The sequence below is a fragment of the Erigeron canadensis genome, chromosome 9 (assembly GCF_010389155.1).
Source record: "Erigeron canadensis isolate Cc75 chromosome 9, C_canadensis_v1, whole genome shotgun sequence".
NCBI lineage: Eukaryota > Viridiplantae > Streptophyta > Magnoliopsida > Asterales > Asteraceae > Erigeron > Erigeron canadensis.
The window spans coordinates 11,455,058-11,507,862 of NC_057769.1; the positions used below are offsets into that span (position 1 = coordinate 11,455,058).

At 32.8% G+C, this 52,805-nt stretch overlaps 5 protein-coding genes and 1 non-coding gene across 6 annotated transcripts; 2 read left to right on the top strand and 4 right to left on the bottom strand.

The window, feature by feature from the left end:
• Positions 1-6,055: 6,055 nt before the first annotated feature.
• Positions 6,056-6,409, top strand: LOC122583200 (non-specific lipid-transfer protein-like). The gene has a single exon (XM_043755625.1). It carries the CDS (start codon positions 6,056-6,058, stop codon positions 6,407-6,409), a length of 354 nt encoding a protein of 117 aa, XP_043611560.1.
• Positions 6,410-6,956: 547 nt separating this feature from the next.
• Positions 6,957-11,762, bottom strand: LOC122582522. The gene is made up of 4 exons (XM_043754926.1): positions 11,306-11,762; positions 8,844-9,293; positions 7,805-8,108; positions 6,957-7,539 (listed from the first exon to the last, which is right to left on the bottom strand). The coding sequence occupies exons 1-4, from the start codon at positions 11,723-11,725 to the stop codon at positions 7,403-7,405; spliced, it is 1,311 nt and encodes a 436-aa protein (XP_043610861.1). The 5' UTR covers positions 11,726-11,762; the 3' UTR covers positions 6,957-7,402.
• A 1,412-nt stretch (positions 11,763-13,174) lies between these two features.
• On the bottom strand, positions 13,175-16,639 carry LOC122583201. Its single transcript, XM_043755626.1, has 4 exons — positions 16,256-16,639; positions 14,891-15,340; positions 14,068-14,374; positions 13,175-13,764 (listed from the first exon to the last, which is right to left on the bottom strand). Exons 1-4 carry the CDS (start codon positions 16,637-16,639, stop codon positions 13,628-13,630), a joined length of 1,278 nt encoding a protein of 425 aa, XP_043611561.1. The 3' UTR covers positions 13,175-13,627.
• A 3,900-nt stretch (positions 16,640-20,539) lies between these two features.
• On the bottom strand, positions 20,540-20,674 carry LOC122584078. Its single transcript, XR_006321429.1, has one exon. It is a non-coding gene; the product is annotated as a small nucleolar RNA snoR111 (small nucleolar RNA).
• A 2,807-nt stretch (positions 20,675-23,481) lies between these two features.
• LOC122581695 (protein CLMP1) lies at positions 23,482-26,203 on the top strand. Its single transcript, XM_043753949.1, has one exon. It carries the CDS (start codon positions 23,530-23,532, stop codon positions 25,852-25,854), a length of 2,325 nt encoding a protein of 774 aa, XP_043609884.1. The 5' UTR covers positions 23,482-23,529; the 3' UTR covers positions 25,855-26,203.
• Positions 26,204-27,605: 1,402 nt separating this feature from the next.
• LOC122583202 (probable transcription repressor OFP9) lies at positions 27,606-28,082 on the bottom strand. Its single transcript, XM_043755628.1, has one exon. The coding sequence runs from the start codon at positions 28,080-28,082 to the stop codon at positions 27,606-27,608; it is 477 nt and encodes a 158-aa protein (XP_043611563.1).
• Positions 28,083-52,805: the final 24,723 nt, after the last annotated feature.

Consider the following 52,805-nt stretch of genomic DNA (forward strand, 5'->3'; position numbering starts at 1 on the left):
TAGTGTTAGAACAACAACACAAAGCTAATAATTAAACGGTAGGACATGGCTTTTGCAAAATGGAAGACAAAAATTTTGATAAATAAAACTCAAATGAAAATGATGGTGAAGACTTGGCTTTTCCAAAATCTAAATAGGAATATATATAAACAAAATGATGTAATGTCAAGAACAAAAATATATATAAATACAGATAGGTTGAGAATAGATACATACATAGAGAAGACGACAATTGGATATTAGAGATAGAGCCTGCGAAAAATGGTTGTATGTGGAAAAAGTTTTTGCTTTTGATAAAAGTATAAATTAAAAGTAGGAGATTTGATTTTGGAGAAAAAAATAGGAAGCAAATATTACGGAGTAATTTAGTTAGTAACAATTAATTAAGGAATCTTTGATTTATTATTGATTAATTTTAAAAGAAATATTAATTCTTATCTACAGCCTATAAGGCTGCATATAGCAATCTTTAAAGGAATTAAATGCATGTGGAATTGTTTTACTTGAATTTTAAACAAAGATATTTGAAATTGGTATAGTCATACAAACCATGAGACCCGTTCAACCCAGACCAGTTGTAAGGCCTGTGAAGGTCATACACCATACTACTTTCCCCCCTTTTTGCTGCATCTGGTACCTTCAAAAGAGATGATGCAAGTCTCGCATGATTTTTATATTAGAAGATGCAATAATCATATTTCCGTTTGCACGATATCACTACCAACGGATTACCTTTAGTAATGCAGAACCGGAGACACAAAGCCTTGCTGCAAAAAGTACTCTGATATTCTTCAATGTACATCTTCTGTTGCATTGAGGACACTGGTGCTAATCAAAAATAAACTTAATACGATAGAAGTGATCCACAATTACACATATATAACTCATAACGAACAAACCTTCCCAGAACTTCGATGTTCAAGCAACTTCTTAATACATAATATACAAAATATGTGGCCACAGGGAAGACAGCTGCAGTCCACACCCAGAAAGAAAGAGTTGACCATATACATTAACTGACCAAAACCACATACACTTGCCAAATATAACCATACTTATCTGATTTAAGCAACTAATCATGGGTGAGATATATGTAGATAAAGATAGAAGCCTCATTGATGATCCAGTGGTGTGTTGCGCCACTCGAAAATTTGTAAAAGTAAGCCTCACAAAATATATCAAACTTTCTGATACTCACCATCTTCACAACTCTATACATCTCTTCTGTTCTAAAGGTGAATAAGGTAAAAAAAAAAAAACACAAAAGAATACATGCTGGCAGTGACCTTAACTCCTTTTAGCTACTTTACACAATATTAAGTTGTACCATAAGATAAAGCTTAAAATGATATCCACAGAAGAATATAATAGACAATGAAAAAAGTGAACCTCTGCAATACATATAGAGAATTCAAAGCAAGAAACCTTACAAAGAATTTGAAAAAGCCAAAAGAAAAAGATATACGAGTATGATTTATGTAAATACTAAATAGTAGGGGTGAGCAAAAACCGAATCGGAAAACCAAAAACCGACAAAACCAAACCGAAAAAACCGAAAACCAAATGAAATCCATTGGTTTGGTTTTCGTTTTCTAAAAACCGAACGGATCGTTTCGGTTTTCGGTTTCATATGCCAAAAAACCAATCAAAACCGAACCGAACCGAACTAAATATATTTTAATTTATTTTATTTTTATATCATATTACATTTATATTTATTACTTATAATTTATAAATATGTTAATAATTTAATCTTTTTCTTTTTATTGTACAAATCAATACAAATTGTATATTTTTAATAAAAACGTGCAATAAAAACAATTCGTTTTATAAAAGTTATACAAATTTTAACATCTAAAAAATATAATTACTTAAAAAAAAGCTTCTCTGTATTTGAATTTTTATATCATATTTTTTTCTTAACAATTGAAAGTTAAATTTATAACATAATATTTAAAAAAAACTTAAAAAACAAAATTTATTAAAAAAACCGAAACCGATCCAAACCGAGAAAACGAACCGAACAAAAACCGAATTCAATGGTTTTGGTTTTTTAAAAACCGAATGGATCGGTTTTGGTTTCGGTTTTAGGCAAAAACCGAACCAAACCGATCCATACTCACCTCTACTAAATAGCACTCATACAAGAAATACATTAAGCCAAAAACTGCCCAAGAGTAGCACAGATAGCCTCAAATGACCACACCTTCAGCAAGCAGATAAAAGATGTAATTGATCAGAAAATGCAATTATAAATCATTTCCTCTTCCACCATATCACTACCAATAGACTACCTTTTGTTATGCTGCATCAGCGGCACAAAGTGGTGCTGCATAAAGTACATTAATATCCTTCAATGTACATCTTGTATTGCATTAAGGACACAGGTGATCATTAAAGATAAAAACAAAAAACCAAAAAAAAACCTTAATATATATAGCAGACAACGAACAGACCTTCTCAGAACTTCGACGTTGTTGAAGCCACTTCTTAATACATAACATACCAAATATTTGCACACAGGGAAGACACAGCTGCAGTCCATGCCAAGAACATCAAGAGATGGCGAAAGACTTCAATTCACCAAAACCAATACATTTGCAAAACACAAGTTTTTTTTGTTTAGAACAGCAAAGGGCCGGACCACGGGTATCCAGACTGGATACCGAGGGCCTACCCGATCCCCTCCCCCGCCCTCCCCACCCGGTAAATTCAACTCGCACGCGAAGAATATTTATAAGTCTACTTAAGCAACAGATCATGTGTGAGAGAAACTCGGAAGCTAATAGCAATCTCATTTGTAATCTCAAAACCATAAAGAGATATACTGTGAACGACTAGACGTAATATACACCTTACACAATGTGGATGAAGTCACCAAAAAGCAAAAATTTCCTCCCTATTTACACAGTTAATAAAACCAGTTGACAAGCAGTAAAACAAGACAAAACAAGGATGAATGCCAAGGAAACGAAGACTCAGAACTTGGTTTAGTTGCTTACTAAGAGGCGCAATAGTATTCAACACTGGTCATAAGAGTATCAACAATTCAACATAATGAAATACATATCTACAATAAATTGCCTAAGTATTTCCAGGCTTAGGAGAAGTGGCTGGCGAAATATCAACAAGGACGTGACTGGTCACACAGAAAAGAACCTGATGGGCATATAAATCAGTTCACGTACAAAGATACCTCTTGTGGTCATGAGAGATAGAATCATCAAATATACATCAAGGTCTGAAAACGTCCCATATCACACCAAATGGAACAAGTCAATGTGCTTGAACATAGTATAGAAACAACTTCTAGTGTTCTCAGATCACTCAAGACATAAGAATTCTCAAGTCGAGATGAAGCATACATATAACAATACTACACATTAAATTGTGTATTGGCAACTATGTCTAATAGGTCGTCTGTTAATACAAGTAGTTTCCTGATAAACTGAACTAGTCATTCATAAGGTTCGGGGTTTCTCTTGGAGCGATTTCGAGACTGCGATTGACGGCGCTTTCTTGATTCTGGTTCGTACAATGGAAGGAGGAAGATCCTGGACTTGAAAACAGTTTTCTTCATTTTCTGGTGATTGATTAGTAATGAAACCCTAGGATGAATTTAGCTGTGAGAAAGAATTTGGGGGTAAAACAAGGAAGGTAAAAGTTTTCGGGAAACGATAAATCTACAATAATTATTAGCTATTTACAACAATAATTTTACTACACAGTAACTGTATAAAGTTGTTATAAATGGTTAAAATTTGTTGTAGCTTTATCACTTTTCGTTTGTCTTTAGGACCTTAGCTAGGGCCAATAGCCAGGACCAAAACCCATTCAACCCGTTATTTTCGACTATAAGTTAACTCTTTTTATAAAACGAGAGTAACTACCCGCGCGTTGCGGCGGTGAGATGGTGGGGGTGATAGCTAGGTCAGAGAGTGTGATAGTCAAATGCCTACGGCCTCCGCCCTCCGCCCTCAGATTTAAAAATTCGTCGAAAGTATATCGAATGACATCTCTAATGAAAGAGCATGAAATTTTAAGAACACCCATACAATTTTTATAATTTATCGACGTATGATTTTTGAGATAAAAGATTTTGAATGAATTGGAGGAATAAATGATTTATGGAGGAGAGAGAAAAAAAATGATTGGTTGAGATTTGAGGAGAGAGAAAGAGTATTATGGTTATTTTAGATAAATATAGAATAGATGAGAGGAGTATTTTGGGGATGTACTTAAAATCAATATTGAAAATTTCAACTCAATGTTGAAAATCTGGAAGGAATCTGCTTTATAATATAGTATAGATATATTTATATTTATATTTTATACATTATTTATATCTTTTAATTATATTTTTTAAATAATTTTAAAATACTTAACTAAAAATCTTTGGTTTTGCTATTAACTTAAATTTTTTAAAAATAATTTAGGTCTCCTCCTCCTAAAACTGCTAGATATGTAATTTCATTTTCATGTCTTGTAAGGCCCAACCTTATTTCCTATTTTGGATATAATTTTTTTTAAAGGTGAATTTTGCTTGAAACTTCGTGTCGCGATTTGACAGCGAGAGGTCTAACATATGTTATCTTAATCGGGTCCACGCTAGAGAGCTCCCTCGAAGTAGAAATGCATATTTCAAATACCCAATTGGGGAACCCCTACCAATCCGTCGACAATTAATAGGGGTAAACCTTGCCCCTTTAGACTTGAACCTGGGTATACTCATACCAAGCCCTCATAAAAGGACTTAAACCTAATGGTATTAACTATTAAGTTTACTATAAAAAAACTTGTTCTCTAAAAAAACTTGTTAATTACCGGTAAGCATTCAAATACATCCATTTTAGAAATATGAACTTGGTAAGAACGGTTTTGGGCCTTTAGATTTAAAGATCAACGACCTTTAAATTTTCAATGATTTTTTATTTTAAATAATGAGAAAAATGATAAAATAGGAATATTAAATTTATGTTGACATTCTCTCTCTCACGTTTTAAATCCTGATATGTTTCTCTTTCCCCTATGTTTCTTCATCCTCTATCTACTAGTCAACAACTATGGCTTCAACAAATATTCTAAATTACCAACATCTCTATCTTTTGCGGTGAATTTAGCCAGATCTCAAACACAACATCAGTAATTTATTTTACTCATCCATTGACTAATATATCTTTCCTCACAATCTCTTTCTCTTTACCCCAGCAAATGGATGCTCAAACGGTCAAACCTTATTTTGGATGCAATTTTTTTGATCATCCGTTTTATTGGCCAAACAAAGACCATTCCGTTTATATATCAAAACAAATTATTCGTTTTTTTAGCATCCCAGCAAATGGATGCTCTTTTTCCCTTTGTTCGTACAGTTTGTGCATCCATCTATGTGATGACAGTAACTTTCTTTCACTATTGGATGCACTTTCCTTTCTTTTAGTAATTTCTTTGCATCCATGGATGCATTTATCTTAATATTTTCAGGTATAGAACTTTTTTAATGGATGTACGATTATATAAATGAAACTTTGTGTTTTTGTGCATCCATCTCAATCTTTATCAAAAGTTAACAAAATTGATATCAAATTAAAGAAGATCAAAATCTGAGTTTAAATATATATTTTATTAGAGTTAACATTTACAGATTTTTAGGATATGTTTAATTGAAAGATATGGGGTTAAAGTTGTTATTGAAACAGTAATAGAAGAAAGAGAAATAATAGAAAGTTACTACTTTGTCCCTAGTTCGCACTGTTCGTATTCTAAAGTGGTTTGTACGAGAGAGAGTGACCCGTTACTTACCTATTAAATTGATTTAGATAGAATCAAAACGGATATGACCAACCGTTTTTTAAAGGAATCATTTAATCAAAGATATTCAAATTACTAAAATCGTGACAGTTATCATGCATGCATTATGCAAAATTAATTTTACCATTTAATCACATTTAATTTCCCTTATTTATATACTTCACTTAAAACCTTTAATTTAATCCATCAAACATATCACACACACAAAAAAAAAAAAGTTCTCCAACATCATCTGTATTCAGAAACAATGGCTCGAAACATGATCCAAATCGGTTTGGTTGTGTTCTTGGTGCTTCTATTGTCGAAACAACACGTAGAAGCACAAGTTAGCTGTGATCAAATAGTCATAAAGCTGATCAATTGTGAGTCTTTTTTGTTTGGATACTCTAACGTGCCCGGTGTGCAATGTTGTGCTAGTGCACAAGATGTGGTTCAACAAGCTAATGCTTCAAAAGAGGTTTTAAAGGCTACTTGTCGTTGCCTCAAGGCTGCGGCTCAAGCAATGCCAGTTAACCTTTCCAACGCGGCTCAGCTCACACAGTCGTGCAACCTCAACCTTAACATCCCCATCAGTCCTTCCGTCGACTGTGACTCGTTATGAATTTGAGAAAATAATTAGTAACATATCACAGCTTGGATGAAAATAAGAAAGTGTTATTAATGAAAATCAGTGTTTTTGGAATTGTTGTTTTTGGGATATTAAGATGTATTTCAATCTGCATACTGTATGTGATTAAATGGAATTGAATAATCAATAATAATATATAACATATTTCAATGTTTGTCCAAGTTTGGTAATATTCTTAGAAGTTTATACAGTACTATATATTCCTACAGTGTTTGTGTATTTGGTGTTGATTTTATTCATAATAGTTATCACATCAGCAGAAATATGACTATATATAGAAGGGATGATATGTTGTAGCGGATAGGTTACAATGGCTCAACTAAAAATAATATAATAAGAGCTCTATATAGTGGCGGATCTAGGAATTCGATCTAGAGGCGAGGGGCTAACAGAATTTTTTTCCTTCAATTTTTGACTGGTTTCTTTTTTGTTTTTTGGGCTGAATTCTTTCTTGTTTCCGGGTTGATATCAACTACATAATCACTCAACCCATTCATATTAAAAAAAAAAAAAAAGGAAGTACAAAGTATGTATATCTATACATACACAAAACATGTAAATACAAATTGAAGAATACAAATGCCCTGTAACTGTATACAAGATATATTGGTTTTCAAATGTCACCTTAGATTACTCGACCCTTTAAAGAATGCCAAGTAGTGCTACCGCAATAGACCACGCTGCCATAGAATGAAATCATAATTCCACAATGATACATTTGGTTCTTTGACCGGCTTGGCACTGTAAGCAGAAGGCAAGCAGATAACAGCAGAAGCCTCGTACAATCATAGTGACCAATTCCGGATGCAGAGGTAATTTTACACATTGAACTCTATCAAGCTTATAACACATCTTCAGTAAACACAACATACTGATCTTGAAGCTGTTGCCAATTTGGTTTTGCTTCACCTTTCTTGATCAAAATCTTGAAAAGAAAAATAATTTCGTACAAGGTATAATGATCATTCATGAGAAACCGATTGTTTTGTTCAGCAACCAAAGTGTGAGCGACATTTCAATCGCAAAGATCGTGTGCAGTGATGATCTATCCAGCATGAAACCGAAAACAGTGATCCCTGCTCTATTGTTCTCAAAATAACTCACTGCAAGAAACCAAAAAACACCAAGTTTTTGAAATCTAATAAGGACAAATGCAAGCAAGATTCTTAATGAAGATTATGTTTGATGTTGGTTATCAGAACTTGAACTAGAAATGATCAATGTTAAGAGCTTCAATTGGTTTTCTACTTATTCAGCTCAGAAAATTGTCACTGGTCAACCCAATCAATCCCTATACACGAAATTATTTACAATGATTTAAGTTGTGTTATGAGTTTCAAGCAACATGTGAACACCAATAAAACATACCTAAAGCTTGCCTCTTTTGGTACGAGATTGTATCCCTATAAATTGGGACCATCTTTGTATTGTCCAATTCGTCTTCATCTCCTTCATCCATATCTGAATCAATATGTGCATTGAATTGGTGATTAGCCCTGTCGGGATTAGCCATGGGAGTCTCTTCAATGGGACCAACATTATCAAATGAGTCAATGGTGGCACACGTATGCCATTTGGCTGCCAAACTAGTCACAGATTGAGCTTTGTGTGTAATTTTTGCAGCGCTACGTAGGCATATGCATAGACCACTCACTAGTGTCAAGGAGCACAGCTGGAACACAATCAAATAACCAAAGATCAGATTCAAAGCAGTTAATATGCATTATGTCAGTATGTCACAAGTTAAAAGCATATGTTTTCGGTTTTACTAATTGTTACCCCCAAAATAATCTATGACAAATGCCATTTGACTTTTCATAAGTCAACGCACATTTTTTGTTTACATATTTGTACCCGGTTAACATGAACTCATTATAAACGAAGTGTATCTTTTTACTAAAACACATTGTCAGACCTACAAACAAAGTACACATGTTGATACTTCTAAAGACTTCTGTAAAAGTAGACGTGCCAAGCAGGTCATTATTAGTTAAATTAGGTATGCATTTTGATACTTTTGAAGAGTTGTACTGTTAAACAAAGTATGCATGTTGATACTTTTAATGCGATTTGTTTATGAATTAGTTGATTTAGGTTGTGTTTTATCTCAAACGGGTCAGTAATTATTTTGGTTAAAGGCAAACGGGTTAAAGAATTGATATATGCCCAAAGCTTTTAATTCAACATTTGAGTTATTTCTAAGATAAAAACTCCTTTGTATATGCAGTTTAAACATTAGCTACAAGATAAACTAGGCCAAAAAGTCTCGGTGGGTCAACCAAGCCCTTTTTGACTCATTACCCAAGCTTATGACATTTTTGTTGCAGCAGTGTAGTATAAAAAGAATGAAATCCAGCATATGTATTTAACACAAAATACTTAAATACGAAGAAAAATGTAAAATTACCGCAAGTTCTCCAGCAGTAGAAATATTGACAAGTGACCCCGTCTCAGTTGTAACAAGCAGAGAAGCAAATTGACTTGCTGTAACCAGGATCAAAGTTGACAAAATGAATGCACGAAACCTGTGACTTATAATACGAAGAGTTCTTCTAATAGCAAGATGTTCCATCAATATTAAACCCACGTCTGCTTGTTTCTCAAACACTTTAGCAAAATCCTCTAACCGAAGTATTTGTAAAGAACACGTGAGTTTGAAGAGAACACAAACAAGAAAGAAGAGTGATGTTCGGTATAACCAAGAAGACAAAAGCAGAATGCAAGCTAACATATGGCTAAGGTAAATATTGGAAATGTAAGGTATTTGGTATCCACCAGAACTGAACCACCATATCTTGTAGGCACTATCGGCTAGAAAACATGGCACGATAAATGCACAAAGTAGCTTCATTGATCTCTGCATACACAATAGCATGTCGTCTAAATGTTAGCATAACCAAACTAGCAATACATAAATAATTATAGCCAACACTAGGCAATTATATTGAAATCTAATCGATGGAATGCTTAGATATGCATCTTGAAGATTAATCAGTTTTTTAGCAGGGTCCTTAGAGTATGTGGAACAACAACATATAATTTTGGCCTAACAGCTATTGAGGTGACCCTCAAACCTATAGGCTATAGGCCTCTTTTGATTAATAATACTTCTGCCGTTTAAAAAAAATATATATTACTCATATGTTCCTTGTTATTTACCATCATTATCCGTCACTTCCATTAGTGATCAAAAGTTATCAAACAGTCCAAACAATCAAAAGAGATTGATACATTAGTCAGTATTAAATCCTTCATATAGAACTAGTTATCCTCTATAAAGGTAGATCTATTTAATTGTAGATTGAGAACCATTGGGGATTTTTGGACTCAAGTCATCTGAAATGATGTGTTCGAATATCCAAATAAGTACTGCTTAAAATGTCGGTTTTTGCACTTTATTTAGCCTCACTTGTATGTGGCTAAAAATAGAGGCACATATAAAGGATTCTTGACTTGTTGTCTTTTGGTCCGCACAACTACACAAGGTCCATTAAACCTGTGACTGGCTACCTTTTTTCTGTTGTGGACCCAAATATTTATCAACAAGGTTTTACACCACATATTATTCATGACAACAACATCAACAACAACGATACCTAATTATGTAATAGACCGGATATGAGATACCACGTATCATTGGCAGAGAGGGAAATTAAGGTTTATGTAAGGAAATCAAAGAAAATTAGAAAAAATCGATGTCAATGTCTCAAGTTTGAAGTCAAACTCAATGAAACCCAAATGTCATGTTTATGAAAATATATCACACGTATTTAGCCCATTATCAAATTGACCTACCCATTTTGTCATAATGTATGATAATTTTATTTTAAAACTTATACACATGTCAGAGTTTGTCACCGCAAATTTAAGATCTTCTCGAGTTGGTAATCTGAGAAAAATAAAACTAGAACATATATTAAGTATATTTTTTTTCCCACAAACAAAATTTATCATGTTAAAAACCAACTTGTGAAAAAGTGAAGTTGAAATATAGATTCCCCAATTGTATATATTTAAATAAATAAACTAATAAAACATCGTTATGTAAGCCTTACGACAACGATGCCTAACTTTCCTCTTACTCAAATTCAAGTTCATCACGCAAATCCACATATATATGATTTGTGAACCACAGTCCATATCTAATCAATCACAGCCTAATATCATAATCATTATTATATAATTGTACTTGTAATAAGTTTGCATTTATTAGTTACGTATCTCGTAATTTCGTTTGCGACAAATAGTTGTTGAAAGTTAATTTTTAGACCTCCAAAGCCTTCCATTTCCTTAGAGTTTAGACCAAAAATTCATTGTCGTGTTAGACCACTAAACCAGAAGTTCATTGTTGTGTTATCTCATAGTTGAAGGATAAAATTGCCAAACTCATGTACTTTGTTTCCTTAAAAAAAAAAAAATACAACCAAGTGACAACTATCCAACTTTTAAAAACGTGTGTTGAAAGTATCCAATTGTATCTAAAAATATACATATTAAAAAAAAAAAACTTAATAAAACATAACATTTCTAAAATGACAGAAATGAAATGAATTCACATTCCTGTCTTGGGACAAAGTAATAGATGAAAGTGCCGGACTGACTTTCGATCATTTTATAAAGAGTTCGAATCGAACCCAGATAGAAAATTTTCACACTTGATCCGACCCTTTTTTTTATTAGACATCAAATATGATCAACAATTAACACACCATCCAGGTTCAAATTCAAGTCTTGGGACAGTGTCTAGAGTACCGGCCCATAATACTGGTTAGGCCACGTATATCAGAGTCAAAGTCAAGTACTCTGGAGTTTTTACAAAATAAATTAATAACATAAGTATAAGAAAAATTAAGAGGAGATATAACTTACATGAAGCTGATCAGAATACCCATCACGAACTTTAACGCTAACATCCGACATCTTATCGAGAAACAAGAATTTCCTGAGCCCATATTTCTTAGCAAAAGCTGACAAATTAATAAAAGAAAGTGTCGAACAAATCGACAATGATAACTGGACGATCATATCGAATGGTCTTTGATGACTGTGATCACAAGTGTTACATTGATACACAATATGTGACAACATGGGTACACCAATTGTGAATATGAAAAAAATGACCCATGATAGAATAGCTTTATATGGGTTTGATTGATCAATGAAGATCCATGAAAATCTTGTTGATTCTAGTGTGTCGATTATCCAATAGTTTGACTTTGACTTTGGATTGTATTGTTTATTGTTGTCGTTGGTGATTGTAATTAAGGTTTCTTCTCTGTCTGGTTCCATTGATGAATTTGGAATACAAAATGATTGAATCTTGTGATTTGTTTGTTTTTGTTATATAGAAGGTGAGAATTGGGAGCCATTTATATAAGTTGCTTTATTTAAGAAAGTTATTCGAATTGATCCTTGAGATTTGGTTGATTTCAAATTTATCTGTTGAAGTATATAAATTGACCTTTTATGCCCCCTAACTTTTTGGTTTTTTTTTTTTCCATTTTTTAGGACATTAATCCCTTGAGGTCGAACATAGATTGTCTTAACTGAATGTGCGTTAAAGAGCCTCTCGACGAGTAGATCACTATTTAAACTCTCTAGGACGAAAACAACAATGTCAAAGCTCGAACTTGAGAAATTGAAGATAAAATTTCTTACTTACTCATTCTAAAGCAAACCAGTAGTCAATTCACTTAAATAAGTTATAAAAAATATCACATTATACATCCAGAAATAATTTTGGAGCTTTTGAACACTATGCACCCAGAAATAATTTTGGAGCACAATTTTGAGGTCTTGGATTCTTCTATTTTAAGGTATCAATGTATCACGGTGCAAAACATTCTTGTAGCATAATGTTTTTTTTCATCGCTAATGTATTGCATCAAAATGTAGCAGCAAATATTCAAATTCATATTTTTATTTTCTATGTATTAAAACTTCAAAATATTCATTAGTATTGCTTCAATAAATTATGGTGTTATTTTTCATTATAACAAGTTAAATACTCGATAAAAAAAAATACAAAAATATATTCAATTGTTTAACATGGTTTAAATTGTAAAAATCCCCAATGAGTTTATTTTTAGAATTTAATTTAGTCATACAATATACAGTATCAATCAGTTATAAAAATTTGGTGTGATGAATAATGCAGCACTTAATTCAAATCAAAATATATAAATGGTTAAATATTGTAGCACACTTGCACCAAATTTTAGCATCATGTCGGTGACTGGTTAGAGATGGATTGCACAAAAGTTTGCAATTTATTGATGAATTGGAGCATTAATTCGAGATGAACTTAGTTAAAACATATCAAGAGTGGCCGTGGAAACATTCACGAGAATATATCAGTTAGTCCGCATACATTTGAGTCAAACGTTGGGCCAACCTGGACTGCACACTAGGCTAACAATACTTGACGTCTTGACCTAACCCAAAACTGATGTGAAAAAATTAATTCAAGGTTGTGTATTATCGACCTGAACCTGTCGATCTAATTATTTTCGAGCCGGGTTTGATTTAGCCATTTGGATACCCATTAACCTCAAAGCAACCTATTTCACCAAAAACCCAAAAGCTTACCCAACCCAGCATCCCATTTGACTTGTTTCACTTGATGCTATGTGTAAAACTACCTTCCATGGTAAACTACAGTTTGATGATTAAAGAAGCTTTTCCGAAACCAAATCTCATCCTGACAAAGAGAAAGTACCGGTAACTATAAGTCTATAAGTATACCTTTGTGCATATAAAACCATGAAAAATACCAATGCCTCACAATAGTACACAAAACATCACCACATCACAGGATATTAACTCAAATAGAATGTTAAGTGGTACTAATCCCATAGACTACATCACAATACATGAATTTATATCTCCAGAATGAGACATTTGGTTATATGACTGACTGTGGCATGCGAATTGGCTTTGTACACGTAAGGCCAAGCTGACAAAAGACTAGAATTCTGATCAATGAGTGGCCAATCGAAGGATGCCAAGTGATGCTAAGTTGACGATGTTACAGATTCATCTCTATCAAGCTCATATTCTAATTAGTACATGTTAAGAATACACTAGATACTGATATTGAAGTTGCTGTCAATATGGTTTACCTACAGCATTTCTTGAGCCAAAATTTCTGAAAAGCGAAGTGACTTAATGGGTACGATTTATAGAGATCTTTCAAGAGAAATTGATTGTTTTTTTGAGCAACCAAAGTGTGAGTGACATTTCAACTGCAAAGATTTTACGCAATGTTGCTCTATCCAGCAGGAAACCAAAAACTGTGATCCCAGCTTTGGTGTTCTCAAAATAAGTTGCTGCAAGAAACCAGAAAACTCAACTTTTTAAAATCTCATATATTATGACATATGTAAGCAAGATTCTTGATATATATTATGTTCAAACTGACTGCTGGAACTTGAAGTCAAAATGATCAAACCTTCAAAATTCAAGTACAAAACTACTTGTATGATTTATTTATTTTTAATTATTAAGCAAAAAAGTGTTAGAAGTCAACCCAACTAACCCTTTTTGACCCATACCAGAAAATTTATCTATTTCTAACTATTCAAGTTATGTTATCAGTCTGAAGCAACATGTAAACAGCTAAAAAAACATACCTAAAGCTTGTCTCTTTTGATTTGAGATTGTGTCCCTGTAAACTGGAACCATATTTGTATTGTCCAATTCATCTTCGTCTACTACCTCATCCATGTCTGAATCAATATGTGCATTAAAATGGTAATTAGTCCTGTCGCGATTAGCCATGGGAGTCTCTTCAACGGGACCAACATTATCAAACGAGTCAATGGTGGCGCACGTATTCCATTTGGCTGCCAGACTAGTCACAGATTGACTTTTGTGTGTAATCCTTGCAGCGCTACGTAGGCATATGCATAGACCAGTTACAAGTGTCAAGTAGCACAACTGCAACACAATCAGAAAACCAAAACTCAGATTTTAAGGAGTTGAAAGCAGGTCTTTACAAGTTTTACTAATTGTAACAAAATAAATTCTGCGACAAACACCATTCGACTAATATACTACCGTTGTAGTGTTCTCAAAAGTATATCAATTTAAAAGATGAGAAATTCGTTATTGTGACCTCATTAGAGGCAACATGTATCTTATTCTGGAACATGATGTTGGACCTACAAGGACCAAGCCATGCGCGTTGGTACTTTTAAAAAGTTTCTAATGGGTCAGTTGATTCTTTTTTGGTTAAGGGGAACAGGTTAGAGAACTGCTAATTGCAGAAGCCTTTTATTCTGACATTCAAATTATTTCTGTTTATGAAACATCCTCTGGATTTATGATACAAGCCAGCCCATTTCCTATTATCAAACCTACCAACCCGCCCTTGATACTCTATAGAAAATCATGAATCTGCCATCATATATATAAGCACAAAATCCTTAAAACGGAAAATGAATGTAAAATTACCGCAAGTTCTCCAGCAGTGGAAATATTAACAAGTGAGCCAGCCTTAGTTGTAACAAGCAGGGAAGCAAACTGACTTGCTGTAACCAAGATCAAAGTTGACAAAATGAATGCACGAAACCTGTGACTTATGACACGCAGAGTTCTTCTAATAGCAAGATGTTCCATCAATATTGAACCCACATCGGCTTGCTTCTCAAACACTGTAGCAAAATCCTTTAACCGAAGTATTTGTAAAGAACACGTGAGATTGAAGAGAACACAAACAAGAAAGAAGAGTGATGCTCGGTATAACCAAGATGATAAAAGCAGAACACACGCGACAGTGTGGCTTAGGTACATGTTGAAAATGTAAGGTATTTGGTTTCCGCCAGAACTAAACCACCATATCTTGTAAGCACTATCGGCTACAAAACATGGAACGATGAATCCACAAAGTAGCTTCACTGATCTCTGCATACACAATGCATGTTCCAAGTGTTGGCTTAATCAAACAATAGATACATAAATGATTATCAACAACTTTGTTTAAAATTATTTAAGGGAATGCTCAGATGTGCATCTTGAAAGTGATTAATCAGTTGCTAGCGTTTACTGAATGAATTGGCCTAACGATGATCAAGGTACTCCATAAAACATGGGTTCAAGTTCTACTTAACATGATAATAATAGTAATGAATAAGTATATTAGAGTAAAGACTGATGTTGTATATAATGTATCATTTAAAAAATAGTAAGGAGTGCATTCTCAAAATCTTAGATATATACAAATTAACATTTTACACCAGGAGAGAAAAAGAAAAAAGAAAAATTGGAAGGAAAATCAATAAAACTAAAACTAATGTCCTAATCTAGATGGTCAACTTCAATGTGACAAAAAAAATGCCATGAACATTACACGTATTGAATTGAACCCATTCTCAATTGTCATTTTATAATACTAAAATCCATATTAACTTAATATTGCACACCTGTCATCAGATATTTGAATACTCCTTTCTATTTATAATTGCTAGCAAATGAAAAGACAGATTCCACGTTAAATCATAATCATTTAGAATCAGATTTCAATTTATAAAACAATCTGTCTCTTTCTTTTCTTTCTGTTTTCCATGAAAAAAGGGTCAAATGGCAAACGTTAAAAATTTAATTATGTAAATGTAAATGATTATGCAGTAAAATTGCCAACAGTCATTTACTCATTTACCATACTTTATTAAATGTTAACTGTTAGAAAAACCTGGTTTTGAAAGAATCTGATTCTATCAAGAGAAAATCAAAACTTTACAGTTTAGCAAAATAATCTTAAGTTAAGAATAAAATATAATTAAGAAAAAAAAAGAGTAAACAATTTAACAAAGGACTTACATGAAGCTGATCAGAATAACCATCACGAACTTTAACACTAACATCAGGCAACTTGTTGAGAAACAAAAATCTCCTGATTCCATATTTCTTTGCAAAACCTGATAAACTGATGAAAGACAGTGTCGAACAAGCCGATAACGATAACTGAACGATTATATCGAATGGTCTTTGATGACTATTGTCACAAGTGTTACATTGAAACACAATATGTGACAACATGGGTACACCAATTGTAAATATGAAAAAAATGATCCATGATAGAACAACTTTGTATGGGTTTGATTGATCAATGAAGATCCATGAAAACCATGTTGATTCTAGTGTATCTATGATCCAGTAGTTTGACTTTGACTTTATTAATAAGGTTTTTCTCTCTTGTTCCATTGATGAGTTACAAAATGATTGAATCTTGTGATTTGTTTTTTTCTTGTGAAAGAATGGACGACAACTATAGAAGTGTTTTTTTTTGTTTGATGAAGTTACATAAATGATCCTTTAGGTTTGGTTGTTTTATGTTTGAAGTTAAAAAAGTGACCATACTAACATCCCTTTGCGCCAGTTAAGTTGAGTAGAAATCTCAATTTCCAACGAAAACATGTTGCCTAATCCTATTCCGATAAAACTCGATTGCACTCGAACTAGACGCGTTGATCCTTGGCCGGTGTCTGCCTTCATTGCACGCTACCACCAACCATCGGTGAGAGTAAGGATCGAACCTTAATAAACTTAATGATAAGGGTATATCTTACCAATACACCTAATGATGCGAATTTTTTTTAAATGTTTATTTACTTCACTGAAATTGTTTATTTATTTACTGTAACAACAGAATGATTGAACTTATTTATAACTTTAGAGATGAACCATGTTCAATTAATTAACAAAGTACAGTCTTGGAAAAACAAACAGGAGAATGTAAGTGTAGTTTCTCATTAAGCGTATATATGTAGAATTCTTCATAGTTAACATCTGTTATTTTGAACAGTGAGTTTCTTATTTGACATCCGAGACATCTCACCATGTAATAGTGAACTCCTGCAGGTACTCTAAAATATAAAATTTCGACTATGAGCTATTACAAGCTATTTAAAAGAAAAACTTTTAGTACATGTCTACCTGGGAAATAGAACACGTGATCTAAAGTACAACTAGGTCCAACTAGTTGATATAGCCCTCATTTTTCAATTAATATATTTACTAATAAAAAAAGGAAAACAAAAGTCTTTCTTTTTCGTTCATGCTTTTAGTGTTTTGAGGGGATGCATAATTTGATGGTGGGTTGCTGGTATTGATGTTGGTGACGGATCTTGGCCGGATTTGGGTTCCACTTGCTTGGTTCGGCCATAGTCTGAAGTACCAAAACATCTGAGAAGTTTTAGTACCCTTTTCGAAACACCAAAAGAACAAATACGCCATGAAAACATTTTGAAGCCATTTCCGGTGGTGGGGAAGCCGGTATTGGTGGTGGTAACGGATATTAGCCGTTTATATATACACACATTTACATATACATCACAGCGTATATATATATATATATATATATATATATATATATATAATAGGTTGTGAGGTATATGTATGTCTATATATATCCGCCCAAAATCTTTTGCCTGGCTTCTTCGTCATCGGAAACGGATTGGAACGTTTTCGTAATGTATCAATTTCCACGTCGTTACATAAAGGGAACGACAACCCACACACAGTGGCGGTACCACATGGGGGTGGGGGGTGGGGGGGGCAAAGGGGGGCAAATGTCCTACTTCAAATTTAGATTTTGTCATGTATTTTTAAAATTTTCATTGATTTTTAAAATATTTTTATAGGTTTGTAACATTTTAACCCCTTTTATAGTTAACTTTCACAGATTTTTTAGTTTTGCCCTATTTAGAAAATTATTCTAGTACCACCTCTGCCCACACACATTTTGGTGCCTCAAAAAATGGCCAAAGCGAGTAAGTCGATCCCATATCCGGCCAAAATCTGTCACCGCCACCAATACCCGCCTTCCCCACCATTAGATGAAACATCCCCTCAAAACTTTTAACAAAAGAAAGGAATGTGTAATTCATACGAAAGTGAGGAGGAAATTTGTGATTTTGAAGTTAAGGAAGAAACCTGCAATTTACGAAGGACGAAATTTGTAATTTTTCCAAAGATATATATGTGTAAATATCTCATATTCTAAGGAGGGTAAATATTTTTGTTCTTGAATTAAAGTTTTTTTTTTTTGTTGATTAAAGAAAAAAAATAATTTAACTTTTCACTTTTCGTCCCTGAAGTTGGCACGTTTTTCAATTTTCGTCCTCTAAGTGAAAAAATTACAATTTTGACCTTAAAGTTGACAGATTTTTTCAATCATCGTCCCTCACCAAACGTCGTTAAGTTTCAGCCGTTAATTCAGACACGTGCAACACTCGTGAAGGACTGAAACTGCAAAAAATGACAAATTCAGGGACAAAAACTGAAATTTACTTTTCTGTTTTCATCATCTTCGTCTTCTCCGGCTGACTTTCGTCTAGAAAATTTGCCGGAAAACTTAAAATGCCGATATCTCACTCGTTTTTCTTCGAATTAGACCACAAAATCACCACCAAACTTCTCAAAATTAATTTCCGCACGAATCCTAACCAAAAGATTTCAGATTCAACACTTGCCGGAAAACTCAAAATACCCATAACATGGATTTTGAGCAATATTTCTATACGATTTAGCTTGTTCCAAGAATGCAATATTTCTGTTTTCACAAATAAGTCTATGTTGGATTAGGTACGTACTCCTCACTAAGACACCAATGGTGTGCCTCATTCATTATTCCATATTCATCTAGTATTGTGTTAAGTTTCATAGCGATTCGTTACTTTTCAATTTTGGCGAATTAGTTAGATGTTAGTTTCATCGTAAGAATTTCGATATATTTTACTGGTCAATTGTTAAGGTTATTAAGTTTTTACAATAGTTAGAGTAGATTGAGGTACAAAGAATTCGGGTGTGACAACCGATTCATTGCATCTCGTTTTGATTATAAGTTATTCGCACTCAAAGTTGTCAGTTCGTACAATTTCTATGCTAGTTTGTTGACTTTTTTGGTCTAACTGGGTCTTGGTTATAATTTCATTTACAATGCTTTTCATTTACATTTCATGAAATATTGGCATTTTAAAATTTTTTTGGTTAGGATTCGTGCAGAAATTAATTTTGAGAAGTTTGATAGTGGTTTCATGGTCTAATTCGAAGATATGAGTGAGATATCGGCATTTTAAGTTTTCTGGCGAAATTTTCGACGAAAGTCAGCCAGAGAATATGAAGATGATGACAATAGAAAAGTAAAATTCAATTTTCGTCCTTGAACTTGTCATTTTTTGCAGTTTCATTCCCTCACGTGTTTTGGACATGTGTGACTTAACAGCCAAAACTTAATGACGTTTAGCAAAAGACAATGATTGAAAAAATCTCCCAACTTTAAGGTCAAAATTGTAATTTTTTCATGTAAAAAACGTAACAACTTCAGTGACGAAAAGTGTAATTTACTCTCGATTGTTTCTTACACTCATTAGTTGTTAATATACCTAAATGTTTTTTTTCGCAAAGATCACAAGAAAACAAAATAAATTCTAAAAAGATCATTATACTTCACCAAAATACAAACGCATGTTGGAAATTTGTTTAAAACATATTGGGGGGTGTTTGGGTTAGCTTATTTTCATGGCTTTTTTCTTATTTGCTTATGAAAGTAAAATAAGCTACTTTTTAATGTTTGTGTAGGCTTATTTACTTAGGCTTATTAGTTTATATAAGCCATTTTTGAGAAGATCTTTGCCAAGTTTTTTAGCTTATTTCCCTTCATTTTCCTTTCAAAAGCCATAAGCTAATCCAAACACTACAAAAAAGCTTATAAACTTAAAGCAAAAAAGCCATAAACTACTTATATTTTATAAGCATAAGCCATTTTATAAAAGCCAGGCGAAACACCCCTGGAATGCCAAAAACATCTGCAGGTATGCTGGAAATTTGTTTAAAGCATATTGTAATGCCAAAAACACCCATGGGTAGGTAAACATTACTAGTACTACCATATGGAAAATTATAAGTGATGATTCAATTTTTTTTGTTTTTTAACCTCAGTGTAATTAATATTTTAAAAAATACGACAAGAACCCAAATATGAGAAATAGTAACAAAATTACATATTAAAGTTTCGGCTAATCTGACACAACGACTACTATATATATCAAGATTACAACAGCGATTTAATAAGAATGAAATTTTTTCATGATATATATAATAATGTGGACAAGTAACAATCAGATCGTCAATGGAAAAAAATAACGACTGAAACGATATATCTTGCCATCTTTATTTTATCCTTCTGTTATCTATATGACAAGACAACTTTCATATATGTGTCTCTCAATATATTTATCAACAGAGGAATCAAAAAAAACTTATTCAAGGTATTAAAGTTAAAAGAAAGAAAGATATACATACAGAATTTTATATCTAAGAATTGGTTAATAATTATTAGATGAGTTTGAAACTCACATATGGAGGCGAGAAAGATTAGAAGTCGGGCGATGAGGGTGTTTGGTATTTATAGAGAAGGTTTTGAAGAAAAACCCTATTCGCTCCTTGATGTGTATTTTACCTTCATACCCTTTCAAACGGCAGACGTAAATTGCTAATGGATTTTCATTACAAAGTCCAAAACCAGTTAAAAGTTTTTTCTATAAAAGGACACACTAAAGGAATGGTAGTGAATTGTTAATGGGCCATCAGTGGTCCAATTACTTAGAGATCCAGTTAAGTAATGGATCCAAGTGTCCAATTAGAAATCTCAGGTACTTTTGTTTTAAACAAATGCTTTATAGCTTTACAAGTTACCAATTTTTCTATTATTATCTTTTCTACCTTTATTTTTGAACAAAAAATTTAGGTCCAGCAGCATGTCTTTTCATATACCTAACTCCAATTTTAGAGGAAACCCATACTGAAAAACCATTGTCTCTATTTCTGAGAGCATTTTGCTCACACCAGGATTTAAACCCAAGACCTTTCAGTCTCAAGTTTCATCATATACCAATCCATCTAATTACGATATCCGACCTATATGGTAATAACTATTATGGGGTATCAAGTAAGTAGCCGGTCAAATAATTTCTTGAAAATAGTTTTTAATTTCTTTTATTATGAGTTGTAATTTTCATGTCATATTTTTATTTTCAATTTCCATCTCATCTTTCTATTTCATGCTTAAAAAATCTCATCATCATATTCATGGTATCTCATCATCAACATCATTTAGAACTCAGAATACGAAAATCAAACCACCAAAGTCACAACAAAATTAACCACATCATAACACAAGCTTCATCATACACCATTCAGAAGTTGTTCATCAAACGAAAACATATCATAATACAAAAAACTCTTGAGAACATATATATCTTATAATATGTATGATCTCGAATGGACTATAAAATTGGATCTACATTTGATCGCATATTTCCATGCTTCACTTATACTGCATTAATTGTCAAGTTTTAAGTAGCAAGAAAGTAAAATATATAACATGAAACGAAATCAAGTTTTAACTGCCAAGAAGTAATGTAAAAAAATATGAAATGAAAGAAAATAAATATGAAATGAAAGAAAAAAAAAAGGAAAGATTTGTGAGATAGGAGTGGAAATAGAGGGCTCATAATTTTGTGAGCCTTGTGGAATGGCACCATTTAGACAAAAATATGCAAGCTTGTTACGCTAACACAACCAAATAAGAACGAACTATACCATATATCTCACATTTCGCTTTAGAACAATCAACGAATAATTAAAAGATATAATGTCCATGGTGGTCCCTCTTCCACGGGTTTTGGGTCCCAATACCGTCTTCGACGGTGTGTGGGGGAGGTTGATATGTAGACAGTCTTACCCCTACCAAAGGTAGAGAGGCTGCTTCCAGGTTCTACCATAGGTAGAAAAGGACCTCCAGCCTTGCTGGGCATGAGGATCGAACCCATGACCTCTGTTTCCAGAGGCATGAGCTCCAACCACTAATCCAACTCAGTTGGTTTTAAATAATGTAGTTAATGAATACCAAAATTGGGTATTGGGCCATTGTATAGTAAATTGGGGGAATAATTATGATTGTCCGCTTATTTTCCCCACCTTATATTCCTACAAGTTCTCATCTTTTATTTTTATTTTTATCTCTCATATTTTATACACTCCCCTCATCCATCATTATCTTTCATCCTCTCATATACTCTTCCCCCATCAAAGAGAAGATTTATCACAAATCTATCAAACACAGTCCAATCAAAAAACATTTAGGTTTTTACATTAATACTATAAATTTATCTCTATTATTATTTTTCTATTTTCTTAAACAACACTTTAATGATAATAATGAATGGATGAAAATAACAACCCGAATGAGTAACACCAGCAACAAAAGATGAATTTATTCATATTTTTTGATGACTACTCTTGTATGTTCATGGTATATATAGAAACTTATGAGCCATACCGTTACCGGTTTACTGCCACCACCTGTGGCCATTACTGTCACTTCATTACGTGGGTACCCCTCTCATTTCCTGTAACTAAATGCTACTTAATTAAGAGAGTTTGGACTCAAGCACCTTTAATAACAAATGTAAAGTAATGAAAAGTCAAGGATTAGTCGCTCGCTACACTTTCTACTTGGGTAAAGATAATGAATAGATCAATAGACGTTCATTATTCACTTTTCACAATATAAACGGAGGTCCTTTTAAAAGGAGTCTTTATACTCTAGGTAAAAATTTAAATCTCTAATACATTATCTCATAGATTATTTATGTGCAAAATACAACATCGATAATAGTCCAGGGACCATTTATACAATAACTCAAATCAACTTACTCCCTCCCCCACTTGATATACATATAATATACACACTATTTCATTTCATTATTTTATTTTATATATGCAAGCTCATCACCACCCTTGTTACTGCTGCTACATCCCCTATCTAGGGTTTCCCATTAAACCCCATATACAAATTCAATAAATAAATCAATAATTGCCTTAAACCCCTCAAAAATCCAATTTTGTAATTTCATTTCTTCAAATCCTACATGCTTTCAATCTAGGTAACTTTTGTATATCTTTTCATTTTCTTGAATTATTATTTTTTATCCATAAATTAGTTAACTTTTTTATTTTTTATTTAGTTTAATTTGATTTAGATTAGTATTTATATATTTTGTTAGTTAGAAATAATAAAAAAAATAAAAATGGGGAAAGCTGGTGGTAGGAAGAAGAAAGGCAGCAGTAATAGTAATGTTGTTAGCCAAAACCAAAGTCAAGGTCAAGGTCAAAGTCAAAACCCTAGTCAAACTGAGAGTAATGTTAACACGAAACCGATGTCGAATGGTGGTGGGGTGGATTTGGATGCAACCCTTTTCTTGAAAAGAGCTCTTGATCTTAAAGAAGAAGGAAATAAGAGGTTTCAAAGTAAGGATTTTGCGGGTGCGCTTGAACAATATGAAAATGCGCTTAAGTTGACTCCGAAAGGTCACCCTGACCGAGCGGTGTATCATAGTAACCGTGCGGCTTGTTTGATGCAAATGAAGCCGATAGATTATAAGATGGTGATATCTGAGTGTTCTATGGCGTTGCAAGTTCAGCCTAGGTTTGTTAGGGCTTTGCTTCGTAGGGCTAAGGCTTTCGAGGCTGTTGGGAAGTATGAAATGGCTATGTTAGATGTGCAGACTCTTTTAAGTGTAGAACCGAGTCACAGGGATGCTTTAGAAATTGCTAGGAGGTTGCGAGCGCCTATTAATGGGGCTCGTCAGGATGTGCAGCAGGACCTTCAGAGTCGCCCTTCGCCTGCGGCTCTTGGGGCTTCTGCTATACGTGGAGCCCCGATTTCTGGACTTGGACCTTGTTTGCCACCCCGTCCTGTTCCTAAGAAGACTGGAGTTTCTGGGTCGGTTAATGTTGGAAATAATAAGGTGGAAAAGACGTATCCTGTTCCGCCTGTTGAAACTGACCATGAGGTTAAAACTAGCCAAATGCCTAAACTAGTTTTGAAGCCTTCAGGCGGGTCTTCTAATAAATCTAGTGTTAATGCTAACAAGGATAACCAGACTGAAAAGGTGGTATCTTTAAAACCGCCCGCACCACAGGTTGTAATTCAATGGAGATCTTTGAAACTCGTGTATGATCACGACATAAGGCTTGCACAAATGCCAGTGAACTGCAGCTTTGCGGTGTTGAGAGAGATTGTAAGCAAAAGGTATCCGTCTTCCAAGTCAGTCCTGATAAAATACAAAGATGATGATGGGGATTTGGTGACCATAACTTGTACTCGTGAACTCAGACTGGCTGAATCTATTGCAGACAACCTTGTTCTTCCAGAGAAAGAATCTGATATAGAAAAGTTCGACTTGATTGGGATGTTGAAGTTGCATATTGTTGAGGTTAGTCCAGAACAAGAGCCACCATTGTTGGAGGAAGTTGAGGAGGTAGAAGAAGAGAAACCTGTTGAGATCGAGCCGATTGAAGCAGAAAATAGTGAGACCCATACCCATACAGAACCTGATAAAGATCAGAAGATAGAAAAAGAAGCTGATGCAACAGAAAAGCCAGCATCATCTGAAGAACCCGAGTTGAAAGAGGTGGAAATGGACGATTGGCTATTTGAATTTGCTCAGTTATTCCGGACCCATGTAGGGATTGACCCAGATGCCCATATTGACCTACATGAGCTTGGAATGGAAATGTGCTCTGAAGCACTTGAAGAAACCGTCACTAGTGAAGAAGCTCAGATTCTCTTTGATAAGGCTGCCTCAAAGTTTCAAGAAGTTGCAGCTTTGGCTTTTTTCAATTGGGGGAATGTTCATATGTGTGCTGCCCGTAAACGTATCCCTATAGATGACTCGGGTGATAAAGAGATGGTGGCAACCCGGCTTCAAGGAGCATATGATTGGGTGAAAGATAAATACACATTAGCAAGAGAGAAATACGAAGAGGCACTGTTGATAAAACCAGACTTTTATGAAGGATTACTAGCATTAGGCCAACAGCAATTTGAAATGGCGAAACTTTATTGGTCGTTTGTTGTTGCCAAAAAAGATGACTTGTCAAAGTGGGATCCAACAGAAACAATACAGCTTTTCGACAGTGCTGAACAGAAGATGAAATCCGCAACCGAGATGTGGGAAAAGCTAGAGGAACAACGAGCTAAAGATGCAAAAGATCCTAATGTCAGTAAAAAAGAAGAATTATCGAAGAAAAAGTCAAAGGTCAATAGTGATGTTTCAGCTGATGAGGCAGCAGAACAAGCAGCTGTTATGAGATCTCAAATACATCTGTTTTGGGGTAATATGTTGTTTGAAAGATCTCAAGTCGAGTGCAAGTTGGGTTTGACGGGCTGGAAGCAAAACTTGGACACAGCGGTTGAACGGTTCAAGCTTGCTGGTGCGTCAGAGGTTGACATATCAACGGTCTTGAAGAACCATTGCTCTAACGCGGAAGCTGCAGAAGGTGATGACAAAAAGATTAAAGATGCAAGTCCAGATGCGGTAAACAAAGATGATAATGGCGATCAATCTTGATAAGGTATGACATTTTTCTTTTTTGAGTTCCCTAATGCAACAATTTTCGCGTGCTTGTAATATTAGATTTGAGGAAGGGTTTACGGAAGAAAGATCTGGTGTCATAATGTTTCATTCTTTGGATCATAAGTTTTTGGTGATGCTAATTTTTTCACCTAAAACATCTTTTAGTGACAAGATGTTCAGGCCTGCATTGTGTTTGGTGTTTGGTGTTTGTTTTCCTTGTTTTTTTCTTTCCTTTTTCTATTTTATTATATACTTGACATTTTGAGGTAATGTTTGGGCCTTGTGGGACTATAATATTATAATCCGTGTGCAAATTAAGCTATCTGCATGTTTGTATGGTTTATGATGAGCTTCATTGATTTTTGACAATCTGTTTTGGTGTTTTGGTTCACATAATTTATTTATGCTGTTTTTATTGAAGGGTATATGCTTAAGAGATACCCATAGTACCAAAAGTTCAGCTGTGTTATACTTTGTTGAAAGGGCATTTTAGATGGTTGTTGAATGAGAATCTTTGCTGGGTTTACTTAGATATTTGCTGAGGGGGTGTTCAGCTTAACTTATTTTCTGGGCCTATTGAAATTTCAAAAAGCTGACTAGCTTATTTTTTGGACTTATTTGAAGCTTATTAACTTGATAAGCGTCAAATTATAAGCTCACAAGCAGCATGACAGAAAAGAGTTGTGGGTGTGAGTAATTATACTATCTACCTTATTGGTCTCACTATTGGTTTTTTTCATTTCGTATTTGATAGAACTTGTTTGGCCAATAAATTGAGCCCCCTCCCCCTTTTTACGGTTTAGAAGCTCGTTGATGCGAGCTAGATTTCATTACAGGTCAGGTCTTAGCTCTGCCAAGCATCAAAATGAGTCAAAACTAGCAGAACTTTTGTGGTGATGCTTAGAGAGTAGATGTCACCAAATCAGTTTATTTGAGTTGGATGATTGATTTAGACAGATAACAAAACATGTGCATATGTCAAGGACTGATGGTTAAAGAAAAATCGAATAGATGGATGAAAGGTTTGATGGGTCAACCCATCCCAACCAAATAAATTCTGACCTGTTATATTACCACACGACTTCCTAATACAGTACCTTCAAATCTTCAATGATTCAGATTATTTGATGTGCCAGTTCTCTTTTTTGTATTCCGACTATTCTCTGATTATATTGCTAAAGTTCATGGTTCTAATGAGATTCATTTAATACATTGGACCAAATTCACTCTTAACAGACCAACAGTCTAATGACAACGGGACGAAGAATACATTGCGTACTGGATAAAAAATTCCAGAAAAGTTACCATCTCCGTTAAACACCCCATAAAAAGCAACAAAATCCCAATTTGAAGAATGTTATCATGAGGGTATTATCGGTATGAATATGTAGAAGATGACCAACCGCTTTTCTAGAACATAATACAGGTATGGCTTTATATCGTTAAGCTTCGAGTCAAGTCTCGTTGTTTGAATTTGGCCCGCTGTGTACTTTATAATTTACATAGAAAAAAATAGGGATGCCATCCTTGAGAAACAAGGATGCTTTACCCTGGCCTTTTCTGCAATGCTACAACTTTTGCAATATTAATTTACGCTAAAGTTATTTATGTGAACCCATCTTAACGTGTTACCCAACCCAGAAAACCATATTCATATTGTTACCGCAGCTATTTATGTGAAGAGAATATGAAGCTCAGTGTTACATACATACATCTACAGTCATCACCAAAATGTATTGTAGTCTTTAACGGCACTTACAATACAAGAACAAATTTGAGCAAACCTCATGAAAAGCCTCAAGTATAATGCTATGAAATTCATCAGAATTCATTGATATATAACAATTTAAAAGCCGGCGTAGGTCTTTAGGCTGTGAAATCCTGTTTGCAGTGATCATTTCTTTCATGGACTCCCGAAAATCTTCCCTAAGATTATAAGACGATTTCTCCATTGCCACCATCACAAACAATTTATTATTTTCTTCTCGTACCTTTTTTCTCCTTTCTTCATATCTTCTTTCTTGTCTTTCTTTGATTATCTGGTCTAATCTTTCTTGAACCATGGCGTGAGCGAGACTTGAGACTGTTGGGAAATGGTTGGATTTCCCGCTTTCTGTTTCTTCACAAGATGAAGAAACACTAAACCTACAATTACAACAGAATGTCTTGCATCCTTTATATGCAAGTTTTTGATTCTTTTGAAGCCCTCTAGAGGTTTGCATTTTGATTGTGAAGGTTTATGTTTATCAAGACAGAGTGTGTTTAAAAAGATATATTTATGTGAAGTGACTAAGTGACTAAAAAGCAAAAAGAAAAAGTACTTCAAGTAGGAGATCTCATGATTGTGTCACTAAGAATACACTGAACCATCCAATCAATGGATAATCCTGTTTCTTTATTCTAGTTGAAGTGTTATACATCATAGTGAATATTAAGCTTAATTGGGTTTGGAATATTGGATGTGCATATAAACCGATTTTTGTGAATTGCAGTCGCACCAATCTGTTAAGAGTGATCAAAAAAACGGATGCTGAATCTGATAACTGTACTATCTTTGGTCAATATACTTAATTGCGAGTTTTATGTAAAATTAGCAACATTAACGGCTTCTATATACCTATTTGACTATCGCCAAAAGAAGCATGTTGAGTTAGTTCCGAAAGATTATCCCTTATTTTGTCAATATATTTGGATACATTAGACTTACTACAACATGAAGTAGCTTAAAAGCTTATGTTAATCAAACATTGCTAACTTTCTATAGAATGGATCCACTTATTATAACTAGGCACATAACCCACATGAGTATTGCCTGTCATTTAAAAAACACCCAAAACTAGCACACCACATGCTCTCATCATTTGAACAAATCCCTTTTACTAGAAAACTCAACACTTAAACAACTTATTCTACATCTCAATTCTGCCAAACAATCTCTTTTGGTATTTGAGAATTGCCAACATGTTTGGTGAGCTGCTGATTAGTAGTAGCAATATCACTCCTTAACTTTGCAGGATTCTTTACTTTTGTTATACTGAATCATGGGTACAAAATGATTAGCACTAAGCTTCTTTAATCAACACAAGATATATAATATTACCTCCAATTAGTATTAATTAAGCTCAAATAATCGACTTTTGTCGGAGTATTTGGATAAAGGCAACACTATTATGTGCTGTTTTTAGGTGCTCCCAAGTTCCCTTCAATGTAGCTTTGCTTGATCCTGAGTTTCTAATCATGCTAAGAATCACAAGAAGATTGTACAACTAGATAGAATCTCCTCTTTAAAGATTTTAAACTTCATTCTAACCTTGATCTCCTTGAACATTTTAGTATTTTACACACATTAAACATATATAGAAAAGCATTTTAGAGCTTGCAATCAGTGGTTATCACATTCAAAACAACATTAAAGAGACTAAGAGAGTGAAATGCACCTAAAAGTAATTCATGAATCAAGCAAGTACTGTTTTTTTGGGCTATGTAAGTGTAGGAACACCATTCACAAAATAACATTTTATTGATAATACATTCGAATTACAACATAAGATTACAAGAGAAAAACAACTATATACAACAACTATATCTTTTAGGCATTTCATCAAACACCATCGATTACTCCATTTTCTTTTATGTTTATAGCGTCATGTGAAAGGTTTGAGAAACAATCATTTGAACTGCAAGCAGATTTGTAACAATTTCTTAATCACATGCGAAAAATATATAACCTAGATTCAAATGATAAGAAACAGAAGTTGAGAACCACAAAGTTGCCTTCAACCACAAATTATTGAATTTGTATATGGGAAAAGCTTAGGTAAAGTGTGATACCTATCTTAGATAAATCATGTGTATTTCAGTAGGGGATTATGTAAAATTGATGGGAGTTATGTATGTTTATCAAACTCAAAGGTTTAATTTATATTTTTTTTTAACATTGCAAGACTTATAATAGATAAAGTCATGCAATACGGATCATTTTTCTTTTGTAATATATCCACCTTTAAGATGACCTAGTGGTTAACATTATATGGTCTAGTGTTAACATCTTGATCTTTTTTACAAGAAGTCTCATATTCGAATCCCACGAAGTACAATCTTAGAGGGGCCAGACAAATGTTGAGAAACAATCGTTAAAACCCATACATCTGATCGAGTCAACAAAAAATTACTTATTTTTCCATAAATAACCTAACTAGAAAAGACCTCATCCGTTTACGCATGTGTGTATTAGATACGTTTTAGTACATCTTTAACTTTTACAACATACACCTCCAAACTCAATAAAATAACTATAAACGACTTATTACATCAATTACTTTTACATTAATAATCACACTCTTATCACCACCACCGTCAACCCACTAAAATAACTACAAACCCCTTATTACATCAATTACTTTTACATTTATAACCACATTCCTACCACCTTCACCACCCGCCGCCGCAATTTCTGTTACGTTGCACGGGTACACCTTTAGTATTCGTAGATGTATATTAACTTACATCTTTGTATTTAAGTAATTTCGAGACATGTTACCGGGAGTTCTCCGAAAGACATTACGTCCATCATATGGGGTAATATATGAAGTTATAAGTAATTAATTGTAAAAAGTTAGACAAATGAGAGCATGACAGAATGGTAAAAAAAACAAATGAAAAGGTAACAACATTATACTATTATATGTTGAACACAAAAAACAAATGAATACTACTATATAAATCGTTATAGAAAGTAAAAAGACAAATGAACCCCAACAACATACAATAAAAACTTGTAAAAAACAAAAAAGGAATAGAAACACGGTTAATTTGTTTAAAAGCATCCCAAAAAAATCTCATCTAAACACTCACATATATAACATAAATAGCAGTCTGAGTAATTGTTTTGATGTTATAACAAAACATTTGACTTTATATCAACTAAATAATATAATCAACAATTTGTTATCAATTTTAGATTTAAAGATCATCGGCGCTAGTGATCTTGAAAAACAACTAAATCTGCAAAAGTGTCAAACCACATGGATCATTTTACAATGTAGAAACAATGGGATCGATCATTCTTGCAATTAAACATGAGATTCATTAGAAAGAAGAAGAAAAAGGAAAAAGAAAAAAAAAAGAGGGAGAAGACAAGTCTTTTTATGTGTGTATACTTGTACAATATGTAATTTTATCGTATCTCATTACTAATTAAGTTACGGATATAGATGTTAAAGGCTAGCCATAATAAAAATAACACCCTTTCAATTTGTGAAACTCAATTATTTATGAAATATTTTGATTCAATCATTGTTTTAGCTTTTAGTCATGAGCAAGCTAATGTAATTGAAAAGCTCAACAGAACTAATATTTAAACTTCATAGATGTTGTTCCAGAAAATGTTTATGTATAGTGATGATAGGGTGATGCATATTGTACAAGAAACAAAAGTACACGATTAAAGAAAAATAAATAAAAATTACCAATGAGTCGGCAACTCCCTTGACAAATATTTTGGATTTTACCTAAACGATTAGAGCAATTAATATATATTATATATAGTTTCATTTTCTCAAACGCCCAAAATTCGCTTTTCATCCAAGCGTTACATGTACTTGGAAAAACGCAAATGGAAAAACCGAAAAATGATATAGAAGAAAATGCTAGTTGCAATACTGCATATATGAATCACTAAATACTTTTCTTGGATTCCTTGGTTTTTCCATGAGATTGTTTCATTGTTGCTAATTTAAAAATCACAAAAACCTTTAAGAAAAGATAAAGGAATTGAATTAAGGATATAAACAAAAATGAAGAATGAATGTATGAATGATATATATACTAATACTAATAAAATAATGTGGGATATGGGATTGTGTTACCAATGCAAGGACGTGAATTGCTATTAGCAAAACCGTGAGGATAGTCGATGCCTCAAGGATCCATGGCTGATGATTAGAGTCCTTAGGCTGAATTTCCATATTTAATTTGTGATGAGAGATTATGAATCGTGTAAAGATTTTAGTTTGTATTCATGTATCTGCCAATATCTATATAACAAGATCCTAAATTCATCTTTAAAAAAACAATGGTCGTTTGATAAGTTTAAACTTTTGATTATAACATTTAGATCAAAATAATGATGTTATTTTCAAATTCATTATTGAGAAAAAACACAATATTAGTCCTTCTATAAATAGTTATACTTTATACCATGTAACTATAAATATTAAAATAAATTCAAAAATACCATGTTAATAATGGTGAATTCGACACCTTCATATAAGGATTCATAATTTGGGAATTTTTATTGGTTTCTTTCTTCTACGACTCTTTTTTATTCTAAACAATCTATTTTTACAATCCAAAAGATTAACCACTTTTTGTCTATTATGAAAAATCTTATAATCAGTTTTTTTTTTTATGCCAAATATGTTTTTTCATTACTTGCGTTATGAAACACAATAATCAGATAGTCTTTTCAAGATGCATCTAAAAGTTTATTAGTATAATGAAATTTTTGATAATAATTTGATATGTCAAAAAAAAGACTATCACAAAAATGTTTCTATCATTATAAATTTAAAGTTTTTAAAAAGAATTTAACTATAAATACATACTTTAGAAATCTCTACATATTTATGTAAAATTACTTTTAAAATTACAAAAAAAATATTAATTACAAACACAAAAACATTTTTTTAGGCTAAAATCCTTAAGAAAAAAAACAAAGTTGAATTCGTAAATGAAAAGTGATCAATTAACCTAACTAATATACCTAATAATCAACGTAAAACCTTAAGAATTTGACACGTGGATTCCATTAATTATCTTTTTTGATCTTATTCCTTGATTCTTTCACATGTCATCTTCTTATAATCAGATTTTATAACATACGAGTTAGGTTGATTTATCATTATCTTTTTTAAATAAAGGTGAAAAAATTATCTATAGCTCTAATTGGGAAATTGATATACGTTTGACACTTTTTAAAAATATGGTATTTATTTGTTCAAAAAACAAACATGGTATTTATAAGCTCCCTTGAGAGGTAAACAAATGAAAATTAGATGTAAGTGTAGAGGTTAGATATTGCTATGTTGCTTTGATATGTTTTATAAGATTGTTTTTTGTTATGTAATTTTTTATGTATGTATTTATATAAGCATTAAACTACGTGAAAGATTATTAAAAAAATGACTAATACAGTTACATGACTTAAAGAGAAGTTAAATCTATCAGGTCGGTCTAAGGGTAGGACAAAGTGGACGACGGGGCGAGGCCCGATTTTTTTAGGGGCCTGCTGTTGGAGCCTAGCCTTGTGACAACCGCATCCAAGAAATGTTGTCTTGATTATTTTTGTATATGTAATTAGTTAAACTTTTTATTTTATATGTAATAAGGTCATGAACGACCAGGTTATTCATAATCGGTAACTAGATTGGTCTAGGATGATCTAGGATTGGTCTAGGTCGACCTTGGAGGTCTAGCTAGACCTCAATGGGCCGAAATATTCATGGATTAGTGTCTTGAGGTATAGGTTCGGTCCATATTAGATTAGTATAAATAAGAGATTAAACCTTATGCTTAAGAAGAATCTCTCTAGTTCGTGTTTCGGTATTTTGTGAGCTCGTGTATTAATTGTAATCGTTATTACCGAATTAATACAATGCTTCGTTATTTCATTCGTGTACTGTTCATTGTTCGTGTATTCGGTTTACCGAATATTGTTGATTGCTAGTGTTCGAGATTTTCCGCACTCAAACATTAGTTATCTAATCTTGTAGATCCGGTGGCTAAGGGACTTTCAATTGGTATCAAGAGCTTTGGATCGTGTATTGGTTCGGGATTAGAATTTCAACAATGGTGAGCCGTTCGTTCAAACTCAAGTTCGACCAAGGTCTAGCTCGACCTTCTTGCCGATCAAGTTATCTTCCTTTCGGTTCCTTGTTCTATATATACCAATCGACTCATTTTGTAAGTTTTTCGAAGGTTTGGTTTTAAGGTAAAAGTTTTGAAAATCTTAGACGCGGTTTTTGAATTTGAAACTTTCTTGAGTTCGGATTTGAAACTTCGTCTTTCGAATTTTGAACTTGTGTACTTAAACAATCTTAAGTTCTTACAACGTTACGGTTTTTGTGTTTCGGTTTTTATGGTATGTTCGACCAAGGTCTAGCTAGACCAAGGTCTAGTTCGGTTTCATTGGGTAATGAATTTTTTCGGTTTTTCTCAAGTTTAGGTCTGAAATTCTCCGACTATTTTTTGTACTCATAAACTCACCTGAGTTAAGGTTTGAAATGTGTCTTTCGAGTTTTGGACTTGTAGACTTTGAACAATCGTTAGGTTCCGAACTTATCCTTGAACTAAGGAACTTGTAATCTTGGTTAAGCTTAGGTCTAACTTGTTTGAGTTTTGAACTTGAAAACTCATTTGAGTTTTGGTTTGAAATTCCGTATTCGAGTTTGGGACTTGTAAGCTTGGTCGAGTTTAGGTTCTATACTTATCTTTTTGAAACATTGATGGCTCGAGGTCTATCTTCTATAGAAGATTCTGAGAAATCTTAGGGAAAATTCATGATCAGGCCAAAAAGGTTGTTCTGACAAGGAGTTATTGGGTTACATCTTGATTACATATGTGAACAACCGTGGGAGGAAGATAAGATTGAGAGATTAGCTGAAACCAAAAACAAACATACTAGTTGTTTTAAGAATTTTGTAGAGAAAATGGGGGGATAAAAATTTATAATCTTCCATGTTTTCTGTACAAAATTCTGGTTGCTTTTTGGTTTTGAATCCGTGTGACATGTGTCTGACCTAATTTTTTGATCAAAGGCGCCTGATTATAAATTAGGTGATTCAGATGAATCAGATGAAGATTAAAGACTAGGGTTGAAAGTCGATTAAACTGTAGATGATCTTTGTTGAGCATGTGTTTGGGATTTTGTCTTAGAGCTTTTGGGATGAAATTAATCATTTGTACTCAAGTAGTTGATGATCAAACCTTAATTTTATGCCAATGATGTAGAGATAATTAATCTGGTAACTAGTGAAAAGAATGGTGGAGGAGAAGTCTTTAAGCTGAATATTGTTGAAGATTAAAGATTGAAGAAGCCATTGGCTATATGGCTCGAGTCTCTGCTCCATAAGATCAAAAGGTACATTTCAATTTTAACTTTATTGCTGATATTTGTGCCATGTACTTAAATTTGTCTAAGAGAAATAAGGGCTTAACTAGACTCTAACGATGAATATGCTTTAGGAATGCAAGCTATTCATAATTTACAAGAAGAAAACTCTATGTTAAGAGAAAGAATTAAAGATTTAAAATTAAAAATGAAAGAAGATGAAAAAGATCGAACTGTTTTGAAAGCTAAAGTTTGTGAGCAAGGTCAAATCATTGATCTTGCTACAACAACTTTTGAAAATAAAGTTAAAGAATTGAGCACAACTCAAAAGGATTTAGTTGAGTCAAATGCTCAAATTAATGCTTTAAAGCTTAAAATAGATGATCTTCATTTGAAACAAAAAAGGGTAGATGCTTTTGAACCTTTACCTAACAAGAAAGGTAAGAATGGGTTGGGTTATGGTGAAGTTGAACCACCTTTTAATGATAATTATTCTTTTCTCAAAACTGATGAAATAGAGTTGAATTCAGTTAAGCCTGAAGATTTTTCTAAGACAGTTAGAATTACTGAACTTCCCGATATTCATACTTCTGAGGAAGTTAAGTCCAATGAGTCAAAGTCAGTGGTTTTGGCTGAATCAATTCTGACAAGTAATTCTAATGAGTCGGTTAAACCTGCTAATCTGGATAAATCTCACTTAATTCCAAGTGAGATTCCTAAAACTGTGAAGAGTTCGATTACCAATTTGAACACCTGCTTATATATATATATATATATATATATATATATAGGGGTTGGGTATTGTAAAACAAGTATTAAAGTAAAACAAATAAGACAAGATCTTGACCCTTAGATCATGGTTAAATTGATGCACGAAGATTCACGAAACAATTGATGTACGATGATTTTTATGATGCACGGTGATTATCACTGAAGAAAAACATATTGCTTTATTTGTTTTACTTTAATAATTGTTTTATTTTACCTAAAACCTATATATATATATATATAACCAACTTAACTCATTATAAATATTAACTGTTAACCAAAAATTAACCATATAATTTAACTTCCATAAAAACAAGCCCACTTACACATTTTTTTACTGATAAATAATAGTTATAATTTTTAATCTTGGAATTTAGCCGCAAATATTACTCTAATTTCCTTGTAGACTTAAACTACTCCTCAATAAAGTAATACTATAAAATAATATTACATTTTTTGGTTTGACGTGTACAATGTATAAGTGTATCCAATTTATATGTATGAATGTATTCAATTTGTACTATATATTTTTGTTTCTTTAAATATAAAATGATGGCATAACTAAATTTCTTTTTTTAGTCTTATTTCTTGATTTTTTTTACATGTCATATAGAATAACTTTTGTTATGTTGATTGATATAGTATAACTTTTCTCCGTCATTCTATAAATAGTTTATATAATATAAATCGTAGCGTCTAACTTAGAGGTCCCTAGCTCGTCTTAGGTCTATAAATTCTTAGAGACAGGCTTGAAATCTATATCCAACTCTTAATTATATTCTGCTAAACAGAAATTGTTATCTTGGATTTCAAAGTATCACTTGATGCAATAATTTTAAGTTTTACTAATTGTTTGTAGAAACATAAATCATGAAATTTTATGTTTTTTTCTTTATATAGAAACATATCTTAACTTTGATTGTAAATGATATATTCTTCAATGAAACTTTGTTTATTTGTAAATTAGCTCATTTTAGGGAGATACTAATTTACATCTTTTGCATCATGATACTAATTAAATTATTTTCATTATCTTCCATCTATGTTTACCAATTTACGATATTATGAACCGATAACATGTCATTAATTAAATATGATCTCTCGCGTATTACGCGGAACAATAATCTAGTTTGATTTATTATAGGGTAATAACTAATTAATTTATTGCAATTTTATTCAACTAAAATTATATTTCTCATCTAAAACTTAATGCATCTAAAAATTACATGTATTTGATTTATAATGTATTCATGTATTTGATTTATAATGCATCTAATTATGGAAGACTAATGTACTTTTCATTTTGTACATGGTTGCTCATTAAACTTTTTTTTATTGATGTGTTACCAATGAACTCTTAAAATTTGTACATGATTGACCCAAATCTTCAAAATTATTTCTCTCTCATACCCAAATCTTCAAAAATGCTTCTCTATCTAAAAAAAACCTAGATTTCTTACTAAAAAACTTAAAATCGGCATTTGTTCTCTCGTTTCTTCGAACTGAAACTTAAAATTTGTACCCAAACACTCGAAATTAAAATCCGCACAAACTCTAACCAACATGTATACGAATTACAGTTCGCCGGAAAACACAACTTTATAAAGTTTACCCATTTTAAGTCGTTCAAGTATTTTGCTTAATAAGTATTCTATATTGTTGTTTTATCTCGTTTTCCATTCGAGCTGTTGTTAGGCTTGACGTTGCAAGTTGTAAAGTGAGCACTTTTTGTAGCCAGAAGATGTGTGTTGCTGTTCATGATTTGGACATGAAAATTGAAGATGATGCTGAAAGGGGGGTGAAGGGTCACTAGGTAAGAATAGAAGTTTAGACAACATATAAATTGCTAATAATAATAATGGGATATCAAACCAAGATGTGAAGAATTATTATTTTAGTTTAAAACTTAAAAAGTTGCAGTAGGTTATTTGGTTTGAAAGTACTTGATGCATTCACCAGGCTTATGAGAGAACTTGATTGGACAACACCACACGGTAACAAAACCAAAATAGAATCAAGAACCTTTTTTATTTTCTTTTAATATCTGGGGTTTTCTATGTTTTTATGGGTTTTTTGTTTAGAAAGAGAAGCGGATTTGAAAATACGTAGATGAGAGAGAAGCAGATTTGAAGATAATGATCAACCATGTACAATTTTTATAAGTTTGTAGATAATATCTATCAATAAAAAAAAGTATAATGGGCAATCATGTATAAACCAATGCTGTTAAAAAAAAAAAAAACCATGTACAAACCAATCCTTAAAAAATAACATATTTATCATTTGATTTTCCTTTGAAAAACTTAATAATTTGGTTTTTTCAAAAAGATTTGATTAGTAAATATGAAAAAAAACCAAAAGATCATTAGTTTACCTGTTTAATGACAACGTGGTTTATATAACAATAATATTTTACATGGACGGCTAAAAGTTGGATCTAAAAGTCCATCTATGACGGGGAACTCCCCTCCGTGTCTCCGAGTAGATTTTTCGGCTTCATCTAAATGATAAAAGAGTCATAAAAATGTGTTCTAATGTTTGGAGTTCTACTGTCGCGGATGTACTTTTAGATATGAGAGTTTTTTTTCCCTTTTTAATCTATGTATGTATAGACAAAAACCTGCAATTAAAAAATCTCAGTTAATTTACCTTTTCTACTTTTAGGGCCGGCCATTAAATTAATTATGTATTTAATTTTTAATAAAGGTCTTGCTAACGACGATTTTATGGGGGGTTTTTTATATGGAATTTTTATTTTTAGGACAACTATATGGATTGTCATTAATATGTGTACTTTTTATCATAAAATTCAAGGTTATGTTTTTCATATTTTTATATGTTTTATTCTTGACGGTCTATCATAAAAAAAATCTTTCTAGTAAATGGAAATATTTTAGGGTACACTAAAAACCGACACCGATCCTTCAAAATGGAGTCCTTTCAAAGTCAACTGCCTTTACTGGAAATAGATATTCGTGTGTTGATTATCACAAAAAAATCTAATAATTTTTTATTAATTATTTTATTTTATGGGGCTTACAAATGATTTTAGATGGTTGTTTTCAAAATTTTGTGTAGTCTTATACGAGTATTATTTTTCTATTCTTTTTTATATGTATTAGCATTTTACTCGCGCAATGCAACGGCAGTGTGGTGACGCCGATGTGGTGGTAGCGGCGGTAGGGTGTTTTCAATAAAGGTGTAATAAGTATTTTAAGTAAAGATGTTTGAATTAAAAAATAAAAGAGAAAATTATATAATTCATTTAAGATAAAATAGTCATTTTGTATGGGGACATTTTTATGAAAGAGTATTAAAAAAAATTAATAGAGAGAGTGTGATAATTTTTATCAAGTAGCAGAGATAACCACAAAACTTATTTCATTGCTTAAAAAACACCAACACAAAGTACGGTACAAAGACTTATTGTTAAGAGTTAATTTACAGATTGTCCTAGTCAAAATTATCATTTTCTACCTTGAATATTTTTCTTTTTTTTTTTTTTGTTATCACTGGTCACCACTGAAGTTAGTTTTGCTCCGTCAAATTGTTTATGTGCAATGAACATGAAGGTATATTAATCATTTTGTGTTACTTGGGAACTTAAGCGAGATATATGTCATTTTACAAAACTCGAATAGTGGCACTTGTTGTGGGAACAAAAAGGTTGAATGACTCAAAATGAAAAAAATATATGAAAAAAATCAAGAAGTAGCCCGTAGTAGAAACCCGTACAATATACAATGTGGTAAAATTCCGAATGGTGGTACGGGGTGTGACGTGGACAAATTGTAACTCGTCCCAAGTTTTGTAAGAAAATCTTCCATACATTAGTTGGGAATTTAAGCGAGATACCATTTTACAAAGCTCGAATAGTGGTAGTTGTTGTGTTAACCAAAAAGTTGAATGACCCAAAAGGGAAAAAAATATATAAAAAAAAATCAAGAAGTATCCCATAGAAGAGAACCCGTACAATATACAATGTTACAAATTCCAAATGGTGGTACGTGGTGTGACATGGACAAATTGTAACTCGCCCCGAGTTTTTCAAAAGTGTGCAAGGTACCTATAAGTAATTCGTAGTAGAAAACCAAAACAGGATGAGATCTTGCATAATCTTCAATATATTAGTTGAGAATCCAAGCAAGTTAAATGTAACAATGTGGCCATAGAAGAGTTGAATGACTTAAAATGAAAAATGTGTGAAAAAAACCAATAAGTAACCCATAATAAAAAAAACTCAAAAAGGATGCGATATGGCAAAAACCAAACAGTAGAACGGGATGTAACATGAGGCGAATTGTAAACCACCACGCAGGCGGCCTCTCCTTTAATATAGTATATATAACATAATATAGGGATATTAGTTGAGAATTCAAGCGAGTTAAATGTAACAGTGTGGCCATAGAAGAGTTGAATGACTTAAAAGAAAAAATGTGTGAAAAAAATCAATAAGTAACCCGTAATTAAAAAAACTCAAACAAGATGCGATATGGCAAAAACCAAACAGTGGAACGGGATGTAATATGGGGTGAATCGTAACCCGCCACGCTGGCGGGTTACTATTCACAACCCTCTCCTTTAATATAGTATATAATATAATATAATGCTTCAAACAAAGTTGTGATCAGAAGAAACCACAAAAAGTGGTGAAACCCAAGGGCTACATCTCAGCCCTTGGATCAAAAGCAATCCACGGCTCAGAATTTAAAAAAAAAACAACACGGAGGGGTAGTTTCGTCATTTGGCATATTATTTCATTCCCTACTCTTCTCAGCTCTAAACACACACGCACACACACACACACACACACAGATCTCTTTCTCTCCCCCTCTGGGAAACTCATCAATATCAACACCATTACCACCACCACGCGTTCAATCAAAATGGCACAACCATCGTTGTCTCTGTCGTCGTCATTATATCCCCATCAGTCATCATCAACTGATCTTGAATATGTTAATAAACAATGGAAGATCTATTGAATATAAATAGATGACTTTTTTTATGTAAATTCAAAATTTGTCATGTGATAATCCAATGTACTTAAATAATATGTGATTAGATCTATTCTAACATCTTGAATTTGTTAAATTTTATCAGTTATTTAATTAGTTTTGTTGTTTGGTATAATATTGCCTACTAGGTGTTTGATAAAATGTCTAAACCAAAGTTTTTTATATATGATTTAAAATCAAATTACATTTGATTGAGTATTGCATACAAGGTGTTTGATGAAATATCTAAACCAAAGTTTGATAATATGATTTAATCACCTTTATAATTCTGAATAAAATCAAATTTGATTATGTAAGTTATTTGTTATTGTTTACTTAATGTTCAGAATCATATTTGATTATGTATTGACATTTTATTGATTTCTGTTTTTGTAACTATATGTGTAAAATCATATTTGATTTTGTATATATATTCTATATATCTGTGTTTTATAACTTTGTTTCTACAATCAAATTTGAATTTGTATTGAGGTTTTAGTTACCTGTGTTCTTATGCCTAGAATCAAAAATGATTTTACACATAAATTGTGAAAAACATATACAAAATCAACTATTCAAAAACAAAAATGATTTTACGCATACATTGGGGAAAACTATATGATTTTGTATAGCACATTGAGACAAAACCAAATGAGTTTCATATAAAGAAAACCATTCAAAATCAAAATTGATTTTAAGAATAGAGTGTGAAAAAGCTATACAAAATCATAAGGTTTGTACGTTTTAAGGAATAAGTGTCTTTTTAAGACTATCTGTGTAAAATCAAAATTGATTTCACATGGATAATGTTAAAAATCTATGCAAAATCATTTTTGAGTTTATGCATATATTTTAGAAAAGTTGAATTCTAAAACCCTAAAATGCTAAAGCCTACAGTGGGGGGACAGATGTATACGGTACGCTCGGCTAACCCTACAACTTCAACCCTAAACCCTAAGCTACCATGTAAAAACCCAGGAAAATCTATGCAAAATCATTTTTGATTTTATGCATACATTTTAGAAAAAGTTCTAAAACCCCAAATGCTAAACCCTAAAATGCTAAAGCCTACAGTTGGGGGACGGATGTATACGATACGCTTAAGGGTTTAGGGTTTGAAGTCGTAGGGTTAGCCATTACTTCAAACCGTAAATCCTAAGCTACCATGTAAAAATCTGGGAAAATCTATGCAAAATCATTTTTGATTTTATGCATACATTTTACAAAATTTGCATTCTAAAACCCTAAATGTTAAACCCTAAAATGCTAAAGCCTACAGTGGGGGGACGGATGTATACGGTACGCTTAGGGTTTAGGGTTTGAAGTCGTAGGGTTAGCCGTATCATGTAAAAACCCGGGAAAATCTAAACCATAAAATCTAAACCCTAAAATGCTAAAGCCTACAGTGGGGGAATGGATATATACGGTACGCTTAAGGATTTTTTTTTTTTTTTTTTTGGATAAAGGAAAACGTATTATAAATGCAATAAACATTTACAAAGTAATGCCCCCACGGGGCCCCCTGAATAAGATAAAGGGGACCCATGGTGCAGGAAATGAACCAACTGAGTAACTGGACAGGCCCAGAAACACAATAAATAATCAAACTAGCAATCTAAACAATAAGAGTATAAATCAGTGCTAGTATAACTATCAGTGCTAGTCGTCCATCTTCATGAAACGACCGAAACCATCATCTGACTCAACATCTTCTTCAGCATACATATCATCATCATCCCCAGCAGCATGTGCAGCATGAAAAGAAGGCTCAACCGAGGGAATACTAACATCATCAGTGTTAATCTGGCATAGTACATCATACTGGTTCCTAGTCTCAACAGCTCAACCAGGTGGAGTAAGTATAAAATCATGATCTGTATGTGCTTGTGTACCTGAGTAAGTGTCCGCACTGTATCTGTACGAATCTGGAGTGGTCTCTGTGGAACTGGGGCAGCAGGAAATCTGACTGGAGCTGATGAATCTGTAGTGGCTGGAGTAGGAATAGCTGCTATTGGAGCCTTACCCTTTAGGGTTTAAAGTCGTAGGGTTAGCCCGGCTAACCCTACAACTTCAAACCTCAAACCCTAAGGTACCATGTAAAAACCCGGGAAAATCTATGCAAAATCTTTTTTGATTTTAAATGGTTTTCTTTGTATGAAACTCATTTGGTTTTGTCTCAATGTGTTATAAAAAATCATATATGATTTTGTATAAGTTTTCCTCAACGTATGCGTAAAATCATTTTTGATTTTGAATAGTTGATTTTGAATAGGTTTTTCACAATGTATGCGTAAAATCCATTTTTGATTTTGAAGAGTTCATTATATATAGGATTTTCACACTGTAAGAGTAAAATCAAATATGAGTTTAGGTATAAGAACACAAGTAACTAAAATCTCAATACAAAATCAAACTTGATTGTACAAAACACAAATTTATAGAATCTATATACAAAATCAAATACGATTTTACACATGCAGTTACAAAAACAGAAATCTCTATAATCTCTATACAAAATCAAATATGATTATGAACATAAAAGTAAACAATAACAGATAACAAATCGAATTTGATGTTACTCATACATTTCCACAAAACAAATGGAGTTTATATCCACAAACCTATACACCAAAAAATTTAATTCAGAATCATAAAGTTGATTAAATCATATTATCAAACATTGATTTAGACATTTCATCAAACACCTTATGCAATACTCAATCAAATGTGATGTGATATTAAATCATATATGATTTTGAATAGGCTTAATGATACCGAACTCACTTTTTTTTTGTTTAGATGTAAGACTAAAATCATATATGATTTTGTATAGCTTTTTCACACTATATTCTTAAAATAATTTTTGATTTTAAATGGTTTTCTTTGTATGGAACTCATTTGATTTTGTCTCAATGTGCTATAAAAAATCATATATGATTTTGTATAGCTTTTCCCCAATGTATGCGTAAAATCATTTTTTATTTTGAATAATTGATTTTGAATAGGTTTTCATACTTTAAAAGTAAAATCAAAAATGATTTTGAATAAATTTCTTTATATGGAAGCCATTTGGTTTGACTCAATGTGCTACACAAAATCATTCATTTTATAGACAATGTATGCGTAAAATCATATATGATTTTCTATAAGTTTTTCACACTGTATACGTAAAATCAAAATTGATTTTAAATAGGTTTATTTCTATAGAACTCATTTGCTTTGTCTCAATTTTATACGTAAAATCATATATGATTTTGAATAAATTTTTACAGTTGCCGGAAACAAAATTACAGTTGCCGAAATCATCATCAACACTTTTCCGTTTTCTATTTGATGATTTTGACTTGTAAGCCATGATAAAAAAACCTAATCACCGATGGAAATGATTGGTTGTACACAGTAAATACGTATATAATCAAATTTGATTTAGTACATACACTTTGGTTTAGACATTTCATCAAACACTTTGTGGGCAAAAACTCTTTATAAAAATTTTAAACAACAACAACCAAAGATACAACTTCTTATCATATGAAAAAACCAAAATAAAAGAAAAAGAACTACAAATCATGGATAAAAATGGTTTGTTTATCTATTTTTTATATAAAAAACATAAACTACATAAAATATCACTCTAATAATATCGAAAACATCATCATGTACAATCAAGTATGATTGGTTGTATAATTTGTAAATACGTATATAATCAAATTTGATTTAGTACATACACTTTGGTTTAAACATTTCATCAAACACTTTGTGAGGAAAACTCTTCAAAGAAACTTTAAACAACAACAATCAAGGATACAACTTTTTATCATATGAAAAATATAAATCATATAAAAAAACTAACAATCATGGGTAAAAATGTTTTGCTTATCCATTTTGTACATATAAACAAAAACTAACTCCATAAAATCTCACTCTAATAATATCTAAAACATCATCATCCATTTGTTGTTGTTGCTAGTGGTTTAAGGTGAAGATTTAGAAGATGGTGGTGGTTGTTGTAGCCGGAGGAGGAGGAGAAAGAGAGCTAAGTCACTGAACGTACGAGAAAGAAAGAGAGCAATTCTGTGTATGTGTGTGTGTGTGTGTGTTGGTGATGGTCGGAGATGGTGGTGGTGGTGATGGTCGTCGTCATCATCCATAGAGGAGGAGGAGGAGGAGAGGAAAAGAAGGAGAGAGGGAGAGAGTGTGTGTTTGTATGTGTGTGTTTTGATAAGGGAAGGAGAAGAAAAGTGGCTGGAGTAGGTTAAAGTTTTTTTTTAGTGCAAATTACTATTATACCCTCCGTGTTTTTTTTAAATTAGGGGATAAGTTTTGATCTTAGCCATTGATGGAAATGATCCAAGGGCTAATCTAAGATTAAGCCCCTTAGATCCATGAAAAATTATGGATGTAAATGAACAAACCACTGCTTCAAACATTATTGAAAGATCCACCAACAAAGAAACATATGTGGTTGGCTATTAGTGTGTTTTAGGGTGAGTTAGATAGACGTGAAACTAAAGGTCTTGAGAGCAAGTTTTGACAGTTGAGTTTTATTTTTTGGGAGATATATTTAAAAGGATATGTTCATCGGATGGAATTTTTATTGCATACTCAGTTAAACAATGTTTTTTATACCTTCTAACATTGATAATTAGTTCACACTTGTCAAAAGATCCAGCAAATAAACATAAGGTCGTATTTAGTTCACAGAATTTGATTAAATCTAATGGAATTGAATTTTATTCTGTAGTGTGTTTGGTTGTTTAAATATGAAGGAATCTCATTCCGTTGGAATGTAAACATTATATCATTTGGTGTTCCTTGGCCCTTGGGGATGGGAAAGGATATTCATTCATTCCGTCATTTGAATTAACAAAAAATCAAAAATATTCTGTCAAATTTCATTCGTTCAAAATCCAAATTTATTCAATAGATTTCATTTTTTAGCTAAACGCGTCTTAAGGATTTGTTATTTTGCTCTTGTCATCATTATTATCTTTTCATTATTTCTAACTTGTTTAAAGGATTCCAAACTGATAGGTGGGTAAAGTGGCGAAATTTGCTTAGTAGTATTTAGACGGTTGGGTAACTTTTGAAAATTATCGTCGGCCGTCAAGGATAATATTATTGGCATCTTCTTTATATGGTATTTTGTCTTATGCTCTTATCCATTGGTATTTACTCGGTCTTCGACATTGATGCATTTATTTTGGATGCAAAATCTATACTTATATTAGATACATGGACATGGAAATTGGAAAAGTAAATCCATTGCATACAAATTTAACTTTATTAATAAATTAAATTTGGTTTTAACTTTTAAATTAAAATAAAGGTTAAAATTTAAAAATACGAGTAATTTTTAAATTTTAATCTTTATTATTAATGTATAGGTCTTTAACTTATAAAATAAAACAACTTTAGAAATTTTCAATCCATCAAAATGTGAGATCGATACATCAATGTATAAAAACAAACACATCCAATACACCATATAAATGACAAAGGCGTTTAGGTCTATCTTTATAGGAACTCACTTCTAACTCACGTCTAACATTATTTATCAGTTTCTCTCTCTTCTAGACACACCAAGACACACCCCTCCTTATAACCCTCACTTCTTCCCCACTTTTTACACTCACAAAATCAAAAGCGGACCCTCACACAACCTTAGATGCGTATCCAATTTTAGAAGAAACCCCTTAGACGCCATTGTGACGCGACCGTGCTAATAGCGTCTACACCAACTCGTGCGTCGGAAGAATACAAGACGCAAAGACGATTTACTATAAGGACCAGCCTTATAAGCAAAGATCTTTAATCTAAAAGGACATATTTCAAAGTTTGTATCATGTATAACTTTCGATTAGTAATTACTGGATGTATTGTTATCTTCTTATTCTTATTTATCTAAACTTTTATATCTATACTTCTATATACTATATATTATAGTAAAAAAAATAACATTTTATTTTTGGAAGTGTTGAAAAATATGTAATATTTTTCTTTAAGCACCCATTAAAATATTTTCACCTACACTACTCCCTTAACAATAATGATTAAATTACACTATCAATCCTATATCTTTTAAAATATCTATATTAACCATTTACATCAATTAATTTACATTAAGTATCTACACTACTCGATGCCTCATTTACCACCAACAGTCACCACCACATCCTCATCGCCACGACCACCCCCACATTACGCGAGTAATGTGCTATACTATTTAAAAATTACACCCCTATATTGAAAATTAAGAAAAACGAGACTTGCAAATTGACTAAAGTACCGTTAATGAACTAAATGGACCACCAGCTTTTAATATTAAATAACACCATCAATCCTTTATATTATAAAAATATCTATATTATCACATTTAAATCAAACACATTTACATCAATTACCACTTATATATATATAGGGCAAATCAAATATATATATATATATATATAGGGCAAATAAAATAAGAATACGGTGAGAACACTTAAAAACTTCATTTTGATGCATTAAAAGTTTATAAAACTAATATATTGTGTAACTAATTATCATTATTAAAGTGTTTATCAACATATTGGTCTGTCAAAATCGAGAAAATTATGTTTTTTGTTTTGTGCATCCATCATGGATGCATATTCATCAAAATGACGCATCCAACAAAAAAAGTGATTTTTTTACGGACCAATGTGTTGTTAAAGACTTAAATAATGATAATTAATTATGCACTATGTTAGTTTTATGGACTCTTAATATATCAAAATGATGTTTTTAAGTGTTCTCACCGTTCTTATTTTAAGAGTGTTCTTACCGGAGTGTTACCCATATATATATTATATATATATATATATAGGAGAGAGATCAAATAAGAAGGTGTCTTAAGGAGAGAAGGGAGAGAAGGTCTTATAAACCAATCAGAACGTGACATGTGGATTTAAAAAAAAAAGAACGCGGTGGCATTTTTGTAAATAAATCAAACTTTTGTGAGCCTGGTTTTGGGTTAGGTTGGGTCTGGGTCAGCTTGAGTTATGATCAGCTTGGTCTGTCAGCTTGGTTGGGTCAGATTGGTCAGCCTGGGTTATGGGTCAGCTTGGTCAGTCTGGAATCTGGGTCAGCTTGGGATCTACATTTGTGTAGATTATGTGTAGTTTTGTGTCAAGCTGACCCAACCCACGCTAACCAAGCTGACCTAACCTGACCTAGACCCCAAGCTGACCCAACCTAACCCCAAGCTGACCCAAAACTTATAATCTACATTTGTGTAGATTGTGTCAAGCTGACCCAACCCAAGCTAACCAAGCTCACCCAACCTGACCCAGACCCCAAGCTGACCCAACCCAACCCCAAGCTGCCCCAACCTGACACCAAGCTGACCTAAAACCCATAATCTACATCTGTGTAGATTTTGTCAAGCTGACCCAACCTGACCCAGACCTCAAGCTGACCCAGCCCAACCCCAAGCTGACCCAACCTGACCCCAAGCTAACCCAATCAGACCGTGACCCAAATCTGACCAAACTGATCATTCTGACCAAACTGATCATGCTGACCAACCAAGCTGACCACCCAACCTGACCCAGAACCCAAGGTGACCAAACCAAGCTGACCTACCAAGCTGATCATAACCCAAGCTGACCCAGACCCAAGCTAAACCAAAACCAGGCTGAGAAAAGTTTGATTTATTTACAAAAATGCCACCACGCATTTTTCATTTTGACACATGTCGCGTTCTAATTGGCTTATAGGACCTTCTCTCCCTTCTTTCCTTAAGACACATTCTTTCAGGATCTCTACCTTATATATATATATATATATATATGATACGGATTATATGGCTATCAGATACTTAAGCGTAATTATTGTAACACCCTGTCTTACCACAACACAATATTTTCCGCTTTGCCCGCAGGCTCACGGCTTTGTTTTTGGTTGCTCGGGAAAACTTCCCAGAAGGGTCACCCATATGGCATTGCTACCACCCGAGCACGCTTAATTATGGAAGTCTCCTCTCATCCACAACCAATACGCCCAAAACGCGTTGTGTTATATAAGACCATTGATGTCACTTATAGCCAGGATCCCCCTTGTATGTTAGCGATATATGCTTTGTAACACCCATCATTTTAAAAACCTAGATTACAAAAAAACTTTGCCAAACGTAGTTTAAAAGTAGCGGAAAAGGATCACTTTAAAACTGCTTCATCCGTAACCGGATGATTCCTTTATAAAATAGTGTTACTAACGTGCATCATCAAAACAATATAAATGAAATCCAAGTTATGGCACCAACATAAATGTCATCATGATTACATGTTCATAAATTGTAAATGAAAGTAGCCAAGACATAAAGCTAAATGGGGAAGTCTAAGCATTCAACAAACTATGCTAGTCTTCTTTATTGCATCTACCCATCTCACTGAGCTAATCCTTTCCTAGCTCAAGCTTGCTTATCCTGAAGGACACAACATTTTCATAAAAGCAAGTGTTAGCTAATAAAATTAGCTAAGTAAGATACACACATTTTGATAAAACGTTTTTCATTTTACTTTCATAAAACTTCGTCATATTTTACTTATCAAAACATAATCACATTACATATCATCCACAACAATCATAGATCAACCCACACTTCCCTTTTTCCCACATTGCATCATATTTCATTTCATATCAACATAGACGTACCACTTAAACGTAACTTCATATCATATCTTGGCATATCACACATAAACTTGTCACACGTATTCATATTAGCACATATTCTCACGTCACATTGTGATCTCATAACGTAAAGCACATATACTTCTTTCACACATATATCGATCTTATTATCAACTTAATTAGCTTAATCAACTTCATCTCACGTCTTACATACCACACTTAAACATATCGCACATATATGTATAGCACATGTAGGATATATACTTCTAATTGTGTCTATCAACAATAAATCATACTTATAATCAACTTAATTAACGTAAGCAACTTTATCAACTTATCATTTTATGAACTTATCAACTTTGATCAACTTTAATCAACGTATCGACTTATCAGCATGTCAACTTATCGTCTTATTAACTTATCAACTTTAAGCAACGTATCGACTTATCAACTTTAATCAACGTATCGACTTATCAACTTTAATCAACTTTAAGCATTCCGTTATGCTTTTAACATTGGTGGTTAGTCACTCCACCTAGAAATACTAGATCAACGTAACTATGCCGCAAGAAATTACTCAAGCGACCACTTTTTAGTATCCCGTCATGCTTTTAACATTGGTGGTTAGTCACTCCACCCGGAAACACTAGATCAACATAACTATGCCGCAAGGAGCCACTCAAGCGACCACGTACGCACTAGCTTTTCAACTAGCACGGGTTAAGGTTAACACAACTTATGCTCAAGACTTCTTAGCTTTATTAGCTTAGGCTACACTTTCACCTAAACTAATCACTTATCAACATCTTTACTTTACTTTATAATATTAGCTTAGGCTACACTTTCACCTAAACTAATCCCATACATCCTACTTTAACGTTTAATCCCACTAACGTGCACAAGTCATAACATTTCTGAAGTGTATCTAGTGAACTATACATTTCATACTTAAGTCCCACATATAAGCCGTCACATAACCACATCAAAGTATATCAACGACATTATCAACAACACATATCTTAAACATATCATAGCAACGTCATTATAAACATCATACTTCATATGCACATATATACTTCTACTTTAAACGTCATCATATCAACATAAATCATTTCAACATGCATATATTCTCACATAACCTCCCGCATAACCCGGAAAACCCAATACTCATAAGATAATCCGATTAAGAGGTTAATTATAGAAAACCACATTTTGTTGTGCCTCCAGCGTGAGAAAAGCCATGTATCTTACCTCAATGGAGTACTCAACAATCACAATCGAGTTTACTATGCTTGACAAGTGTTCCCGACAACCTATGATACAATAATGATTGAAATATAAGTCAACTAGACACTTAAACACACCTGAGACCTTTCTGATGTTTGATCTCGTCGAGGGGAATAGTGAACTCGTCGAGATTAAACTCCAGACCCATACTAGCCATGCTGATCTCGCCGAGGGGGATAAGTGCCCTCGTTGAGACTGATGACCAGATCAACACTTTCCATCTTTAGCCTAATTCGACTCCCATTCGACTTTATCACAACTCCAGGTCTTATGAACATTAAATACACTTAAAATAAGACCAAAATCACCCATTGAAAACACCAATTGATCCTTGAATCATTTACCATCATTATACACTTGATTAATCACCCGAATGACTCGAAATTAATTAACGGATTGCAATTAAACCAACCCAAACCCTAAGACCAGATTTGAATCTAATTGATTGACTCATATCATCAAAAATCAAAGGGAAATCACCTTTATTACCTGTATATAATCACAAGGACGAAAGATCTTGATCAAACTTCAATCAAACACCAAGTAAAGTAGGGTTTTGGAGGGAATTTGCTTTGGAAGAGAGGGAGGGGCGGATTGGGGCTCACACACACGTAAGATAAAGATTTTTGAGAATTAGGAAAACCTAATTAACTCTTAAACCCCAGGCCATCACTTTCCTTTTATCATCTTAAGTCCCTCAACTTCTAAAACATCGCATTCTAAGTTTAACTTACAAACCGAGACACTTATCAACCCAACAAGCACTTGACTATCATAACTTTACATTTAATTACTTTCATTCGACTTATTTTAATCATCACATATTAAACACATAAACATTTAATCACATCATCCACTTAAGGCACATAAACTTGACGGAATCTATCGTTAATTTACAGACAAGTCAACAAGTTAAACATGAAAAGTTTGGGATGTTACAATTATAAAACCCTTCACATCTTAGAACTTTAATTCATTAAAAAATGAGGCTTAACCATTTATTCATTATATGATAAATATTAAAAAAATTAGTTTGTGAGGGTTCTATACCTAAGCTTAGGTATCCAAAGGCCACATATTCACTTTTCTCATATATATATATATATATATATATATATATGACGTTGTCCCCGTCTAAGCTTAGAGGAGAAACCATTCATATCTTGATTTTTTAATTCATAAAATCATGGGGACTAATAATTTGTTTAAGTTACAAAAAATATTAAAATATTTGTATGTGAGTGACTCTCTATGTAAGCTTAGATGGGAATAATCTCATATTCATCTTTGCCTATAGATATCTAACAACCATATATTCACTATTCTCACACACACACACACACACACACATATATATGGGACGATTCTAGCATGGGGGCAGCGGGTTCAGCTGCCCCCATTTATATCTTCAATTTTTTACATTCTCAATACGACTTATAAGTGTGTCAAACAACTTTTGAAATTGCCCCCTAATAAAAAAATTCTGGCTCCGTCTCTGTATATATATATATACGGGGAAGATAATATGTGGCCATCATGTACATAAGTTTGGGTATAGAACGTCTTACGTGCAAGTTCTTTAAATCATAAAATTCATGAGGGCGATATGATTTATTTATTTTACAACAAATATTTAAAAAAATTGATATGTGAAGAGATCTATAACTAAGCTTGGGTAACTGATAGCTACATATTTACTTTTTTATATATATATATATATATAGGGGTGAGATATTTTGAGACCACTTCTTATTTTGAGACCAACTAGGACCATTGATTTTTGTACACCATCATCATCTACTACGATATACAAGACTTTTTTGTAAAAACACTAAAACTTTCCGGCGACGGGCCCACCAGAAAATCATGTGTAAGTTAACTTACACATGTGTAACTTACACATGATTTTTCCGTGGGTCCGTCGTTGGAAAGTCTTAGTGTTTTTACAAAAAAGTCTTGTATATCGTAGTAGATCATGATGGTAGTGTGTACTTATGAAAATCAATTGTCCTTTTTTGGACTTTTTTTAGTTGGTCTCAAATTATCTTTCCCCTATATATCTATATACATAATAAAACAATAGTTATCATGACTTTTTAAAACCATCCACCTCAAATTAAAATTATCTCTAA

Excerpts from the sequence above, each read along its gene's own strand:
- LOC122583200 (XM_043755625.1), top strand. The coding sequence starts at position 6,056 with ATGGCTCGAAACATGATCCAAATCGGTTTGGTTGTGTTCTTGGTGCTT.
- LOC122582522 (XM_043754926.1), bottom strand. The coding sequence starts at position 11,725 with ATGGAACCAGACAGAGAAGAAACCTTAATTACAATCACCAACGACAAC. Across the intron at positions 9,294-11,305 it reads GGTATTCTGATCAGCTTCAT|AGATCAATGAAGCTACTTTG; the intron begins GTAAGTTATATC and ends TTGTGTATGCAG. Across the intron at positions 7,540-7,804 it reads CCAAAAGAGGCAAGCTTTAG|TGAGTTATTTTGAGAACAAT; the intron begins GTATGTTTTATT and ends GGTTTCTTGCAG.
- LOC122583201 (XM_043755626.1), bottom strand. The coding sequence starts at position 16,639 with ATGGAACAAGAGAGAAAAACCTTATTAATAAAGTCAAAGTCAAACTAC. Across the intron at positions 14,375-14,890 it reads CCACTGCTGGAGAACTTGCG|TTGTGCTACTTGACACTTGT; the intron begins GTAATTTTACAT and ends ATTGTGTTGCAG. Across the intron at positions 13,765-14,067 it reads TCAAAAGAGACAAGCTTTAG|CAACTTATTTTGAGAACACC; the intron begins GTATGTTTTTTT and ends GGTTTCTTGCAG.
- LOC122581695 (XM_043753949.1), top strand. The coding sequence starts at position 23,530 with ATGGGGAAAGCTGGTGGTAGGAAGAAGAAAGGCAGCAGTAATAGTAAT.
- LOC122583202 (XM_043755628.1), bottom strand. The coding sequence starts at position 28,082 with ATGCAAACCTCTAGAGGGCTTCAAAAGAATCAAAAACTTGCATATAAA.